A 72089-nucleotide genomic window follows, 5' to 3' on the forward strand; every position below is an offset into this window, starting at 1 on the left:
AAAAGATCAACAATCACAAAGGAGCGAAGAAATTTAGAAAGCTACCACAAACATTGAAGAGAAACAGGCAGCCTTTGAAGGAAATTCAGGAGAATAAGGTGATAATCCAAGGGAAAAGAAACATACAGATAAGAGATGAGGATATGGAAGAAGCAAAAGAGGAGGAACAGCTACAAAAGAGAAGTAGAGGAGGTAGTAAGATGGATCAGGGGATAACTATGCAGGAGGGAGAAAGGGCCATCCCAAATTGGGCCCCCAATCTCCAATGAGAGCTCTGGTGTGAAATTGTCAAGGTGCAGGGAGCCCCTTGACAATTCCCCACTTGAAGGAGATGAATAATCTCCTCTCCCCTGATATGATTTTTTTAAGTGAGACTAAAAACAAGGTGAAGTATATGGAGAAAGCCATGAGGATACTTCACTTTGATAAGTGTTATGTGACTGAAGCAATGAAGAAGGCTGGGGGAATGGCCTTGTTTTGGAAGAAAGAGATTAAGATTAATAGAATATACCAATCTGCTTTTACTATAGAGGCATTAGTAGATGATCTAGAAACCAAGTGTGAGTGGTGGTTTATAGGTATATATGCAAGTTGCGAGGACCAGATTAGGAGGAAACAGTGGAAAGTGATCAAGGAAAGAAAGAGACTGTGGGGAGACAAATGGATAATTTTGGGGGACTTCAATGACAAATGCTGAAATGAGGAGAAATGGGGAGAAAGAAGAAGAGAAGAATGGATTTTCAAATACTTCAATCAGTTTATTGAAGAGAACCAGATGGTGGACATGGGGTATAAAGGAAACCCCTGGACATGGAGGAATAACTGGGAAGTAGGAGAAGTTAAGCAGGGATTAGATAGAGGGTTGAGCAGTACGGAGTGGGCCATGATGTTTCATAATTCTAAATGCAGACATATAGACACTTTTGCATCAGACCATTCCATACTTTTTTTGGACACAGTGCCTATTGAAAGAAAAAGGAAAAAAAGGTTTTGTTTTGATAAAAGATGGATAAAGAAAAAAGGGGTGAAAGAAGTGATCACAAAAGCCTGGGAGGAGGAAAAAGAAGGATCTAGGATGTATAGTCTTTAAAAAGATCACTTGCTGTAGAATAGCCTTGCTCAAATGGAGAAACACAGTTAACTACAATACAAAAATGAAAATCAAGGAGATCAAAGAGCTGATTGAAAGATACAGGAACAGTGAAGATAAGGATATGAGAAAGAAAGTCAGAGACCTGAAATTACAGCTTAAAGAAGCTTACAGTGAAGAGGAACTATTTTGGAGTCAGAAAGCTAGAACAACATGGCTGCAAGAGGAAGATAAAAATACACAGTACTTCCATGCTGTGGTGAAAGAAAGAAGGAAGAGAAATAAAATTCAGCAGTTGCAGAGAGATGATGGATCTTGGACTAAAAATAAAGGGGAAATTGGAAAGGAAGTTGCTAAGCACTATGAAAGATTGTTTACTTCCTCTGGCCATACTAATCATAATGATATCTTAGAGGAAATACCAGTAACAATCACTGAGCAAATGAATGACAATCTAATCAAACCAGTTGAGGAATATGAGATTAAAGAGGCAACCTTCAATATGAATCCTCACAAAGCCCCAGGCCCTGATGGCATGACCCCTCTTTTCTTTCAAAAATTTTGGGATGTTGTGAAACAAGATGTGATCAGTGCTATCAATAGTTTCTTTCATTCAGGTCGCATGCTCAAAGCCATGAACCACACAGTCATATCCTTAATCCCAAAATCAGCAACCCCTTGGACCTTAAGCATTATAGACCCATAAGTCTTTGTAATGTGTTTTATAAGACCATTGCAAAAATTCTGGACAATAGAATTAAAGAAGTGCTGGATGTGTGTATTAGCAAAATCAGTCAACATTTGTTCCTAATAGACAAATTCTAGACAACATCATCATTTCCCATGAGTGTGTCCATTTTCTCAAAAACAAAAGGCAAGGAAAGGAAGGCTTTATGGCAGTAAAACTGGATATGTCTAAGGCCTACGATAGAGTAGAATGGGGCATTCAACAAGCCATGATAGAAAAAATGGGATTCCGTAAAAAATGGGTTGAGCTGATAATGAGCTGCATCAGAACAATGAGATACTCTTTTAATATCAATGGGGAGACAAAGAAGTATATCACCCTAGGCAGAGGGATAAGGCAAGGAGACCCCCTGTCACCTTACCTGTTTCTAGTATGTTCTGAAGGATTCTCAAGTTTGATAAAGAAAACAACAGCAAGGAAGGAAATCTCTGGATTGAAGATTAGTAGACAAGGGCCAGTCATAACTCACTTGCTCTTTGCTGATTATGACACACTAGTGTTTTGTAAAGCTAATGAAAGCAATGCTCAAAAGCTCAAGGAAATTTTGCACCAGTATAAAGAAAGTTCAGGACAATCGATAAACTTGGAGAAGTCATCAGTGATATTCAGCAAAAACATAAAGAATGATCAGAAAAAGAAAATCTGTGACATACTAGGGGATATTCAAGCAGTTTCACAAGGCAAATACCTTGGTCTACCAATGGTGGTCACAAGAACAAAGGACCAGATATTTGGCTTTATCAAAGACAATGTCAAGGAGAAGCTGCACAACTGGAAGAACAAGTTGTTAAGTGTTGCTAGAAAAGAGGTGATGCTGAAGGCAGTGATAATGGCAATGCCCACATATGCAATGTCTTGCTTCAAACCCTCAGCAAGACTTTACAAGGAGATAACTGCGATGATGGCTAGTTATTGATGGGGGAATGCACAAGGAAAAGACAAACTGCACTGGTGCTCTTGGAAAAAAATGACTAAGGAAAAGAATAGGGTGAACTAGGATTCAAGGACCTCCAATGCTTCAACCAAGCTATGCTGGGGAAGCAAATCTGGAGAATTCTTAAGCATCTAAACTTACTTGTCAGCAGAGTACTAAAGGCTAAATACTTCGCAAAAGAATCCATATTAAGTGCAAAGTGCCAAAAAATGCCTCGTGGTTCTGGCAAAGCATAATGACAGTCAGAGAAGGGATGGAAAAAGGAACATGAAAACTGGTGAACAATGGAAAAAACACAGATTTGGGAAGACAGATGGATTCAGAACTCAGAGCAAGGAAGGCCAACAACACCAAAACTAGCAGGATGCAGAATTAACAAGGTGGAGGAGTTGATAAGTAACTTTATGTGGAATAGACCCTTAGTATATTAAACATTCAGCAAGGAGGATCCAAAAAAGATCCTAAGGATGCCTATCAGTGTGTGCGGAAGGGAAGACAATATAGCTTGGATTCATAGCAAAGATGGGCAATACTCAATGAAAACAAGCTACAAGAAAATGATGCAGGAGATAGAGAGAGCATCTGAATAAGGTCAACAAGCTACGGGATCAAGTGTTGATGAGTTCAACAGCAATTTTTGGAAGGCCCTCTGAAATCTTAATATGAAGCACAAACTGAAGATTTTCATATGGAGATGCATAAACAACACACTGCCAACAAAGGAGAACATCTTCAGGAAAATACAGAAAGGAGACCCACAATGCAAGGAGTGTGGAGAAGGAATAGAAACAGTAGAACACATATTCTTCCAATGCAGCAAAGCTCAATTGATATGGAAACTTGCCCCAATCCATTGGGATGGAATGAGACAACAGAATACATGTTTTAAAAGGTGGTGGGCAGAGGTTATACGGGCAAGGAAAAGAAAAGAAGGGATGGACCATCTAGCACTTACAGTTAACATTCTCTGGCAAATTTGGAAAGCAAGAAATAATAGACAGATGGATGAGCTGAAGGTGATCCAAAAGGCCAATCAGGAGTGGGTGGAATTTGAAAATGCAGCAAAAAAAATGAGACTAAGTAGCACAACAGAAACAAACATAGTAGAACCAGGAAGGCAAGAGGAACGAGAAGAACCAGACTGCCTAGTAATGAAAATAGCTACAGCCCAAGAAGCAAATGCTGAACAACTTGGAATTGGAGTGGAAATATCCAGAGCCAATCATGGAAGGTTCGAGTGGGCACTAGTAGACAGGAAGCTGAATTCAGTGATCCAAAATGAAGCACGTGCCATTAAGATAGCACTGAGTAAAGCTTTGGAATACCAGTGGAGCAAAGTTAAGGTGAAAATGAAAAGCAAACAATTGATCAATGAGCTCCAAACAGGCCAAGGCAAAGACATTGCTACGATAGTGCTGGTGGAAGATATTTTGAGTCTAGCTAGCTTGTTTCAATTGTGCTCTTTCTGTTTAGACAATACCAATGATATGGATTTATGCTCAAATCTTAGTAGCTGTGCGCTAAATATTGCTAGGGATGAGAAGAGAATTCATTCATCTCCTTAGTGCAATGTTGCACTACTAATGTATCAGAGGACTTAGTCCAGCTTATATATACTTTTATAAATATGAATAAAAACTCCTATCGTTTCGTCAAAAAAAAAAAAAGAAAGAAAACAACCGGTTTGCCTGCATCAAAACTTACTGTTTGAGCATTGGAAGGTCCTGAAACGATTTCGGCAAAAGTCTCGAACGGACGTACAGTTTGCTCGGTTAGGGGCGGCACCTCCCCTTAAGGAAGGAGGGCTGCCATGGAAGATAGTTGAAACCTAGGTTAAAGGAACGACCAAATCACAGCTGAAAGGATTGGTAGTGCTATCTCAGCCTCTTATTAATGTGATTAACTTGATTAACTTCATTCGTCCTTCCTCTGTTCCCTTCAATTTCCTACAAAATTTCACTCTCATCCATAACATTATACCCTCCAACCGATTCCATGATGCAAGCAGAAAGACAAGTTTGAAAGCAGCAAAAGATGCTACTGCGGTTCCAAACCCTGAAGTTTTGCAAACATAAGATGACCAACAAAGCTGTAATCAACTTGAGACGTATGACTGTTGGCAACAATTGGAACTGAATCCATTTGAATAGACAGCCTTCCTTTACGTGAGAAGGACATCAAGTATGCCAATCCTATTAACATATTTACGTATATCTAAGTATTAGACTTATGATTAACAAAATCTCTAAGAAGTCGTGTAAAGATAAGTACAGAAGTCACTTGAAGAGCTCAAATCATGCTTTCAAACTTATCCAATTTTTTCACCCTTTGCATGGACCTCATAAACAAAGTGAGGAAAACACCTGCACATGGAAGTTAATCTTAATCTCAGTATGATGTCTCAATGCAAAAATTTGACCACAAAATCTGTTCGTAGAAGATATTACCTGCACCAAGAAAAGATCCATTCGCTATAATTTGACTGCCTTGATTAGTAAAGGTGACGCCAAGGTTCAGAAGGGTGCCACCTAAAACAGTATAAATAGTTGCCATCTGCAGTATATTCGCTTTCCTTGCTGCTCTCTCTGACTGAAAGACACAGTTGCAACTTGTTTAGACCAAACGGGGGATCAATATAAGCAGGAGACGTGAAAAAAAAAAAAAAAAAAAAAAAAATTGATATTAGATGATTGATTACTGGCTGATCTTTCCAAATGTAAATTAGATTACGGGATAAATAACTGAAAAGTAATTCAATAAAACTTCATTTAGTTTAGGAACTATTTAACGTTTAATTACCTCCAGGACTCTAACTCGGAGTTTCAAATCTCCTGACTCAAGTTCATTCACAAACTCTTCTATCCGCTGAACTCTATAAGGCATGGACATCGTGTATGTTCTTGCCTGAATATGTCCATGAATTTTGTTAGATGAAAACTAATAGGAAAAATGGGGTAAAGGCTAATAATGAGGAAAAACGAAAACAAGATAGAAGAGGAACGATAATCTTTTCTGCACATTATTACAATACCATGTGCAATTTTGCATCAAGGACATTGAGAAAATGCACATTAGCAACGGAATGAAGCTTTGAAAAGCAAAACTAACAAGAAAGAAACACTTACATCATCAGCTTGTCTTCTTATTTCCTGAACGAGTTGTGTCCCAGTCCTTTGCTTCTGCCTCATATCCAAGAGTTCCTGTAAAACTGAAGAAATAAGGGCCATACTCAAAAGTATAGATTACAAGTATGATGCTCAAATCATTAGTTGTAGCATTTTAATTATAAGGTAGATTTCACGTTAATTAGAATCACCTGTGCATACGGGGCAGCAATCTTAGCAAAAGAAAAATCTGGATCCAGTACGTACCCAATGCCTGATAAAAAGCAGCTTCAGTTCCGATAAGCAAATTGTGATACCAGTTTCAACATTATCCGAAATTGAACAAACCCCCTGAAGAAGCAGTATTTAGGGAGTGCCAATTGTGTCTTTGGCAGGGAGTAGTTTCTTTTTTCCCTTTTTCCTCATTAGCTAAAGAAAGTAGGGGAAGGGCCGCCAAGCTTATATGCCTGTCTTGGCAATTATTAAAGTGGTTCACCCTTGCTTGGACTGTCTGGCTTAAGCCATATATCTAAATATTAAGCCTGCCTGCATCCTAGTCCTACCAAAATGCTAGAGGTACAAGAGCCATCTAAATGGTGCCTGGTTCAGTCACACCTACCTCGAGCAGCGCATCTACTAAGCAATATAAAATTTAATAAAACCTAACCCAGGCTGGTTTGAACTCATAATTCTGCAGACATGGAAGACCAGCCACTTATGACCAGGCTGTAAAGCTGATAGTGGCTGGAAGTGGTTATTTCTCCAGTCTCATTTTCAAAACAGGGTGTCCAGTGGTGGAACCAGCAGTTGTTTATGGGCTGTTAGATCAGACAATCTAACATATGAGACAGAAAAAGACAATTCAGACATCAGTGCTGCTTTTCAATGAAATCCCCTTGGACCATTTTTATTAGTTAGCTGTCAGCTAGACAGCAGAAAAGAAAAGGTACTGAAAAGGAACCATTATCCACCGGAGGGGAGGGGGACAACTTAATATTTATACAACAATTTTTAGGAGAAAGAGAAAGTAATAACATAAATTAAGTGCATAACATAATACAATACTCCTTTTCCACTTTCCCTTCCCAAAAGATGGATCAAAAGAAGAACGCAATAAAGTCATAAATGTGTTTATGTATATGTCAATGAGAATTCTGTTATGTTATGACCTATATTGCAGGAATAGATTAAACAAACTTTGACACATGGAACTCTAGATGTTTTCTCTCACAGAATCCAATACAAGAATTTTCCTACTATTGAGGAGAGATACCATGAGAAATTAACTAATTGTGGTAAAGAGTTATTTGGCAAGGTACATACTTGAACTAATCTAAAAATGCATCCAAAAGTCATCAACTTTAATCACAAAAAAATTGCACCATTTAAGTACCATATTTCCATACAAGTTTTAATGTATTTGTGGCTGAGGACTGCATTTGCAGGTCCAACTGCAAAAAGCAGCCAATAAAATGGCCCTTCAGATAATGAAATAGTCAATTCACAACTGCTCCTAAGAATTAGAATATGCTCACACATGATGGGGGCAATAATTAAAATTTAATGTCATTAAACTTCTTGCTAGAATGGGTTCCTGCTTACTACTGACTTAGATTAACTGTTCCATGTACAGTTCTCAAGCATTAATACATCACTTTTATCATGTCTAGGAGGAAACCGTCAGTCCCAACACTCCATTGATCCTTCCTAACAGACTCCTACCCCCCTAACCGATTGCTAAGTGGTCAAATTTGAAAGTTAGAGCACCTTTATAAGTTCAAACATGCAATTTGTTGAAAAGGTCAAAACATTAAAGTCAAGGAATGCAATGGTGATATTGTACAGATTCACTTGATGGCAATGAGAGAGAGAGAGAGAGAGAGAGAGAGAGAGCACCTTCAAGTGTCGAAAATGCCCTGAGCACAAATGTAAAAGTCGAAGGAAATCGAAATGGCTGATCTGTTGCTATAGCAAATAAATCCTGCAAGGAGATTTGGCACAAGCATTGATCAAGCAATGAGGTAGTCCAGTTTGCAATGTGCAATATAGATAAATTCAGGTGCCTCAGTATGCAAGGGAAGAACTACAACAACAATTAACAAGTAAACATGAGGCTTCAGTGATTTGATCAAATTAACACATGAATTCATATCCTTCCCTTACTTCAGAACCTATGATATGGAAATAAACAAGGAGCTATAAACTTCTCATTTTGTCCTCATTAATATGGATATCTAACTAAGACAATCATTTACAGAATTATTTGTCTCAGCAGTGATTCAAGCCGTTTGGAGATGTTCTGCTGCAGCTTTAAATCCTCATAGATACATAATGTAGGTGAGACAGATGATCTCTATAATTCCAGAATCCCTATATCAACATACTTTGTAGAGTTAAGCACTTTAGGCAAGTTAGAGTACAGTTTCTCAAATAATTATCTATTTTCTGAGAAGCTGTCAATATCCTAAAAATGCAGTCAACATGGATAATGTCTTTTTCATTTTCTGGAGAAGCAACTTTAACTTTTGTCATAGTCCCTTGTGATTGAATAATGACATCTTCTGCCTCAATGTTTTAGTTTATAACATTCTAAACTAATGCAGTTTAAGGATAACTGCTAGCATAATAAATCCTACAGTCTATTGAAACATAGGGGATCAAATATGTAAAAAGCTATTGGATGTGGGATTAAACTGGAAAAGGTATAAAGATAACATATTAAATGCTAAAGCTGAATTTATATGAGACTAAGGTGGGACAAACTACAGATCTCCCTTTCAGGAGTGAAGAATACTAGATCATGAAATTATTTCTCTGTAAATCTTCTTCATTTAATTTTGATGCCAAGGAAATTACCTGGAATTTGTAGTTTTATATATTCACTAAATCTCCACTTTTTCTTCAATTTATTTGTGTGGCATCTGCATTTGAATTATTATTAATTTTTTTGTTTGCTTTCTAACACAGAAAGTTGACTAACAAACCAGAGTTTGACTATGACTCCACTAACAAGAATGCACTCACTTCTGTTGTTAAACACTCCAGTATATAACATTGACACTGAAATTGAACAGTTTCTCATAATTTTATTCTCCATTGATCCCTTTTAAGTGTACTGATAGATCCCTACTAGCTCAGTTGCTAATATTAATAGACCTTTTCCTACAGAAACTGTCCAAGGGTTGTCTAACATAAATTATTACAAGAAAAAGTTTCAGTTGATTAAACCCAAAAGTATAAGAATGAATTTACTCAATTTGCATTTCATGTTTGTTGCTGGACATGCACAAAATTTAATATGGTGGAAGGATATTTTAGCAACACCATGACTCGAAGTAATCAAATAACAGCATCAAGTTACATATAAAGCTTGTGATGAAAATTCAAAGGTCATGGGATTGAAAATTTTTTGATTTTATTTGTTGTTTTGGCTTCACAAGTGGCATGTTTTTTAAGTAGACCTCAGGTTTTTATTTTCTTTCAGTCAGAAGAAATAATAAGCATGTTAGGGGAACATTTTGAGGAATAAACATTTCAAAATTCAAGTGAAATTTTGAAGAAAATTGCAGGAACATTTACTCTTCTTAGGTAATGATATTGTTTCCTTCAACTTAAGATGATCGCTGCAGCTTATCAGGATAACACAGGCAGTTTTCGCCAGTGCCCAAGACTATTAACAGTGCATGTCTCCTCTAAGTGAAGGCTGAAGGGGCGCGAGACTGCAGATGATAATCTAACTTTTGGCATAACTCACCAAATAGTACAACTACAAAATTGAATAAGTACTTGCTAAAAAATCTTCTTTTTTTGAAAAGGTCTACTTTTACGAATGAATAGAAAATCCAAATGTCTGAGCTTGCACTATGTGATGAAATTTGTCCTAACCTCTCCAATTGCAGATAAAGTTTGCTGTTGATCTGGTCTTTGATCCAACAAATTATCCAAGAAAAACTGTACAGACCTCCTCACCTGTGAATGACAAATATTACAGATGGTTAGAAGTAGAGTGGAAACGAATGCATGGTAAAAGTGACCATGCAGTCAGCATTTCCCTCTCAAACTCATTTGTGAGTGTGTATTAAGTTCTGGTTTGATACCATACCGATGACATGTCCCCAGTTGGCTGAAGTGCTCCAAGGTCAATGAGACTCTGCATAACCTGCATAGAAAACCTCTCATTTAAAAGTTGGCAGTCTTAAGCATGACCGATATCAAGAAAATATAACAATAGAAAGCATCCTTATTCTGTCTATGTTGCTTCTTGGTCACTTTCAGAATTCTAAAAGCAAAAGTATGCTAAACAAGCCTTGCTACAATACTTTTCTGAACATTCTAAAAGCAAAATCATGAGTAATCTACCTAGCTATGAGGGTTTGCCTCTTTAAAGTATTGGAAGTGAATATGTTTAATTCCTTCTGTTAAGAGAATATAAGTATTCTTGTAGATAATAAATTAATAAGGGTATTCTTGTAAATAGTTTGTTAGGTTTGTACTCCTATAAATACTAGTTGGTCACTCATAATACAGTGACTAGATGTTTTCCTCCCTAAATACCTGTTAACATGGTATCAGAGCAAAAGTCCTAAGGTTAGAGTTAAACATCTAGCAAAAGTACTGTTCAGCGCACTGTTCATCGCGGCACTGTTCATACCGTACTGTTCACGGCGCAGCACTGTTCAAGCGTTGTGACGCTTTCTTTGGTTTAAAGTGCTATTCGCTATGGTTGAAAGGTTTGTTAATGCGGTTACCACTAACAAAGTTGAATCGAGTTCCCAGAAGACTATTACTATATCCGAGGAAGATTATGTTAAATTCCTACAGTGCCAAGTTACAAATCACGCATCTCTTCCCTTTGCTTCTTTAGCACAAAAAGGTAATGACTCATAGATTATTGATTCCGGGGCTACTGATCATATGTCAGGTACCTCTAAAAACTTTTCTAATTTTCAAGAGTCTACTTCCTTTCCTCATGTTACTTTAGAAGATGGATCTACCACTAAAGTTAAAGGACTAGGCACTGTAGAAATTAATCCATCTCTTCCGCTGTCTTCTGTTCTTTACGTACTCGATTTGCCCTTTAATCTAATGTCTGTTAGTAAGCTCACTAAATTTCTACAGTGTTCAGTTATTTTTTCTCCTAATTCTGTTGTCATTCAGGATTTGAAAACAAAGAGAACGATTGGTGGAGGGCATGAGCATAATGGTCTTTATTTTCTCAACTCTAATAGTCCGATTGCATGTCCTGCTACTGTTTCTCCTCTTGAAATTCACTGTCGTTTGGGTCATCCATCTCTACAAAATTTGAAAAAGTTGGTTCCTATTTGAGTCAGTTGTCTTCGTTAGAATGTGAGTCTTGTCAGTTTGGGAAGCATCATCGTGTTTCTTTTGCTCCTAGAGTCAATAAACGGGTTTCTGAACCCTTTTTGTTAGTTCATTCTGATATTTGGAGTCCTAGTCGAGTCACTTCAAAGTTAGGTTTTAAATATTTTGTAATCTTTGTTGATGATTTTTCAAGAGTTACATGGCTTTATTTAATGAAAGATCGTTCAGAACTATATTCCATTTTTTGTGCATTTGTTACAGAAATAAAGAATCAATTTAGTGTGCCTGTACGTATACTTCGCAGTGATAATGCGAAAGAATATTTTTCCACTCCTTTTAATACCTTTATGACTAAGTCTGGTATTATTCATCAGTCCTCTTGTCCTCACACTCCACAACAGAATGGAGTTGCTGAAAGGAAAATTGGACATTTAATCGAAATTGCTCGAACACTATTGTTGCACATGAATGTGCCCAAACAATTTTGGAGTGATGCAGTTCTAACTGCATGTTATTTAATTAATCGCATGCCATCTAATATTCTTGGAGGTCAATTACCTCACTCCATTCTTTTTCCTCATGAACCTGTGTTTAAATTACCTCATCGTATTTTTGGATGTGTGTGCTTTGTTCATCAGCTTGCTCCCGGGGTGGATAAATTAGATTCTCATGCTATTAAGTGTATTTTCTTAGGATACGCACGAGCGCAAAAAGAGTATAGATGTTACAGTCCAGTTTTAAATCGATTTTATACTTGTGCTGATGTTACTTTCTTTGAATCCACTCCATATTTTATCAAACACAGTATGCCTTGTGAGTTAGACCAGTGTCCCTCTTTTTCCTCTCCTGTTTTACCAGTCCCTTCCTCTTTATTACCTGAGTTATTTAGTCCACCAGATTCCATAGCTCAATTATCTCGTCCTCATCTTCAAGTTTACTCTCGTCGTTCCATGGTTGAAAAAGTTCCTGATATGCCACGCACTTCACCAATTAACTCTCAATCTTCAAATCCAGGTATGACGCCCTCCTCTGAGTTAGATCTTTCTATTGCTTTACGCAAAGGTAAGAGACATTATACTTCCTATCCTATTTCTAATTTTGTTTTTTATTCTCGTCTCTCTATGTCATATTCTTCTTTTGTTGCTTCCCTTGATTCTATCTCCATTCTTAAGTCTATTACCTATGCTCTTAATCATCCTGGTTGGAGATTAGCTATCCAAGAAGAGATGTCTGCTTTGGAACAAAATGGTACTTGGGATCTTGTCCCTCGTCCTTCAGGTAAGCCTGTTGTTGGTTGTAAATGGGTGTACACTATAAAAGTGCAGCCTAATGGTTCTATTGATAGATTGAAGGCTCATTTGGTAGCTAGAGGATTTACTCAGGTGTATGGAGTAGACTACTTAGAAACATTTTCTCCCGTTGCAAAGATTACCTCGGTTCGTCTTCTTATCTCTTTGGCAGCAACTTACAATTGGCCATTGCATCAGTTGGATGTGAAAAATGCATTTCTGCATGGAGATTTGGAAGAAGAGGTATATATGGAACAACCTCCTGGATTTGTTGTTCAGAGGGAGAATTCACGGTTGGTTTGTCGTTTGAAAAAATCCTTATATGGATTGAAACAGTCTCCGAGGGCCTGGTTTGGCCGGTTTAGTGGTGTTGTCATGGAATTCGGTTTGACAAGATGTGGAGTAGATCATTCTGTATTTTATCGACATTCTAATGCTGGTAAAATTTTATTAGTTGTTTATGTGGATGATATTGTGATTACAGGTGATGATGTTGTGGGGATCCAGAAACTTAAATCCAATTTGCAGGCAAACTTTCAGACAAAGGATTTAGGTCATCTACAGTATTTTCTGGGTATTGAGGTAGCTCGGTCTAAATATGGGATTTATTTATGTCAAAGAAAATATGTACTCGATATGCTGAGTGAAATTGGGATTGTTAGGTTGCCGACCTGTGGATACTCCTATGGTATAAATTATCTCACTGTAACGAGACCTGACATTTCGTTTGCAGTGAGTGTTGTGAGTCAATTTCTTGATACCCCTCGTACGAGTCATTGGGATGCTGTTATACGGACTCTCAGGTATCTTAAGAGTGCTCCTGGAAAAGGGTTGCTGTATCAAAATCATGGACACACTGATATTGAAGGATATAGTGATGCAGATTGGGCTGGTTCTGCCTCAGATCGAAGATCGACCACAGGATATTGTGTATTTGTTGGTGGTAATTTAGTGTCGTGGAAGAATAAGAAGCAAACAGTTGTCTCCAGATCAAGTGCAGAATCTGAATACTGCGCTATGGCTCACACTGTGTGTGAGTTGGTTTGGTTGAAGAGCATGTTACTTGAAATTGGGTTTGAGCATAAACAGCCTATGAATTTAGTGTGTGATAATCAGGCAGCTGTTCATATTGCGTCTAATCCAGTGTTTCATGAAAGGACAAAACATATTGAAGTTGATTGTCATTTCATTCGAGAGAAATTGCTTGACGGAGTCATCAAGACATCTCATGTACCGTCTGTAGATCAATTGGCTGATGTGTTTACCAAGAGTTTAGGGGGTTTTAGGGTGAAATACATTTGTAACAAGTTAGGTACTTATGATATATATGCTCCAACTTGAGGGGGAGTGTTAAGAGAATATAAGTATTCTTGTAGATAATAAATTAGCAAGGGTATTTTTGTAAATAGTTTGTTAGGTTTGTACTCCTATAAATACTAGTTGGTCACTCATAATACAGTGACTAGATGTTTTCCTCCCTAAATACCTGTTAACACCTTTAATTTCATTTTTTTTCCTTTATTGGCTCCTTCGTTCTCCCTCCAATATAGGTGGTCAAAATGCATTAAAAATGCGACCATTGTACTATTTCAGCTCCGCAAAGACTCTATACACCAAAAAGGAACCAGGTGACATGATAACAACCAAGCCACTGGTCATTTGGTCCAGTGGTCATCACCCTCTTTGGTGGTGCTGGAGGTCAGGGGTTCAACCCCTGCCTCCCTCAAATTTGCCACAATATGTGGCTGGTCTTAGTTGACCATCTCCCTTTGCCCCTTTTCCCTAGATTAGGCTAGTTTAGGTTATAGGACATCTATCGTTGCAGAAAAAAAAAAAAAAAAAAAAGACATGATAACAACCAAACAAACTTCATAAGTTGTTGAAAGGTTGGTAATCTAGTTTAATGAACTCTCTCACTAAATTTTCTACTCACTGTCAGCTTCAATGACATTAGTTGAGGTATTTAGTTTCCTTTTGTGTCTCTCAACATCCATTCCCAACCATACCTTTTAGTGAAAAAATTGAAGCTGCAATAGTTGTGTACAGGTTATAATTAGTCGATTGCTATCAATAGCAACAAATTGCAAGTAAAGACTGAGCCACAGCTTACATAGAACTAGAAGTTTTTATCCATTCTACATTCACAAAGATTAGAGGCAACAAATCATGTGTGTCTAAGAACAAAATGAAGTTCTCATAACCGCTATAAGGATATGTTTGTAATAGTCTCTTCAGGTAGTATTGAACACAACCAGAAGTCATTGACAACGGTAATAGACTCGAGGAATTTTTTTTTCATTAACTTACATTAAAAGAAGCACTTGAAAACTTTCAGTTATTCATATTTTACATCACTTTGAAGCAAATTCACATCAAACAGAGCTGCATTGAGCATTCATCTAAACTGGCTCAAGGTAAATGTCTCTCTTTATAAATTTTAATTCAACAAAATGATATGGTTGCTTCAGTAATTAAAAGCTATCTACAATGACAAGCTTTTCTCAGGACTTAATGCTGCAGATTAAGACTTTAATATCATGATCTCTATCCAGCTAACAAGAACTTAAAGACGGAAGTTCAATTACAGACATAAAAAAGTTCGAGACTAAGTAAGTCAAAGGAAATTTCAAGCAAATACTGCTGTCTGAAGAATACCATTGTGGTTATCTCACACAATATATAGATACATATAAAATTGTAACTTGATCTATGACGAGGATACAAAACCTAGAGGAGTGGGCAAAGATTAAAAAGATCTATTTCAAAACTTTTCAGAGTCCATGCAGCTGTTTTTGTAAAAACAATTCAAAAAAAAAAAGGATTTGAGCACCTTGCCAGTTCAAAGAATCAACTATGAAGACAATAAGAAGATGTTCACCTTTTTCGCATCCTTCTCATAAACAGCATAGAAAAGCTCCAACAGTCTCTCCATTGTAAAACTCTTAATATCCCCCATCATACCAAAATCATAGTAGATTAGAGCTTCGTCAACATCAATAGCAAGATTTCCAGGATGAGGATCAGCATGAAAGAAACCTGTCTTCAGGATCTAAATTTGTAGCAAGGTTTTTAATCTTTCAGTCAAAGAGAAATGGAGTTTATCCCCACATGATTTTAAAAACTTGGTACTTGACTTCTTCACCTGAATCAAATATGCTTCAATAGCACGTGACGAGATCCGAGATCTGCTAAAACCTCGCGCATCAATCTTGTCCAACTGGTTGATCTTAATCCCTGTTAATGTTGGCCATAATAGACATTATCCTTTATTCGGTTAGATGAGGGTTTTGTACGCAATATGCATATGTAACGTTTAGAATATCCGAACCTGGGACATACTCCAACGTCAACACCTTTGTTGCGGTATAATCCCAATATACCAGCTACAGCACAGAAAAGGAAGCAATTAAGTAGTTGGAAAATATTCCCCCATTCAACCCAAATAAGCATGAAAAACTGCCAGTCCTTGAGGGACTACTTCAGAACTGTTGCAATCAGTAGCCATCCCATGACGCTATAAGTCTCATCTTTCCATGGATATAGAAGAACTTCTATTTTCAAACCAAACCATGAAGTTTGACAAATCATATTTTACTAGTAAGCCCAAATAGGACTAAAAATGAGACTGCAGGAAACTTATGTTTAGCTTGTAGCTTTGTCAAGATTACAATTCGAAACAAAAGTAATACATCAGTAAGACAAGTAATCCATCTGTCTTACATATTGAAATATAAAACAAGCAGCAGAAACACTAATATTTTTCTTTCACTTCATCATAGTCCCTAAAAAGCCTAAAAAAAATACTGACATCTTTTTCCCATTTAAGTTAAATGTTTGTAACAACAAAAGCAGATTAAATATGATATAGGAATGAGTATATGAAAATTCAAAACTCTTCTGACAAGGAGTCACCAATGGTGATCACACTAAAATACTAAAATGCAAATATATCCTCAGTTACTGGGCAGCGATAGGGATGCCAACTAATATGGGGATGAGACATAAATACACAACAAACAGACATTTTAAGGAGAGGAAATCGGAAGGCATCTAGCTGGAAACATACAGGTACTCGGACCCACTTTATATTTCTAAAATCCCGGCGGAACCTATCTGCATTCTTCCCTTCGTTTATGTAATCAATTTCCTCATACAAAATCCTGAAATTTCGAACAGACCAAAAGTTAGCTAAAAAACAGAAAGTTGCACCAAAATGAAACACACTAACAAAGTAGACATCAGATTTCTCATCCAAGTCCCTCCCTTCCTATTTTCCTAACTCAGCAAGCAGCAGATTGCTAACCACTACTTATTGCAGCAGCCACTCAGTTGAGACAATTTTTAATTCACTGGGAGAACATTCAGAGGTAACGAGTGAAAGTAAAATCATGGTGAAGTGGTTTATAACAAATACTAAAGTTATTATCGTAGTTTGATTGAATGGGTCCAAGAAGCAACAAGTACAATGATTAGTTAAAACCAAGAAGATGTCTTTTACCCCAGGTCCATCTAGCAACCATACTGGTAGGATCAAGAGCAAACCATGTAATCTTGTGGGTACCAACCAAGGAAGGGAATTGGTGACAAGTGTTGTTGTGTAAGGGATTATGGGAATACCATATATGGACATTCCTCCTACCACACAAAAAGCTAGTTTACCTTGCTGGGGGCAGATAAGGAATTGGAAAAAACTTATAGTAATTTCATTCTTGTCATCTAAAACTTGGGAGCTGCAAGCTCCCCTAGAGAGTATTTGCAACATAAATATTTCAGACTGAAAACTTCCTTACCAACTAAGCTTGCAAAACGTTTTGGTATATAAAGAAGCAAAATTCATGGCTGGACCAAAGTGCCCTCTTTATCAACCAACAATATCTTGTTGCTATGTAAATGTAGTTCAGTTAAATTCTCTTTTCCTTCAATTTTACCACATCAAACATAATGTTCGAGGTATAGATAAATTACCCCAACAAACAAAGGAAATACTGTGACTTACAGACATGGAGTCAAGAACTGGGAAAAACAAATTAAGAAATCACCAACCCTCATTTAATTTCAGTAGAGAAATTACTTATGGAAAGGTAGAGGAAACCCCGTGAGAGACCTCAAATGTTCTCCCTTTTTAAACTATGGAACAGATTAGAAGAATTATAGTATCTCCTGCAACAAAGTTCTCAAACCATGTCCACAAAGCAAAGCAAATAGATAGCTACTCTAGTGGTCAATAAAGTCATAGCAAGCATCATTAGGAGCTGGTAATCATATCTTAACAGCTTGAACAGCTTGAATGTGTGAAGAACTTAAGAGGATTACTAGGAAACAGAAGCATGCCATAAGTTTTAGCTTCTTCTAGCTTTATCTCATGCAGTTAGTCTTTTAGATCAAGACCCACTCCCCTGAGAAATGAATTAATATCATCAAACCGATTTCACACAACAAAGTTCAACTCCAGAGAAAAACAGCAAGAATAAAGCAAGGTGAAGAATTAGGTATTGGTTCCAACTATTACTTAGCACATTCTTCATAAATTCCTATCCAGTCCCTTGTTGGACCACCAAGTGTTTCACTGTTCTGAAAGTACTCAGCAATTAACTTTAAGTTACCTGCATAGAGGACAGCAAATGCTATCGGTAATTTGATGATTAAAATATAATAATAATAAGAATTCGTACAGGTAGAAGCTCCAGAAACTGTTATAAATGGAACTTACGCAAATCAATGTCAAAAAGCTTTTTTAGACCAGGTCTTTGAACTTTCACCACAACTTTTTCCCCATTATGTAAGATAGCACGATGCACCTATCAACATTGCATTAGAATTAATCGAATGAAGAAGCCACTTGTTAGAAAGAAACAAACCATGTAAAGAGGAAATGCATACTTTTTTATACATGACACCACCTATGCATCTAAAACAATTTTTTTTTTTTTTTGGTGAAACATATCATTCCAAGATGACCTTAATTACATATCTCTCATCTATTTAACCATTTATTCATTCTATGTAGCAAAACCCAGATACAAAAGGATCAAACCAATAAAATAAAAAAAATAAATTGGTTGGATAAAAGGAGCTCAACTCCAATGACTAGCTCCATAATGTTTTGAACTACAGAAAAGAGTTTGACTGCATGAAATGTGATTATATGAATTGATTTAGAGTAAGGTATGAGAAAATGATTCATGTATTGTATGGAAAAATGGAAACAGAAAAATCAGTCATGCATTGTACGGAAAAAAGCAAACAAAAGTCAAGTCTGGACCATTATGTTTGAACTGCTGTATTGAACAGGAAAACAATATATGTTTTTCAATCTATCTTTGTCACCAAGTTAAACACAATTCACAACGCCAGCGATCTTAAAGCGTACCAGACTTCATAAACATTTTAGTATTGCTGGATTGGGAAGAACAAAAATAAACTTGAAGCAAACCTGACCAAGACTAGCAGCAGCAATTGGTCTTTCTTCAAACTCCTTAAATAACATATGGACTGGAGCTCCCAGTTCCTTTTCGATGAATTCTTTTGCCTTTTTTGATGGAAAGGCAGGAACTCTATCCTGCATCATACATCAAAAATTGCAAAAGTAAAAAGAAAGAAAATTTTCAAATTCAGTGCTGTATGGTATTGATAATGAATTGTTTGATATGTGGTTTGATGTCAGAAAGAGATTGTTCATATGACATGTCCAGACCTGCAACTTGGCAAGCTCATCCACAAACTCTCTTGGAAATAGGTCAGACCTTGTTGAGGATAACTGCCCGAGTTTGATAAATGTAGGACCAAGTTGCAGCACACACTCTCGTAGCCATGAAGCAGTTCGGCGTCTTCTGGTTTTCTGATAAATGAGAAGACCTGTAACTAATTAAGAGCACCTAGGGATAGAACTCCAGAATACAGAACCAAGATAACTGACAAGAGACATACTTCACCAGCTAAACATAACATAATCCTAAATATCACCATATCCAGATTAGCAATATTCCGAGCAAATAAAAATAACAGTCATGTAAATAATACCTGCTTGTCTTCCGTGAAGCCTCCCAGATAAGCCCACTTCGCATTGTCCAATAGAACACGCATGCGCAAGGAAATAACAAATGACCAAACATCAATGCTTCTTTGCCAGGAATTGTAATTATCATTTGCCCAACTGAAGCCTTCATCTGAAGGCAAAACCTTCAGATCTTCAATGGGGGGGAGCTCATCAGTTTTAAAATTCTTAATAATGGCTGAAGCAGAGTCTCTCTTCACTAAGCTTGCTCCATTAACTTTATAAGCTCCATTTACAGCCCTCTTTGAGCCATCCAGTGCATTGTTGACCGGTGGTTCTTTTCTTTCTGTAATTGCTCCATTACTAATCCTACTTGAACCATTTACTATCTCTGAATTGTTTACTGATGGAGCTTTTCTTTTCATAACGTCACTTGCAGGTACCATTTTAATTGGCCTACGATTGGTGCCAAATTTGACATGGGGTTCTGTTTGCTGCATGACCACTTGAAACGAATAATTTTGTCTAGCTTTCACCAATCTACATTGACGCGACTCAAACTCCCTAGAACCCCACACCGATATTGTATCTGAAAAGCCAAGGTTTTGATTTGGTTTTCCAATGTTAAAGCTGAATACTTCCTCAATGCGGCAATAGCAGCTGTGAGACGCCAATATTGCCGCCATCTAAGTTGATAAACCTGACAATGAGCCAAGTATTAAAATCATGAGAGAAATACAGGAGTATCATGTTGGGCTCTGCATAGATAACTGAACTCCACTTCATTTTAATTTAACAGAAATAATTTCCCTGAACAACAACAGGAAGAAATAAAAAGGTTAATCAACAGCATCTATGCTTCACAATGAGTAAACAAATCTCAGAGTTGCAAAAACTCAGCCATAATGTACCAGTGTCTAATCTAAGAAGCAAAAATAAAAGTGCAATAAACATTCAGAGGAGAGCATATTAAACCCATTCTAAGGCAAGGACGAGCCACAGGCTTCACTGAAGACTTACAGTAATTTTAACAGATCGCCCACCAGCGAGGGACTGATGACAGCAAGACTTGCACATAGGTCTATTTTAGGCTTTCCAAGCCTAACGAACTAAGCCAACCCTAAAGAAGCTAAAATCAACCCCCAATAATCCCTACACGTTCTCAGATTGGGGGTGTTGGGGGGTGTAGGCAGAGGAAAGGGAGGGTATTCGGTAGTCGTAACAATTTCTAAATCAAATTTAAGTCCATTTTTACAATTCAAAAACTCCAAGACCCCCATAACTGATCCAGAATTTTTCTTTCTTCACGTGTACGCAGAGACCCAACCATCCATATCAATGCAAGAAAATGATGTAATCAACATGAGAATAAAAAACAGAGCATATTGAAATCTTGACGATCACAACCAACAACATAAATTTTATTTGACATGCTAGACATAAATTATACCAAAAGGAGCAAAAAGGGTTCTGATTAACATTTTTAGCTTACAAATGAATCTTTCAAGAAGTTGCAGAAAAAGGGACACCAATTAAAATTGGTATAAAAAATTTTCTGTGGGTTCACTTCTTAAAAAAAAATGCAGTCTAGGCACTTACCGAGGAAGAAAGAAATGCACTCTGCTGAATTATGGTTGTAAGAAGAGTGATGGTGAAGAAGAAGAAGAAAGAGCAGCTGTCAAATGCATCAGAATTAGATTGGAAGAAACAGCAAACTTCTTATACATGTAGCGTGCACTCTTGGTACAAGTAAAGCTCAAGATGCCTAATTCGCTTTCTTTGTGGAGTAGAGGTTTGAGAATGAAAAATGCTGAAAACATGGACATGTGTTTTGCTCCCGCTCAACGACAAAAGCTAAAAATGGATTTCCAACAGCCACCACTACTTGATTGGTTGGAATCCAAAAAATCAAATCAGACATTTTCTTCCCCAGTAAATTTTGGCAATTTAATTCCTTGTCTTTCTTTCTTTGCTTTTGATTTTTCTTTCCGTTTTCGTCAGGTTTTGACTCCATTCATTTTCTAGTCTGGGAGTTCATGTGAGAAAATAAGAGACAAAGCAGACTTTGGGCATAAGGCATCCGCTGAAAGGCCAAAGATTTTTTTTTTTTTTTTTTTTGATAATGGATTGAACATGGTAGGTCCGATAGCTCAAACATATGGGATCCGTTAAAAGACCAAGGATCTTACATTTTCTATAGGGCAATTTTTGGTAAGCAAATATAGATTTTCAATTACCAAAATTGGTACCCGTGTTGGGCCGGTTTCAGGGCGATGATATGGCTAATCGACTTTGGCAGTGAGTGAAGTGGTTGATGTTGCCGCGCGTCTGTTGCTGCGTACTTGCTTAATGAGATTGATTTTGGTTAGAAAGGCTTTCCAATCATGATTTGCTTCTTTGTTTTGGTGGGATTAGGCACGTGATTAGTCTGTGCTGATATTTTGGCAAGATCAGGATATGATAATTTAATTGTCTAAAATTGTATCACACCACCTCATGAGATAGTTTGGGACAATCTGAATTATTGAATTTTTATAGCTCAAATCTACCCAAATGTGAGTCACAACCTGATATCTTTTTCATTCGTAAAATTAGTATGAGACTGTGAATGCATTTAGGTTCAAGTCAAAATTATACATCTAAGATACTAAATTGGATCATTTTAAGATGAGGGACTAAAAAAACACAAAACTTAAGCAAATTATATATGTGCAATATAATTTTGTCCGATATATTCTCGAATATGTTAATAAATAAATGGGCTAAAGATTTCTAGTAAATTAGTTAACAACCTTTCTTTCTCTCACTTACACAAAAAAGATTTAAAAAAAAAAAACCTTTCTTCATCATTAAAAAGCAAGCATTCTATTTTCCGTGATCCCGTTCTAGAAAAATTGAGAGTCAATAAAAGAAGCTATCAGTGAGGATGAAAACCCTTTAATTTGACTGGGATAAATGCAACAGTTCCTAATTTGACTAATTTGTTTCCAAATATTTTCTGTTTATTACGTCTGTGCTGACGGTGGTTTCTAGCTGTGGGGTGTGGCCTGCCATGCCTCTCCAGCTGACTGTGGTTCCTATAATTCCCATGTGTTCAATTTTAAACCAAGAGAATTGCCGAAATATTTTATGCATATTATAAATTTATACTCTCCCGAATATGCGGGCAAATATCTATCTTGGCAACCCTTTCTAGTTGCCAGTTGCAACTTACAAAATCCCAAGAAAGAAAATGGCCGAAGTTTTCTGCTTCGCGCGCGATTGAATTGTAGGATATCTATATATTCGAGTAGGAGATTATTTAAAATAATATTTTAGAAATACTATAGCACTTTTTATAATATGTGAGATAAAAATATGATTAAATAAAATTAAAAATAATTAAAATATATTTATGATATAATCAAATAATTATTACAAATAAAGTCACATCCAAACAATCCCATTACAAATAATTTGTTTCTTTATCCATTTTGCTGCTTGTATTTATTTTAACGAGCCAAATTCTGTCAATTATAGTAGTAGGGGCTGATTTCTTCGGTTAGGAAGAATGTTTCCATATGGTGCAAAGCAAAATGAGTGAGAGAGGTTGTGACAACGCAACATGAGGATAGTCAAATTTAGCGCTAGCAATCAAGTATTCGGATTTACGGGTCGAGTTGAGATCCAGGTATAACAGATAACTTGCAGATCCGAACACAATCCGTCAATCTGAAACGGGTCAGGATACCTGGTTCGAATCCGAAAATTTGGAGTCAACTCAACCCAAATGACCTTAAACATAATTTCAATTTATTAATTTATCACTGTAATTTCTAACAAAATCAATTTCGTATAAAGAAAATTACATAATCAAGTAATAAAAATCTCAATAAAATAATTCTAAACCAGATCTGAAATAAATTAAAAAAATGTAAAAGTATTTTATCCCAAATCAGATTTAAAATAAATTAAAACACTATAAAAATAGAAAATAATGTAATATATCATTTGTCCCAACATAAAAATTTCAATTTCACACAAGTTAAACAAATTCATTTATGATTAAGTAGTCAATGCCTTTGGGGAAAAAAATAACTTAGTTTAGTTAGATAAAATATTTTTATATTTATTAAATTATTTTTAATTCATAAACAATTTATAGGATCAATCTGTGGGTGATCCGAATTCGACTTTTTTTTTTTGGTTCATCTAGTTCGACCCCCGTGAAATCTCAACCCAAACCCATTAATTTCGTGTTAGATTCGCATCGTGTTTTTAGATCATGTCGAAAATTATCACCCCTATAATCAATATGTATCAGGCTGTTGGGGCCCATACACCATGCAGGTCACGCGCTACTAAAGGACTGCTCCTTTTCTTTAAAATTTCGGACGAACAGGGCTCATGTAGCATGAATTTGCAGCATGATAGAATGAACAAAATGAACGTCTGCAAAAACAAATACCTTTAAATATGTACTAATATGAAATGGATATTCATAGAAACAAACACCTTTAAGTATACACTGACACGGAAATGAAATAGGACGAAATGGTTATGACAGACACTTAGGTGAGTTTAATAAAATTGAAATCTGAAAATTGAAGTTTGAAATTTAAAATCTAAAGTTTGAATCCATTAAATTATTGAATTGTTAAGTATTAAATCTAATACATTTGAGTGCATATCACATTTAGTAATAAATAAATAGTTTATCACTTAATTTTGGGAGTAAGTTTTGTCTAGAAAATTCAGTGTTAATTAATTAATTCAGATTTTTAATTTTTTAATATAAAACGGTCTGAATATATTAAGATTTAAATCCATTAAGTTTAAGTACTAAACTGGATTATCAAACAGGGTCTTAGGCTTCCTTTGGATAGAGAGAAAAGGGCAGAAAAGAAAATATTCTGAAAGAAAGTTTTATCATTTCGCTCCTTTGGGAATTATAACAATGATGGAAAAGAAATGAAATGAATGGATAAAAACCTGCTAATAGGTGAAAAAGTTTCCACCCAAAATTGGGAAAAAAAGGAAGGAAACTTAGTGAGTGCCAAAAGATATTTTTAATATGACATTTACATTGTTGAAAAGTTGATACAAAAATTTATTATTCTCAATTAGACATATCAATGGGTAAGGTTTGAATTGAATCCCTTTGATTCAAATCCAGATCCATCAAATTTAGTTAAACCCAAATCCAAACCCAAACTCTTATGGGTCTGAAAAAATAAGTCCAAACCCAAACCCTCTTGAATTTGGGTATCCGTTGCATTTTTGTAAACACACTAAAATAAAAATATATTAAAAATATATAGTTTTCAAAAAAAATATAAACACCATCCAATTTTTATTTTCAAATAATAAAATTAATATTCAAGAAGTTGAATGCAATATTATGAACTCAAAAAATAACTACTATCGACTACTTTTATTTATTTTTAAAACTTCAATTGTATCTACGTCAAATCTTTCATTTATTTACCTTTACTTTTTCTCGTTTTTCTGAAAAATTTGTACTAATTACAATGACAACTAGAATTAGGTTGAGAAAAGAAAATAATCATGAAGTCTGCATTCGATCCAATAACCATAGAATATTAGAATATTTTATAAATTTACTAATACATATATATATATGTGTGTGTGTGTGTGTGGGTGGGTGGGTGTGTGTGTGTAATTTAATTATATATACATGGGTCTGGTATGAGCTTAGATTTAGATTTAGATATGGATTATATAAAATCGAACCCTACCCAGACCCATAATTCTTTCAAAGGGTCTAAGTCTTGGTAGGGTCTGGATTTGAAAAATTAAATCTAAACCCTATCCAAGTACATTAGATCTGGATTGAATTTGGGTAAGACCCGATCTGTGATACCCCGACTTTTAGGATATTACGGTTTCTATATTTTATTTTTTGTTTTAAGACATTGTTTTGTTTTAAAGATTAGAAACCCTACTTGTACTCAAAACCCTAGTTTTACTTGTGACTAACAGGTTTTCTTAAATCTCTCATATTTTAGTCGAAACCCTAATTTTAATCTATGGAATTGTAAAATCCATCATATTTTTCTTAAAATTCCCTTTTATTTGAAATCCATTATCTTATAATAGCTATACTACTCATTTACATCCCCAAGGGTTGGAATAAAGAATAGAATTAAGAGTTTTCCCTTTTCATTCATCGTTAGGGTAAACTAAGGTTTTCAGGTCTTTTCGTAGTGTGGGTAATCGGTACGGAGTGTGTACTAAATTTGGTGATTAAGAGTGAGTTTTAGATGATATTAAGTGTGTGATTAGAAGTGATAATAATAAGTTAGTGAATTATAAGTTAAAACCCTAGTACGTGCGAGTTGAGGAAAAACGGTGCGAACCGACGGGTACCGTTTGTTACCGAGTGAGTACACCACTTGACCACCACTTTATTAACTTAATCTCCTTGTAATTAGTGCATAAAATATCAGCTCTAAATCAGATCAAGCTGGCCGAAATGATTGACTAAAAAAAACAAGGGAAAAGAAAAAAATTTGAGATGTAATCTTGTGATGACACTTGGCAAGCATCCAACCATTTTTGACCAACTCAAGTCTAAGCTTCTTATCCCTTTCTTGGAGCTCAATTTCTGTCTTCTAAGCTTTATTTTGGCCAAGACTTAGAGAGGAAAAAGAAAGAAAGAAACCACTTCATTCAAGCTTGCTTTCTTGCTCAATCTTGTAAACTAACCGATAGATTCACCAAATAATCCATAGAAATTGCTTAGGAGGGTGGATTATCATCTTGGAGTGGAGAATTTTGGTGTTTCAAGCTTCCTAGGGGCTGTTGTGCTTCTCCAATTCTAGGTAAGGATGGTATTAGTTCATGGTTGTGCTACTTATTGGTTTACAAGTGAAAGTTATGGCTTGTTAGGTAGATTTCATGGTTTTAGTAGTGGTTTTGATGATTATGGTGGATTTGTGAGTTAAGGTTTTGAATTGTTTAGCTGTATTTCTTCTTGTTTAGATAGAATACGATATGAATCAGCTTAGATAAGTTGTTGGAATAGTGGTTCTATACATGAATAATAGGTTAGACCTTGAATGCTTTGAATTCCAGCTTTAAATCCTTAAGATGCCCTGTTCTGACCAGTTTCATTCGGCCATGATGGAGGCCGAATTGGGCTTAGTTTAAAATATGAAAGTTGTAGTAAATGATGATTTATAGCTTCCTGTAAAATTTCAGCTCAATCCAAGCACTGTACCATGTGAAATGACAAAAATACCCTTGACTGCCATATGTAGAGTTTTGCGGGCAGTTGACATTTCATCATTCTGGCTTCATTTTTTTCACCTTGATCCATATCAAATTAGCATTTTCCCAAAACACAAAAGTTGTAGTTCTATGTTTCATCTTTCCAACGCATCCAAAAACGCCTCAATCGGACTTTTGTAACCTGAGTTATTGTCATTTGAACCCAGTGCTGTTAACCAGCCTGACAATGAAATTCTGGTTCGGTAATCTGTAAATTCGACCTGGATAAACTGTGAACCGGGCTGAGTTGTCTTCATGAACGTTGTAGCCCTTCGTCTTATCTTCGAAATAGTATAAATTTTACCCCAATCTGATAGGTGTAGTTTCGGTTGTGACCAATACGCTAAAAGACGTCAAACCTGTCATTTTGTTCTTTGTCTTAAACCTTATTTCCGGTCACTTTTCTAGCTTGGTTTTGTAATTGAATGACTTTTAGCCTATTGAACGGCTATTGTAATGAGATTATTTGTGTGTGATTTTGGGGACTGATTGAGGAAAATAATGAAGTCATAAATGGTTGGAAAATAGGTAAATGCAAAGGGCGTGCTGCCCAAATTTGCACTCGAGGGCTAGGTAGATGTACTCGCGACTTGAGTATGGGTTGAGGATGAAACTAACTTGAATCATCTAAGGTATTCAAGTCATCTTTAATAGAGGCTTATAAGTTAGAATCCGGCCAAAACTTGTACCCTTGGAAAAATAAAATTTACGACTAATAGAAATACGTTTTCTTCGTTTCTTCGACTCAAATGGTATTTCCAAGTATAATTGCTACCAAGTTTCACAGTTTGAATAGCGAGCAAGAGTTTTACGAATATTCTCCAAATGAATTTCAATTACTTGATTCTTGTTAAACGAAACGTCTGAGTTTCAAACCTTAGTCGATTTTCAAAACTCTTAAACAATATTTTATCGCAGATTTGGACTCCAAGCCAGGAGTACTACCTGGACGTGATCACTAAAAGCACTACATTTTTGGTGAGTGCTTCCAAATACCTGATTGAACTGGACACTTGTTTCCAATACTTGACCAATGTGATTTAATGATATGTAATTTGTTTGATCGGGCAAGAGTGTATTTTATCGCACTTGCCCTAATATGATACATACTTATTTATTGTTGCAATTGACTTGATATACTTGTACTTGACTTGTAAGTGCTGAGCGGCAGCATGTACCACACTCAATATGAGTGGGAGGTGCCTCTCATTCCCGTCTCCGTACTTTTATTTTGATTCAGTCGATTGGAGATGATATCTCATCGACTTCTTGGGGACCCAAACCCCACTGGCTAGTTAATCGAGTCGGGCCGGCAAGGGTTTGGTCGATTAGATAACGAACCATGGGTATCTAGTGTTGTCGAGTGGAGTGTTATCTCCTCGACTAATCGGTATACTCGAGTATTACCGCCAGTGTTTATCTTGGAGTTCGGGCCCGGTAAGGGGTTTGGATGGTGGACGAAGAGTAGTTTAAATGGTGCTCTACTGGATTGGTTACTTACTTGAAAGTTGACGGAGTGTCAACTATTACTTGATCAAACTCTGGTGATGCAATGGGAATTTGGCTCCTGAGAGCCATCTGTATCCTTATACTTTGGAATGATTAGTACTTATCGTGTTATTGTTTCGTTTTAAAAGAAAATTTTACACTCGCTCATTTTGAGATTTGCTACTTGAAGTGTTATTGCTCACTTTTTATGAACTTTTCATGCTCATTGCTTTGCTACGTGATACTTGCACTTTTAAATAATGGTCAACTTGCTATTTGGAACCTCACTGGGCTTTTAGCTCATTCCACGTTATTTGTTTTCCTTACAGGGGATACGAGCGAGGCGTGAGACGTGTACCGACTAGCATAGTCTAGTTGTTTTGAATTTTAAATTGTACTCACGCTAGTACCCGACTAGGGTTGATTGTACTCAAATTGTAAACACTTTGAAGTATTTTGCTGTGTAGAAGTTTTGTATTTGGATTTGAGCATCAATGTATATATTAAGTTGAAGTGGATGTGTTATTTATTTTATATGGATGCACGTTATTTTTTCTTGAGCTATGAGTGAGTGAGTCCTGGCGAGAGCTGGGCAGGCGACTAGCCGAACCCTGGGGTACGCCCTAGGGGGAGGTGGGACCGTCACACGATCCATTAACATGTCTATTTCCAATGTGTCCTAAATCTAATTTATAAAGGCATCGATGCAGAGTTCTTCTCAATCTTGTGCTTTCAACTAGTAACAAAATATAGAATAGTTCACTTGGCTTTGCTTTTTCACCCACAATTCAATACCAAAAGGTATCTCTTTGGCTCAATCTCTTCCAAAGAAATATAGAAAAAGTATTTCTTTTGTGTAGATTGTTGTTTTTCATATTCTAAATTTTTAGTTTATTTTCTATCATAAAATTCTTATCAATGAACTCTTGATTTTCATGTTATTGATCTGTGATTACATCTTGCATGGTTATGGTACGTATGACAGCCCCACTTTCTCCAAAGGCGAATCAGAGGGGTCAGCAAACTGCCTACCCAACTCTCGCCGGGGCTCACTACAATCCATAATTCAAAAACTGAAAATACTTCAAATATTTTCAATATACATTTAAAGTACTCCAAAACATTAATACTTAAAATTAGCTAACCTTCAAACTGAAATATAACCCAAAAGAATATGTGCTACAGTCATTGCTATAATACAACTTGAAATCTCCAAAAGAAAATAATTTAGTACTATTCGTGAGCACTCTCGGTCTTGAACCCTGTTAAGGAAAACAAAGGAGTGGAATGAGCTAAACAACCCAGTGAAGTTCCAAAACACACAAGCAGTTCTAATAAATCAAGTAAATTAAGCATAACGCACATAGGGTTTAAGGTTTCACATTGGCACATTAAAATGAAACATTTATCATTTTACAGAAATAAACACACATTAAAAGGATACGGTGTTCACGTGGAACCATTGTGGTCAGCTTCACCTTATAATTCCAATAATTCCTCCGGTTTGTCTGGTCATCGCCTTATTCCTCCAGTGGTAATACTCGAGTATACCGAAATGGTGGCTCAGGGTTCCAACCTACCCGACCGAGCCCAGTTCTGGCTCGAGCAAGTTAGCAACCAAGGGTAGGGCTCAATTCAGCTAAGAGCTTACAACATGCGCAAGTAATTAAATATACCGGTAAACAGTAGAAATTCACGGTTAAACGGTAGAAATTTGTTATTTTAGTAGATCGAGTGTGATAAAGTACGCACTCGCCTTAAAACGGTGAAAAATTACATAGGAGCAATTATAGCGAACAATTAACACTTAAACACACAAGAAATATGCAGTAAACATGTAGCAAAACTATTCAAGTCACAAACACATGTAAGGAACACTCACCAAATTAAAAGTAAGTGACTAAATAAATCCTTTAGTGTTCCGCTCTGAGGTTTCCTTTAATATCCTCTTGAGCGCCTGAAGAAATAGTGATCGATTATCACTCACATATACTCATAATCACTTAACATACAAGGAAGGAAATTTATTTGCTTAAACTTAGAACAATGCCTCAAAACAGCTTCAATCTATTGAAATTCAAGATTCAAAAGTGAGGATTTAAAGTCACAAGGGAAAACTCGTATCCTCCATGAAATCGGGTTTAAAACGGATGATCGATATCGAAAGACAATGAAAAATTCTCAAAAACTCATTTCCCAAGAAATCATAAATTTTCAGCATTGCGCGATAAACTTGGCAAAATCAGATCTGGAGTTTAGTACGTCCAAAAATGGAAAAATTTATACTGTTGAAAACTAAATTTAAACTACTAAAAGTTCCCAGAAGACACATTTTCAAGATTCCAACCAGAAGGCATTCATTTTTCAGCTCAAAGTTGCTGATTCAAGAAGGCAAGACAAAACCAGTCTTGGTTTTCGGCAATGTTTGAAAATTCGGCAAAATTCACAGAAAATGAATCAGTCTCTGAAATTTATAACAAAATAAGGGTCCCAATTAAAGTTTCAAACACAACAAGCGGAACTAAATTCGGAGTTTTGAGCAACAAGATATAACAGTTTAAAGTCAGTTGATTTTCACGACCTGAGCAGTGAATTTCCAGATTTGAAGAGCAAGGTTTGAGGCATCATTTGGGTATCAAAATGGTATTGAAATTATCCCAAATTTGGTACAATTAAATCTCCATATATGGACTAACTCTCTATCAAAATTTAGATAAAAATTCGCACGGGAAGGCAGTTAACAAAACGACCAAATTTCGTGAAATCTTTCAAAGTGAATCTGCCATCCTATTCCTTTTTCTTTTCCAAGAGTTTTGTCCAACGAAATCAGCCCCAATTCACTCCATTTTTGAAACCAAGATTCCAGAAACATTTAAGAAACAATTTATGGTTAAATGACACTAAAATTTTCGAAATATAACATCCCAAAACAGATTTGACCATTCGGTCAGCAAGAAAGGGCAAAGTTTCCAGTTTCCAGCTTTGTCGTGTTTTCGAAATCAAGCCATATCTAACTCTATACAACTCCAAATTGATAATGGTTGATGGCGTTGGAAACTAAGTTCAAAACTCTACAATTTATCAGAAAAAATCATTTTGAAAATCTTTTCACAAGTGGGACAAAATCAAGCCACAATATGCAGCTTCCCAGTTTCATTCGAATAGACAGTCAAAACAGAACAGCCGACTTTGCCTATTCGTTACGGATCACTCAAAATGAACTAGTAGGGGATTTGTATACCGTTGGAAAGCTATGAATGTCTAGTTTTGAATGCCACAAACGGCACTCAATTTTGACTTTTTTACAGAGAGTTACGATCAGACAAAGGACCACTGCCCGAGTACCCTGCTAGGCGTTTTCCAGATTGAATCTTTACCAAAACTCAAGTTTTGTGCAACCATTCGACACGATTTTTGAAAGACACTTTCTATACACATAATAAAACATATATACATCAATTTAACAGCCAACCAAGCATCAAAATTTAGAAATGAAAACAGAACAACATGGACAGAATTTCGGCTAGCTTGCCTTTCCCAATTTTTCCAACTTTCTCTGCACTTTCTAACCATAATCAAGCTATAAATCACATAAACAACCACAATCAAACATTAAAGCCTCAATTTAGCTACCTAAAGGCCTCATCAAGACAGCTAGCCTAGGATTTAAAGCGAGAAAAATGGTTCCTCAAGTCCGCTAGCCTATGAGTGCGATTAGGGTTTCAAACCCATGAAGATTAATCGTTAAACTTTGGAGAAATGAAAGGATTAAAGGGATGAAGTTGTTACCCTTGAAACCCTAGATGAATATTAGTTTTTCACCAAAAATTCTCCAAGAAAATCCACAAAATTGCTCCTTGCTTCAAGATAGAGTGGTACTCCAAGTTGTATGCGATTTGGTGGAAGATTTGTGAGTGAAATGAAGCCAAAACAATGGAGTTTCTTCCTTCCTTTTTCTTGTCTTGCTTTGGCCGAAAATGGAGAGAGAGAAATGAGAGTTGTGTGTTGTGGCTTGTCTTGGAAGCTTGGAGGGAAAAGTAGTGGTTAAGTTTGGCAAAAGTCAACTTTGAATAGTTGTCGCGCGAGGTTTTCGTACCACCATTTTCTCTTGGGTTTGATACACTCATGCACTAATCCTCCAAGGTACTTCCTATAACACTGCAATTATTTACACTTACGAGTCTAATATTAATTTCTCAAGTCTCTAATTAGTCGCACGGTGTGACTTTCGAGAAATTTTCGACGCGCACGCGGTAAAAGCTTAATTTGAACTCACTCACCTCTAATCCCTCAATTAACTTTTCTTAGTCTACTATTGATCATTTTTAATTCTTCAAGATTATTGCACTCTCGAATCGAACATTGCCTGAAAAAAAAACGTGTATTCACTATTCCTTACTAAATGCGTCACAGAAAATTAATTTTTACTAACAGGACGTTTTAAAAATATAAGTAAGACATTGTTCTATGAAAATGGTTGAAATAAATTATTCGGAGAAAACGTGTGAATAAATAATTAAATAAACCAGTAAAATAGAATTAAAAGTAAGTAAAATTTGGGTCCTCACAGTACGTGTAAGCTTCAATGGTGATAAATGAATATGAATTTGGATGCATACATTTTTTTTGTTTATTTGCCTATAGTTGTTTTATTGCAAAAGCTAATAGAAGGATTGTAACTTCTCCTATGCTACATACAGATTCCATTTTTATCATTCCTAATAATATTGAATCTACAATGCTAATCACATCTCCTTTACAAACTAACGACCTATGCAAAAGAACAATGTAAATTGTAAAATGATCAATCTAGAGTTCATAAGTAGTATGTTAGCCTCTTTTATTATAACAATGTATCTTTCTTTGAAGTGATTAAAAAGATGGTGATACTAAAAGTGCTGCTTTAAATGTAGGTTGATCATGAAAAACAAGATTGGGCCTAACAAGATAGTGGTCCTATGATAATGGAATAAATCACATTTTGTCACGTTAATTGATATCACTAGATCTCCTAGTTTGTAGCAGTTCTACTTATGTTCATAGAAGTGTCCTAGTTGAGAACAAAATGAACACATTTATATCTAATGCCTAATCAATTTAATTTAAAGATTTGAGTGGACAAAATAATATTTTTATCTTAGTACCTTAGTTTAAAATATCTTTGTTGTATTTAGATGTTGCATTATCCTTATTGTTTATTGCAGATTATGTTAACACTTTACAAACATTGCTATTAGAGAATACTCATCTTTATATTGATGTTTAAAGTTTTAGCATTATATCTGATAATGACTCCATAACTTTTGTAAATAAATAAAATCTATTTTTAATTATCCATTCACTCGTAAAGCTAGCGTCCTAATACAAACTTTTTTAGATAGATAAGGAACAAATGAAGTCAATGAAGAATATGACATTCAACAAAGGGAGCAACAATTGGTTGGTACTAAAATTGTTTGTCATGTAATAAAAATGATAATTGCTCGAAAACTAAGCCATGCAAATTATGTGGATTGACCTGTTGGATATCGGTATGCACAATGTCATTTAGCACGACAGGAATTGTTGATGCAACTTAGTACAAATGGATATATGAGTAAGGTTATGCATATGGAGCCAAAAACTTTTTGGTGCTTATGTGAGTTATTGCGAATACACAATGGTCTACAACATATCAAAGAGCTATGGTGCAAGAGCAAGTTATTAAGTTTCTCCATATATTAATAATTCACTCAAAAAAAATCACAATGTCATACTTTTATTGCTGCTTTGGAGAAACTATTAGTAGTCATTTTCATAGAGTTTTATGAGCAGTTATAGCATTGGAGGATCAGTTTCTGCAACAGCCTACAAGAGAATCCAAAAATACTTAATAGTGAAAGACTTTATCTATAGTTCAAGGTGATATTAATTCTTCAACACCTTATTTTAAAATTTGTAAATTCAGATAGAAATTATGTTTTAACATAGTGTATAACTATTGGAATTGTGGGGGTACAATTGATAGAACCCATGTTCGCGTTAAGGTGCCTAGTGTTGATACAACAAAATGTCATGGTAGAAAAGAGCATCCAACACAAGGTAACTTTAGGTTCTTTGAATATAACTCCTTTAGCTGCTTGTTCTTTGAATATGGAATTCACCTATGTTATACTTGGTTGGGAGAAAATTGCATTGGATTCAAGGATCATAAAAAATGCCACACTAGAGAAGATAAATTAATCATTACTAATGGTAGTACTTAGTTATTCTTGGTGCATTTAATCAATTAGTAACTATTTTAATATTTGTATAGGTAACTATTATCTTGTTGATACTAGATTCATGTTGAGAAAGGGACTTCTTACAATTTATAGAAATGTAAGGTATCACTTGAAGGAATACTCAAGTCAACAACTGCAAAACTGTAGAGAACTATTTAATCTGTGACATTCATCATTGCGTAACGAAATTGAGAGAACATTTGTTGTCTTGAAAAAATATTTCTAATCATTGGAGATACTCAACCAACTTATAATGCTAAAATACAATCACAAATTGTGCTTGCTTGCTATATATTACATAATTTTCTCATGGAATTTGACCCTAACTTGGAGTACAATAATGAAGTGGATGAAGAATTGGCACGTCAATCTCCACCAGAGGAAGAAAGTGGAGATTTAAGTATTGAAAAAGATTCTGCTCAAGAAGAGAGTTTAAGGAATGAAATAGCAATGCAAATATAGAATGATTTTACACTATGACTTGTTGACTTGATGCTATTTCTTTTGTGTAAGTATAAGTTGTGATCCTTATTTTGTAAAGTTGTGCTCTTGTATTGGTACTGTAAATTCATAAATGCAAGTTGCCATATGAATCTTCTTTTGTCTAACTATGATTTTGTATGTCTTTGGACCTATAGAACCATGTATTGATAACATAATCAATATAAAACTTTTATTTTGATATAAATTCTCCTTTTGTTATGTCTTCTTCTACAAACGTAGTTTGTGTAATTGGAAAAGTATGAAGAAAGATCTGAGTATTATGAGGAGAAACATGAAATGGAATCCAACAATGGATGAAGTATTCATTCAAGCCCTTTTGAATCAGCATTATAAAAGATTTCAAGCGAACGAAACTTTCACACCAACTGCATATAACAATATTATCAATGAGTTGAAGGAGAAACTTAGAGTAGAGTTTACCAAATGTCATTTGAAGAATTGACTGAAGACACTCAAGGAACACTTCAAAGAGTCTTATTATTTCTTTAGAAATGGAAAATTAAGTGGTGTTTCTTGGAACTCCATTCACAAAAACATGGTGCACTGAACCGGAAGTTTAGGAGCAACTTCTATAGGTATATGTTAGCTAGATTTTTTCACTATCTTTATTGCTTCTTTTTATTTCTCCATAGAAATGATGTTTGTTTTCATATTCTTAGGAAAAACCTAAAGTTATAAAGTGGAAGACTAAATTTGTCAACCATTACGATAGTTTAGAAGAGTTTTTTGCTAAAGATAGGGCAATGGGACAAGATGTTGAAATAACGAAAGAGAAACGCATGCGTTGGATGAATGAACCAAATGGAGTGCAGTTTGAAAGTATTATTGAGATTGACAACATGCTATCTCAAAATAAGATCAGTCTAGAGAATCAACTAAGGAATTGGATGCACAACGATCAAAGTCTTGTGACAACAAACAATCTCAAGGTACAACAACAACACAAGGTAAGAAAAGAAAAATCACATGTGATGAAGAATTTGAAAGTTTGAAGGGAGCTTCACAATGTTGCTAATGCACTAAGAGAAGGTAATGCTATTCTCGAAAAATCTAGACCATAGGTATATTCAGAGAAAGATATTTATGATGAACTTGTTAATATTGGAGTTGAGGCAAACCTAATTGATGATTGTTATGTGTTTCTTTGTCAAAAAACCGAGAAACCTAGAAGCTCCTTTGGGTGCTTGTTGAAAAGACGTAGGAATATTTTGAACAAACTGATGAATGGATTTTAGCCATTTTCATCAACATGAGCATGTTATCAGATGTTCAAAACACTTTTGAAGGTATAAGTTGATTTTGGAAATTGGAGATGATTTCAATCACCTACTGGACATTTCATGTTTTGAAAATATATAGATCATTGCATATGTATTTGTTTAGAAACTGATAGAATTATTTTGTGTTAGGATCTAAATGCTCATGTAGTACATATTTTATTGTTTGTTTTTTGTTTCAGAAATCTGAATGCTCTTGTTATTATTATTATTATGATTCTTACTCTTTTTGTGAGCATTTGGTTAGTATGATGCATATTTATATCAAGGTTTTAAAACCCAAACCATTCATTGAATAGAAAAAGTTACTGGGTCACGGGTCACTGGTTCAACCATTTCACTGACCGTTTTTGAGCCGTGACGTCATATAATAAATAATAAATAAATTATATGTTGCTAATTTTATTATATCTACAATTTGTACATCCCACTATAAAGGTTTAGACACATGATCATAAGTATAGTCCTTTTGCTAATAAGTTTATAATAAAATAAACTAAAAGAAAATGAAGATACAAAGCAAAATTAAAGTAAAGTAAAGAAAAAAAGAGCTATAATTATACCAATATGACAAGCTGGACACCAAGAAAATAAGAATCTTACTTTAGAAAATTAGTAAATTACAAAATAAAAAAAATTCATAGATTAGGAAATCAAATCTACGCATATAATTTAGGCACAAAATTGAACTTTATTGAGGGAATTTGAGAGATTAATGATGAGATAATAAAGAGAGCGAAGATTAGGAAGAGAAGAAATTGAAGCAAATTAGGTGGAAAATTAGAAATAAAAGAAAGGAAGAAGATTGGAGTCTTGATCTTGATTTGAGCCGAATATAGGTTGCGGCTATCTAATTAGTTTCTAGGATTTTTTTAACTCTTTGTTTTTTTTTTAATTTTGACCAATTGAATGTATCTGACTGGTTTAGAAAACTGTTCCAATTTGACAGTTCACTAGTTGGACCGGCCGGGTCAACTAGCTTTCACTAAATAAAGCAGTTTTTTAGCCGGGTTTGTCGCATGACCCAGCTCGGATAGCCACCCAATCGACAGTTCAATCGGTTCGACCGAGCGATCCGGGTTAGGTATTAAAAACTTGATTTCTACAACTCGTTTTAATTTATGCCTCTTGTGTCTAACTGTTTCTATATGTCTTCGCTAGATTGTTTTTCTATCATGCTTTATCAATCCTTTTGTGTAATCATGTTATGATCCCTCCATCTTATTTAAGTCAAAGTTAGTTCTTTTTGTGTCTGCTATTTTAGATTACTTGAGGTAAGCATTATGTTTGGTTTGCTATGCACCTAAGAAGAGTTATAAGATTATTTGTGGTGTCACTTGGCTACACAAGCAGTATATCATGTTGTTGAAGTTTTATGGAACCTATAAAGAATCTTGGGGGCAATGCCTGAGGTAATGAAAACTTTTGGATAAGAAGCAGAAAGTTGAGTTGACTAACTCTTCACTCAAGGCCTTTGTAGAGATTATTTTTGGTTTGGAAGTAGCGGACCAAGATTAATGTAGATTTACTCACCCAGTAGAATTTCATGTAAGATGTTTATTAGAAAAGATAAAAGTTTATCATGCTTGGTGTATTAGAAATTTGTCTTGCACCATTTGGGAACTCAACTTAATATTATTGACCTTGTGGGAATGTATATGGAACTGTTTCAGAAATTTGTCTTGCCCAAATATTATGTTTATTGGAACAAGAAAGCAAATTTTTTATTTAAAAAATCAAAGGGAAAATGTGTAAAGTTCTCATAAAATCCTTTCTTTCCATATTTGTCCAACCCTCAAATAAATGAAAGATGTTTCTTTTCTTTTCTTTCATTGAACTCCCAAACAAAATATGCATTTTCCCTTCTTTTCCTTTCTTTCCTAGGTTTTCTTTTCTTTTCTTTTCTTTTCTCTTCTTCATAAAGTCCCAAACTAAGCCTTAAACTAGCTATACAATAAAGTATCTTTATTAATACTAGTAATTAATACTACTGTGATGAGAGAAAAATGTGTTGTTATTTTGAGTTCTTAACCATCGGTTGGTGATAAAGTTTAGAAAAATGTGTTGTTATTCATGACGTTCTGTTCCAATGTTATTGACATTATTGAATGTTTATATAGAACTTACCCAACAAAGATAACGGATCCAAAATTTAAAATCCTGTCAAACTAAAAATCAAATTATAAGATAAAATCCTATCAAACTAGAATTCTAATTACAAATCAAATAATTTGATACAACAACTTATTAGATAAAATATTATTAAAATTAAAATTTAAAAACTAATGAATCTTCAATACTCTCCCTCCTATCAAGCTGGAGAATGTACACTTGTAACTCCCAATTTGAATGCCAAAATTTGAAATCAATCACAACCGAATGTCTTGAATCTTTTTGGGTAATCAATTCTTGATATTACTTCAAAATTAGGAGAATGACTGTGTAAAAGTGACACACTATTAGAGGGAGATACCTTGATAGGAATAAAACCCATAGTATAATCCATTAATTGAAATGGCATGTGACCCAAATTAGAAATATTACAAGCAAGAATAAGTATCCTGCAATATAAATTGAAAATGGAAGACCCAACCAAGAGATTAAATGCATACCCGCAAGAGAGACGTGCAAGATTAAACCCATAAAAAGGGTAGGGAACACCGTCAAGAAAAGAAAACAACCACCTATGATACAAATTGTCACCCGTGACATAAATTAAAGGAGAAAAATTGAAAGAATTGAAAAATCCATCAAGGGATAACCATTTTGCTCTAGCATTCTTGCCCCATAATTGTTGAGAAAGATAATTTTGGTGCCATTGTCCTTCCATCAACAAAGTATAGAATGTTTTTTTTTTTGGTTGCAACAACAAGTTTAACAACATTTCTTCGACAAGGAAAAATTCACCCATTAATTCTAAGAAACTAAAAATATACCAAGATAGTCAAACACGTAAAAATAGTAGGTAGAAATATAATCAATAGCATCATACATTGTCCCATTATTGCTAATCATCCTTGATCACTTCATGACATTGTCAGTTAAGTAATGGAAAAATCTTGAGCAAATAGATCTTTGTTCTGATACCACAATGAATTTTAGAAAAGGGTGTTGTTATTCATGATATTCTAATGTCACTGACATTGTTGAGAGTTTATATAAAAGTTGCCCTACAAAGTTAATAGGTCCAAAATATAAAATTCTCAAACTAAAAATCAAATTACAAGATAAAATCTGATCAAACTATAATTCAAATTACAATCAAATAACTTGATACAATAACATATCAAATAAGATGTTGTTAAAATTTAAACCTAAAAACTAATTAATCTTCAGTAGTTGGAAACTCATGGTTTTTAAATTTCTTTTAGGTGACACTCATGGTATTTATGTACCACTCTTCTATATGCTCTGGAAATAGTGGACTCTTGAGTTCTTAAATGAGTAGCCTGATTTGCGAGGCAAAAGTCAATACCATAGTTGAAAAGTATAAAATAACAAAATTTGAAGTAATAAATTACTTCTTTTATGGGTCAAATGTCAACTATTACATTAGTAATATCAGTTTTGGATTGGTTACTTGGACTATTTTTCAATAATTTCATGGCACATAGACTAGCAAGAAATATACTGTGGTTTTAGGTACATGTGATTCAAATTTTTGTATTGAAGGTAACTTTGGTTAACTTTGATCCATCCAAAAGAATTTAGATGTCCCTCTTAGAAAAGCATGTAGCATCTTCCCTCTACTCTGCAATAGCAATTTAACAACTAATTCATTTATGTGACCTGTCATTTGCTTATAAACCAAATTTTGAAACTAATTACCAAGTGAAGAATTATGCATATCTAAATTCATCTATGTGTAACTCTAGCTAAACATAATTTTGCCTTTTGAAATATTTACAATTTGTTTTCCTCTATTTTGGAACAAATAAAAACTTGAGTTTGCATCTCAAAAAGTCTTCAAGCACTCTGTCAAATACTATAGAACTTGATAACTACATCTAGCACTACCTTTGGCTAAATTGAACATTCAAAATTATTCACTTTTTGCATTAATTAATTTGTTGTCAAATATATAATCTCACACTTCTTCTCATTTGGATTGTTAAGCAAGTTAAAATTAGTGTTTTGACATTTGTAATAGTTGAAACAAGAGGTTTGAAGTCTATACGATGAAAAGTATGACCGTAGACAAATCTAAATGAAATGATTGCTAGTAAATTGCTTAGTCAAGGTTAATAAGGGAAACAAAGGTTCTAATAGCTAATAGAATGTTGGAATATTTTTTCAAACCTTCTATAGGATTAATACAGTACCTCTTATATCCTAAGAAAAAAAACTTATACTATTAAAGCTAAAGAATTTTGAATTATGATTAATTTGTAACAAAATTATTACAAAAACAATTGAGAGAAAAACAAACATTTGTACAAGAGTTTGCCTCTTGACTATTCTACATATTCATGTGACTTCTATTAATTTAATTTAGTAATTACTTTGCAATGAAACAAATTTTATTTAATTTCATATGTTAATGCTTACTTTTCAAATAGTTTAGAGCTAGTTTTTGGAGCAACTATTTTATTGCATAAAAATGAAATATTGCTTAATCACATGTACAATTATAGAAAGTATTTGTAATTTATCATCTTTCTGTTGATGATTTGAAATCACTCGTGTTTTGGTCTTACACAATAATTATATATCACAGTAACCAAGAGGGAATGCGCATATGATTAGTATTAGTATAAATATATAGACCCATTCAAGGAAAATTTAGTACTAATCAAAGAGGAAATGCAAATTTGATTTAATATAAGCATTAATGTAGATATATAGATTGGTTCAATAAATATTTAGTACTAAAATTACAAACTATTATAACTATCTAGTATTGACAAGTAAGTAATAACATAAAACAAAAACTATTTTAGTTGTTTCTTTAAATAGTTTTAGGATTCTATAATGCACTAATACTAGGCTACCTTTCTTTACATGTATAATTGAGAAGCTACGGACTCATATTGGTTAAATGAAATTTTGCACTAATTTAATCCCTTTGACTTTTAATTGTAAGACATGCATGGACTAAAATAAAATCATTGTTTTGTGCAATCCCTTATATGAAATGCTTAATTTATGTGCTTAACTTTTTTTTTTTTCAGGAAACGATAAGATATATATTGATCAAATGTAAACTGTACAATTGTTGGGCAAAGGCGCCCCATTGTGGCTTTACAAAAATGCACCTAATATTGAAAATTGTCCCATTCCTTATCTTGCACTATGTTTAATGTATAACTACAAACCATGTTGTTTCTATACCTATTCTCTTGAGATAACAAACAAAATGAGCATTTTAGAAACAAGAGGCTCAAACTGTGAATATCTTCCATTAAAGCAAATAACCTAATGTCCTTTGCTGATTTTAGTCTTAGTAGTTGCAGGATACCCTTGGACGGTACCTCCACTCTAATCCTTCTCCATTGCTTCATGCTAGCTTTGTTTATTGCTAGCTTAACTGCTTCTGCTTGGTCTTGCAAAAATTCTCCCGAACTGCTTTCCTTTAAAGCCCAGCTATGAATAGGCTTGTTATTAAGGTCATAAGCAATTACACCAATTCCAAACATCTGGTTATGTTTCTGACTACTTGCCTCTACACACAGCTTTATAGCGTTCTCTTCAAGACTATTCTTTAGCCCAATTCCATCCATTCTCTTTCAGCTTTCTGCATTATTTTGAAAGGTTGTTTTTCCTCACTTTTGAATATTCTCTCATTTCTAGCCTTCCATAATTGTCACAAAATGTTGACTGTGAGTGCTATATGATCTTCCCCTCCTAGTCTTCTCCTGGCATCTCTCAGTGCTATCCACCATCTCCTAAAGTAACCTCTTTAGTCTGCTATTCCATCCCACTGTAGAGGAGCTAATTTCCAAACCTCTACTATGATCTTGCAAAAGAAAAATGCATGTTCTATTGTTTCAATGTCCTTTCCACAAATATGGTCAACTAGATCTCCTGCTTCGGTTCTAGTGAACATTAGTTCCTTTACTGAAAGTGTGCTATTGATGCACTTCTAAATGAAGAGTTTCAGCTTGTTCTTGATCTCATCCTCCACAATTGCTTCCTCTACTACTCCATTAGTTGCTCTTTTCTTTCTTCTGTGCAATGCTTTATAAGTTGATCTCACTGTGTATTGACTATTTTCATTGAAAATCCAAAACTTGCTGTCCTCTTTTCCTACGACACTTATGAGGATCTTCAGCATGTTTTCTGCATCGTCTCTATTAAAACTTTTGAAGATAGCGGTCTATTCCAACTATAGCTAATAACCAAGTCATCAACTTTTGTCAATTCGCATTCTACTAGTCTAGGTGTTGTTGGCATCCCGTCCTAGTTGTTGTGAATTCACCTATCAGACCAAATCTTTGTACTTTTTTTATTACCAATTTTCCTTTTTGTTCCCATTTTCACTATGTCTCTTGCTCCCATCAGACTTTGCCATACCCAAGACGCTGATCTTGATACTTTACATTGGAAGATGGAGTTTTTGGGGTAATATTTAGCCTTTAGTACTTTGCTAACTAACAAGTTTGGACATGTTAACAATCTTTGCCCAACTAAGCTTTGTTAAAGTCCTGCAGGTCTTAAAATCCCAGTGCACTAATTTTTTTCTCCTAAGTAAACTTATTCCATGAACATCAAAGGGGTTTTTCCCCTTCCATTTTTCTCTTCCACCAAAAGCTGGCTATCATTGAGTTGATATCCTTGCAAAGTTTAACTGTCAACTTATAATAGGGCATGACATATGTAGGCATTGCCATTGAGATAACCTTGATCAACGCTTCCTTCCCTTTTCTACTTAAGAGCTTGTTCTTCTAGCTTCCTATTTTCTTCTAACAGTTATTTTTGATGAATCCAAATATTTTCTCTTTTGTCCTTGTTATGACCATGAGTAGACCCAAGTATTCACCTTGTCACACCTACTGTATATTACCCAGCTTCCTAATCACCTCTTCCTATTTCTAAGTAGATATATTCCTACTAAAACATACTAAAACTTCCTACTGCTTTATAGAATATCAATGAATTATCTACAAAGAAAAGGTGAGAAAAGAAATTGATGGCCCATTTCTGCTGATTTTCATGCCAATAATTAGTTACTCTCTCTCTCTCTCTGCTTTCCTTAGAAGACTAAGCAAAGGAGAAACAGATAAGGTGACAGAGGTTCGCCTTATTTGATGCCCCTAATAGGAGTCGCATAACCTCTATTTTCCCCATTAATGTTGAAGGAGTAGGTCATAGTTGAAATGCAACTCATGATTCACCTAATCCAAGACTCAACAAATCTCATCTTTCTCATAATGGTTTCTAGAAAACTCCACTCCATCCTATCATATGCTTTCGACATATCTAGCTTTAAAGCCATAAAACCATCTAAACCTTGCCTTTTGTTCTTTAAATAGTGCATATATTCATGAGAAATCATTACATTATCAAGAATCTGCCTTCTAGGAACAAAGGCAGCTTGATTCTTGCTAATACATGTATCCAACACCCTTTTCAATCTATTAACAAGGATCTTAGACATGATTTTATATAGCATATTATAGAGGCTAATTGGTCTATAGTGAGTAAGGTTGAAAGGTCTATCAAGTTTGGGAATCAAGGAGATGATAGTATGGTTGAGATACTTCAGCATAAAACCAAAATGAAAAAAGCTTTGGATGGCTTTAACTAAATCATTTTTAATCATGTGCTAGCATTTTTGGAAAAACAAAGGGGGGCATACCGTCCTTGGCAAGAGATTTATTAGAATTCATTGAGAACAAAGCATTCTTAATTTCATCCTCCTAGAGAAGACTAGTTAAATAATTATTCATCTAGTTAGTTATGGATTATGATATACCATCTAGTATCTCATCAAAATGAATCACCCCAAAGCTAGTGAACAGACTTTCTAGTACCCGGCCACCTCCTTTTCTAAATCCTTCTTATTCTCAGTCCAAGATCCATCATTCCTTTAAAGTTTTGCTCCTACTCGTAACACTTGCATGAAAGAACTTGATGTTCTTGTCTCCTTCTCTAAGCCAATTAATCCTAGACTTCCTAGACTTTTGGATCTTGTATATCTCCTCTTCCTTGTGAGCTTCTTTCAATTGTTCCTTTAGTTTTGCCATCTTGTTTTTTCTGTCGAGCTTAGTAGACTACCTTATTACCTTCAGTTGTTCCATGATCTCTTTGATCCTGTTTCTAGAATTCTCCTATAAACTATTCCTTTATTTAAGCAGCTTCACCCTATATTTAATAATCTTCTTTGTAGCTTTATACATTCTAGAGCCCTCAACATCCAACTTCCAAACTTTCTCAACAGTTTGTTGAAACCCTTCCTTTTGAATCCATCTTTTATCGAAGAAAAATCTTATCTTTTTCTTTCCCACTGTTGGCAGTGTATCTTATAACAGCATGCTATGATCAGAGCCATAGTTTTCAATATGTGTACATCTGACTTTATCAAAGGCTTGAAACTAGTTGGAAGTGTACATAGATCTATCTAACCTCTATTTTGTTTCCCTCTCATCTCCCTAGTTATTACACTAGGTCCAAGGATTACCATTATAACCAACATCTATGAGTTCATGTTCTTCAACGAAATCTTTGAACCCTTTGAAAGACCACTCCTCCCTCCTTCTATTACCCCACTGCTCCATATTAGACGTGTTCTGCTATAATCCATCTAGCTCCCCAAATTCTTTTCATTTTTCTGATGACTTTGCACTGATTTTCCTTACTTGATCCTTGCCGCTCGCATATATCCTTATAAACCACCAGTCCACTTGGGTATCAAGATCAACTATATGTTCTTCTAGAGTAAAAAATGACTGTAGTGCCTCTATGACCCTGACATCATTATCCCACATCAAAACCATCCCTCCTGATCTGTTCACTGCCCTAACCACTATGCTCTCCTCAAATTTGAGATTCCTCTTCACACTTTCCATGTACTTAGATTTATTTTTTGTTTCACTCAAAAATATCATACTAGGGGAGAGGAAGTTGTTAGCCTCCTTCAATTGGGGAGTTGTCAAGGGGCTTCCAGTATCTTGACAATTCTACATTAGCATTTCATTGATCCTTTGAAGGCCGAAGAAGACTGGCCTTCTCCCTTATAGCCATCGCTCCTACTTCTTCATTCTGATCCTCCATTTTAATCTTCTTTGTTCCCCTTGTGCAGTCCTCCACATCTATCATTTCTATATCTTTTTTAGTGTTCTTCCTTTATCCATACATTAACTATTTGTAGTTATTATTATCTATTTCTTTGAGAGATTGTCTTGTTTTATTTGGAGTTTTCAACTACCTTTTATTTCTTCTATTCTACTTTAGCATTGCCTCGTGTATCTTTCTATCTCTATGCTCATCAATTAATATTTCTTCTTCTCCTTCAGTCCTAATGCATGTCTCCTCTTCTTTTTGCTAAATTTGGTTGGAATCCCTCAGATTGTCCCCCTCTATCTTTATTTTTTTGCTCACTGTAAGTCCCATCTCCTTATTGATATGTTGCTGCTTAGGTGAATGGTATGATTCTCTCTGCTCTTCATAGTATTACTCTCTCCAATAACTGGCTATTTTATGAACACATTCTATATACTCTTGTTATTTTCCCTTTCTCCTAGTCTTCTTGATTGCTGGCCATGTTGTTATGTGTCCCTTTCTGCTTCTTCTGAGTGTGAAATCAATTCCTTTGTGTTGTTATTCAATAATGTTTTCCTTGGAATCAATTCACCATCTTGAAATCCCCAGTATACTCTATTCTGGAACTATTTACTAGCATCCTGATCCTTTTGGGGAGATCCTTTTCCCCCATTAGCATTCAACTGTGGACCATATTGATTATCCACCTAATCGATATGTGGTCTTTTCAACCATGGACCATCCTGATCCTTTTGTTATAAGAGTCAGAACCCGAAAATTTTCACATTTTCTAGGCATTATTTTATTATTGCCTACATTTTTTACACTTGCCTTTAAAATATTAAAGTTTCTATGCATTTTTATAAGCAAGTACAGTTTTAAATCATTTTCCTAATTTAAGTTAGTGTACGTTAAATTTGAAACGCATTATAGACGTGGGACCCGCTAGTGCGATAAAATTTTGGTGATTAAGTGATTTTTGTGCTAAGTGTTATTATTTTACAAGATGTTAGGAGACAATTAGAAGTTAACTAGATAAATTACCATTGGTAGACAAAAGGATAGGATTGAAACCCTAAAGGACCATTTGTCACAAAACTATTAGAACTTGGACTTTGACCAACCTTTCTTACCTTTCTTAAAATCAATTTTGACCAACATTTCTCTTCATTTTTTGAGCTTGCTTGGCCAAAACTTTGAGGGAGAGAAAGGGAGAGAAACCATCATCATCTACTTCAAATTCTTGTCCAAATCTTAAGTTCCAATCGATTAAATCGCAAACTACTCCATAAAAGTGCTAGTTAGGGTAGTTTTCAAAGTGTTTGTGGAGCTAATTTGGGAAGAAGAACTCTAAGCCACCATCTTTCTTGAGGATCCAAGGTACTTTGCTTGGAAAATTCCTCTTTGTTTCTAATGGTTGCCAATTAGTGGTTTAAAGATGTAGTTTTGGTAGTTTTATGAGCATATTTCATAGTTTGAAGTAGTATTATAGAAATTTCAGTTTTTATGGTGATTTTTCTGCCCTCATGAGATGAGTAATAGTTGGCCATGGAATGATAGCTTTATATTGGGTGAAATGAAGCTTTGGTATGCTAGTTTTGGTTACCTAAAGAAATTTCAGCTTATGTGCACAAATTCCAGTTTAGGGTAAGTAATCTGCCCTGATTTTACACTGCATGTTCGTCCATGAGAGAGACAGAATTAGCCCTTTCTCAAAACATAAAAGTTGTAGGTAATTGAGTTAGCTAGCTACCTGTAAAATTTCAGCTCAATCGGAGTACTGTATCATGTGAAATGACCGAAATACCCTTGACTCCCCATAAGCCCTGCTTCGCGGACAGTTTTCTGTTTTCGTGGAGATTTCAATTTTTGACCATGAAAATGCATGATTTGTGTGAGGACCCGCAAAATTCTCCTTGTTTTATTTTATATTATATTATTTTTCCGCGTGCATTTTCCTTATTTTAATTTTATTATATTAATTTTTCAGAGATTTTTATAAGTGAGTATAGTGTTTAAATCATTTTCCTCGTATAAACTAGTTCATGTCAAGTTTGGAATATATTATGGACGTGGGACCCGCTAGTGCGGTAAGTACAATAAAAGTTTGATGACTAGGTGGAATTTTGTCAAGGACTATTATTTTAAAAGGTGTTAGGAGATAATTAGAGGTTAGTTAGATAAATTAACCATTGGAAGGCAAAGGATTAGAGAAAACTCTAGAAAGGCCAAGTGTCGCAAAACCATTGGATGTTGGACTTGACCAAGTCTTTCCTACCTTTACTAAAACTAAAATTTGACCAAAATTCTCTTGTTTTCTTTACCTTGTTGGCCGGCCATGAAGAGGAGAAAAAGAGAGAAAGATAGCTTCATCTTCCACCTAAATTTCAAGCTTAAATCTTGAGTTCTAGCCAAACCCTTTGAAAAATACTCCATAAAAGTGTATCTTTAAGGAGGTTTAAGAGTTTTTGTGGAGTGATTTGGAATGGTAGAGGTGTTGGTAGCCTCTTTGCATAAGGTTCAAGGTATTTATGGCAATAAACTCTCCTCTACTTCAAATATATGCAAACTAGTAGTTTATGGTTGAGATTTTGGTAGTTTTATGTCATATTCCATGAGTTGTGGTGGTGATATGGAAATTTTCAGTTTTAGTAGTGAATTTTCTGCCCTCATATGATGCTTTATGATTGGCCATGGAATGATAGCCTTGTTATGTGTAAAATTGAAGCTTTTATATATTGGTTTTGGTTGCTTACAAAAATTCCAGCTTGTGTGGTTGATTTCCAGTTTTAGAGAGCAAACTGCCCTGCTTCTGACCTACTTAGTTCGTCCATGTTAGAGGCTGAAACAGGCTTAGGTCAAAAATGAAAGTTGTAGGAAATGGTGTTAACTAGCTGCCTCCAAAAGTTCAGCTCAATCTGAGCACTGTAGCATGTGAAATGACAAAAATACCCTTGACTGCCAAATGTACTGTTTTGCGGACAGTTTTCTGTTTTCTCTGAGATTGCACTTTTTGACCTTGATAATGAATGAAATGGCTATCGATATCTTCATAAGACTTGTAGTTCTCTGTATTAGCTTCGAAACGGTATAAAGTGTACCCCAATCCGATGAACGTAGCTCCAGTGGTGACCAAAATGCTATAAGATGTCAAATCTGCCGTTTAGCCTTTTGTCTTCAAAACTGATTTCCGGTTGTATTATTGGACTTGTGTTGTAATTGGATGATTTTGAGCCTAATGAAAGGCTATTGTGATAACATTATTTGTGTGTGATATTGGGGCTGAATTGAGAAAAATAATGAAGCCATAAATGGCTGAAAAATAGGTAAATACAAAGGGCGTGCTGCCCAAATTTTCACTCGAGGACTAGTTGGATGTACTCGCGACTTGAGCGAAAGGTTTTAGGGTTGTTCATGTCTTTAGGATCAACCGTTACCTTTTTACTCCGAAGCCACATCTTTGCTTTGCATTAATGGTTCATTTGGATAGGCATATGACTCATAACTGAGTCTCACCTGCGAATTCCATTCACTAGGTTTTGGGGTCGAGTCTCAATTGTTTTCCCTTGGTTGTTCTAGGACGTGCCGGTGACCAACGACATCCTTTGGGAGGAAACTTTTGAAGTTCTCCTTGTTTGAACTGGTGAGTGTACCACTCCCTCCTTTGTTGCTTAACTTGGTTTATTTGTACTTGAAATCTGTGACTGGAATGACTATGAACTTTGTTTATTCTGAATGAGACGAGGGTGTACTTTATCACACTCGTTCTCTTGCCTGTGTGACTAATTACTGTGTAAATTTGAATCCGTTATCTACGCCTGATTTGATGTCGTTGGGAGGTTCTCTGGCGAGGTATAGCCGTTGTACTAGCCTGTTGTGTTGTCCAGCACCGCCAGGGATAAAATCATGAACCAAGGTTCTCTGGCGAGGTATAGCCGTTGTGCTCGCCTGTTGTGTTGTCCAGCACCGCCAGGGACAAAATCCTGAACTGAGGCTCCCTGGTGAAGTATAGCCGTTGTGCTAGCTTGTTGTGTTGTCCAGCACTACCAGGGATAAAATCTTTGACTTGGGGCTAACCTATACCCTGAATTTCTGGTATACTCGAGTATTACCACCCACTGTTACTGTTGAGGTGTTCGGGCCCGGCAAGGGGTATGTTTGGTGGACGAAATTTGGTGATAAGTGGTGTTCTACTGAATTGGTTACTTTATTTGAAAGTTGACGGAGTGTCAACTACTATTTGATCAACCTCTGGTAAAGAAAAAAGGAATTTGGCTCTTGAGAGCCACCTGTATCCTTTCTATTTGAAGTGTTTATTCATTTTCCTATCTGATGTGTAAAGTTGCATGATTGAAAGTGAAATGCCATGATTCGTGACTACTTGTACTTTTGGTACCTCATTGAGTTTAAACTCACCCCCTTCCCGTTATCTTTTGTTTCCTTACAGGGACAAACTTTGAAACCATGATTTGGAAGAAAAGGGGTCGGGCTAGAGTAATCGATCTTTTGTTAAGCTCCTAGAAAACCCTACGTGTGTTTTGTATGAATACGGATGTTTTGACTTGTACGTCAAGTAAATTGTTGAAAACACCAATTTATATATGTTGGAAAGAGTATAGTTATGTATATTCATTGAGAAACGCATGTATGTATGGTTGTATGAACTTTAATTGTAACTGTTGGAAAGATTGGACGTGTACGGACTTTGAACGAGAAAAGAAAAAAAATTCTGGCGGGAAACTCTAGTAGAGAATCCGGCCGCATATCCGGCCAGTTCGTGGCCGGATACTTGGCCGGATTGGCAGGGCAAGTTGAAAAAAAATTTGGATTAGCTACTGCCTTGAATCCGGCCGGATTGTGACGTGGACCACTTTTCGTTTCATTTTCGTTTCCGCCTTCCTTTTCATTGAAGTGTTTAATCAATGTCCCATTTCACCATATGGTTTGGTAAGTTATAGTTTGGCCTGGTGGTCTCCGATTGTTTGTTTTCTTTTGGTCATATCGCGTGTTACATAGGGTTTTATGCAATTTGTCTCCGTAGTCCTAGCGAGAGTTGGGCAGGCGTTCCGCCAAACTCTTTGGTTCGCCTTAGGGGAAGGTGGGGCTGTCACAATTTGGCTTTGGAGGTCTTCATAAGGAATGTAGGTATATGTCTTGGCTTCGAAACGCCATAAGATTCGTTTCAATCCGATAAGTGTAGTTTCAGTTGTGGTTGTTATGCCGAAAGGTGTTTTATCGCCTACGATTTGTATATGAAATTGTGGTTGTTTTGGAATGTGATTTGGTGATTGATTGTAGGATGGAAAGTGAGGAAATTAAGGGGAAATGCTGTCGGTTTATTTTCTTGAAGTTTGAACAAGTAAAAGTGAGAGTTGAAATGTGATTTGGGGATACGTTGGACTTACTTTTCTTAGACTTACTTAGGCCCACTTTAGTGGTGTTATTTGAGCTAGATTCCATTTGAACTTGTACATTTTCGCATGGTGAATGTGACAACCGTTTTAAGCATGATACTTAGTTACAAATGTCAAGTTTTGAACTTCAACTATTTACTCATTTTCTTTGTGAAACAAAGAAGAGTTGCATAGGGTTTCTCGGCCGCAAAACCTAATTTTATCAAGCGAGACTTTAGGTGTGAATTTAAGGTTTGTTTATCTTCCTTTTCACATGATTTTACTCGAAACACTTGTTATATGTTATTTCTTTGCATATGAGTTAGTTTCGGACCAAACGAAGAGCTTTACAAAAATTTGAAAACAACTGCCTTTTCATATCCGGCCGTATATCCGGCCAACTTTTGGCCGGATTGCTGGCCGGATTGACAGGGGAAGAAGAAAAAAATTCGATTGCTTACTGCCTTGAATCCGGTCGAGAATCCGGCCGGATATCCGGCCAAGTTCTGGCCGGATTCTGATGTGGTACTGTTCATTCGTTTTCCGATGAAATTTTCTAAAAACCTTTTTGAGTATAACTTTATGTTTGGTTTGGAAAACCCTTAGTTACTCATATCCTTTGATCTAAATGTACTCTTTAAAACTCATATTTATATATTGTACTAGTACGTATTCGGATTTTCTTTGAATTACTTAAATCTTTGATGGTTGAAGAATAATGTGTTCTTTTGGTTTATATTAGGGTTCCTTGGTGATTGAGAGTATCACCCGGAAGAATACTTTGAACGTTCTTTTGTTTAAATAGGTGAGTGTTCTTTGTTTGTTATGTTTCCATTAACTATATGATTTGTTGTGGATATTTGATTAAATGATAAATGTTTGTTAAAAATGAATTTTGCTAGGCGAGTGTGTACTTTATCACACTCGACCTAAATGAAATGTGAAATTTTCAATGTTTAAGTGATTAAATGCTAGTTGTGCATGAATGTATGCCTTTTGGCTGAACTGGGCCCTTGCCCTTCGTTGCCGGTCGACTCGAGTCAGAAGCGGAATTGGTCGGGCAATTTGGTGACCCTTGGTGAAAGTTTGGTATATTCGAGTATTGCCACGTTATCGGGTGGAGTCTGGCCAATGTCCAGAAGGGGAAGAAATGAAATGAATGAACGAAAGGAGATTTTCAATTACAAATGAAATTTTAAATATTGGAGGAATGCGGAAATGAAAGGAGAAGGAAAGAACGAAAGGCTCCACGTGAGCATGTATCCTTTTAATGAATGTGTTATCATTGCTTCATATTGTAAATGTTTCCTGGATTACTTGTTATTACATGATTAATGTCCTTGTTTAAGTTGATTATGTGTCTGGAATCTCACTGAGCTTTTAACTTATTCCGTTAGTTTTGTTTTCCTTAACAGGGGATGCGAGCAAGGACGAGAGATCTATACAGACTAGCCTAGTTTAGTTTTTTTGAATTTTTGTAATGGTTCTCGCCCTAGCGCTTGGCAAGGGTTGGATGTATGAAGAATTGAGAACCTTTGTATATTTGAGTTGTATCCCTTTTGAGATAGAAATGTATATAAGTATATGTTTTAAGTTTGGAATTATTGTTACACTTGTTCTGGTTGTCTTATTTTTATTTTTAGTTGAGGTGTATGAGTGAGTCCCAGCGAGAGTTGGGCAGGTGGTCCGCCGAACCTTTTGGTTTGCCTTAGGGGAAGGTAGGGCTGTCACAGGTGGTATCAGAGCCTGCTTCGCGTGGTCTCTGCGCGGAGTGAGATTGGGCCAAGTGGTGAATAAGTGTGAAGGACTAAGTGCTCTTTTGAGCATAAGTTATGAATCATGAATTGTTATAGGCCTTAAATCGTTATCATGGTATTTGAGGACATTAGATAGGAACGTCAAGTAGGAATCTCGATTGTAGATAATTTACTCTTGGGACTGGCCAACTCGAGATGTGAATTATCTTATTTCGGATTCTTGTACCCGAGTATTTTAGAGTTGAGGGCGATACTAAGTACATGAGAATTTCCTTCCTGGGAACATGAACAGGTTCGTGTTTGGCTAGAGTGAGTACAAGAGATCAATGGGCGCCTAGTTCGGATAGAAAGTGAAGTAAGAGACCGGACGGGGGTGATTTTAATTGAGTGTGGGACGACAAGTCGCGTTTTCTTTCGTTTTGCCCTTGCATTGGTCCTACACGTCTTTTGCCCGTGATATGTTAATACCTACATGTATAGTACTTGCTGCCTTTGACTAGTTGTCTAACTTGAGATATCTCTTTATGTATATGGTGTGTCTCCCTATGTATTTGGTGTGAGATCTCTTGTTGTTTTAGACAATTTATTTCGTTATATACTAAATCACCTTTTGAAAAAAAAAAAGAGAGAGAGAGAGGAAAAAAAGTATGGAAGGGAGACGTAGTCGCGGACGTGGTCGTGACCGTGGGACTAAGCGAGCTCAAGAACCGAGAGAAGAAAGAGAAACAGTGGCCGAGCAAGAACATGGACCGAGGGTTGAGGCCGGAGATCAAATGGCGACGGCGATACAACAAATGACAAATATCCTAGCACAACTGGTAGATCAATAAGGCCAAATGCCAGTGAATCAACCCCAGCATCCTAAGATAGGAGAGCATAGGGCTCTTAAGAGGTTCCAAAAGTTTCTACCTCCGAAATTTCATGGAGGGCCTGATCCGGATATAGCTGAACAGTGGTCGGAGGCAATGATTAACATCTGCGCGGCTTTGAACTACACGGAGCAAAGACAAGTGAACTTTGCTGTATTTCAATTCGAAAGACTGGCCCGAGTATGGTGGAATGTTATTAAGGCAAAATGGGAAAGAGAACAGACTGCATGGACATGGACGAACTTTGTAAGGGAATTTAACGAGAAGTATCTCCCACCTTTAGTCCAAGAAAGGAGAGATGACGAGTTTATTGGGTAACGTCAGGGAACCCAGAGTGTGGCTGAATATGAGACTCAATTTACTAAACTGTCCAATTTTGCTTCTGAATTGGTGGCCACGGAGCGGAGAAGAGAGACGATTCATACAAGGATTGAATCTGGAAATCCAGGAAGCTTTAGCTGCTGTTCAGGTTGATACCTTTACGGAAACCCTTGAGAAAGCCCAAAGGATTGAGGATGCAAAGGTACAGGTAAAAGCCTTCCAAACACGGAAAAAGGGTGCATCTGGTAATGTATTTGAGGAATCTAGCAAAAAGATAGCGCCTTATAAAGTACAAAAAGTGAACCCTTCACCCTGCCCACCATGGACATTAGGAGCACTAGATAAAAGATCTACCAAAGAAAGTCAAATAGTTCATGGGGAAATTTCTCAAGAAAGCCAAAAAGTGGCTTCTCACCTGGCCTACGGATATTGTGCAAAGGCAAATCATACTAAGAATGAGTGTTGGAGGAAAGGGCGAAAATGTTTGATTTGTGGGAATAGCGATCACCAAATTAGTAGTTGTCCGATGAAGCAGCCCAGGGGGAATAGTGCTCAACCACTGGATGGAACCAAACCGAAATAAGTGAATGAAAGAGTGAATCGAACAAAAGTACCGGCAAAGGTTTATGCCTTAGACAACCAACAAGCTCCTGAGTCATTTGAAGGTAAAAATTTCGAGGACGAAATTTCTTAAGGGGGAGAGGGTGTGAGAACCCAAAAATTTTCATATTTTCTAGGCATTATTTTATTTTTGCCTACATTTTTATACTTGCCTTTAAAATATTAAAGTTTCTATGCATTTTTATAAGCAAGTACAGTTTTAAATCATTTTCCTACTTTAAGTTAGTGTACGTTAAATTTGAAACGCATTATAGACGTAGGACCCGCCAGTGCGATAAAATTTTGGAGATTAAGTGATTTTTGTGCTAAGTATTATTATTTTACAAGGTGCTAGGAGATAATTAGAAGTTAGCTAGATAAATTACCATTGGTAGACAAAAGGATAGGATTGAAACCCTAAAGGACCATTTGTCACAAAACTATTGGAACTTGGACTTTGACCAACCTTTCTTACCTTTCTTAAAATCAATTTTGACCAACATTTCTCTTTATTTTTTGAGCTTGCTTGGCCGAAACTTTGAGGGAGAGAAAGGGAGAGAAACCATCATCTTCTACTTCAAATTCTTGTCCAAATCTTAAGTTCCAACCGATTAAATTGTAAACTACTCCATAAAAGTGCTATTTAGGGTAGTTTCCAAGGTGTTTGTGGAGCTAATTTGGGAAGAAGAAATCTAAGCCACCATATTTCTTGAGGATCCAAGGTACATTTCTTGCAAAATCCCTCCTTGTTTTTAATGGTTGCCAATTAGTGGTTTAAAGTTTTAGTTTTGATAGTTTTATGAGCATATTTCATAGTTTGAAGTAGTATTATGGAAATTTCAGTTTTTATGGTGATTTTTCTGCCCTCATGAGATGAGTAATGGTTGGCCATGGAATGATAGCTTTATATTGGGTGAAATGAAGCTTTGGTATGCTAGTTTTGGTTACCTAAAGAAATTTCAGCTTATTTGCACAAATTCCAGCTTAGGGTTAGTAATCTGCCCTGATTTTGCACTGCATGTTCGTCCTTGAGAGAGACTGAATTAGCCCTTTCTCAAAACATAAAAGTTGTAGATAATTGTGTTAAATAGCTACCTGTAAAATTTAAGCTCAATTGAAGTACTGTAGCATATAAAATGACCAAAATACCCTTGACTGCCCATAAGCCCTGTTTCGCGGACAGTTTTCTGTTTTCGTGGAGATTTCGATTTTTGACCATGAAAATGCATGATTTGGCTTTGGAGGTCTTCACAAGGAATGTAGGTATATGTCTTGGCTTCGAAACACCATAAGATTTGTTTCAATCCGATAAGTGTAGTTTCAGTAGTGGTTGTTATGCCGAAAGGTGTTTTATCGCCTATGATTTGTATGTGAAATTGTGGTTGTTTTGGAATGTGATTTGGTGTTTGATTGTAGGATGGAAAGTGAATAAATTAGGGGGAAGTACTGTCCGTTTACTTTCTTGAAGTTTGAACAAGTAAAAGTGAGAGTTGAAATGTGATTTGGGGATGCGTTGGACTTACTTTTCTTAGACTTACTTAGGTCCACTTTAGTGGTGTTATTTGAGCTAGATTCAATTTGAACTTGTACATTTTCACATGGTGAATGTGACAACCATTTTAAGCATGATACTTAGTTACAAATGTCAAGTTTTGAACTTCAAATATTTACTCATTTTCTTTCCGAAACAAAGAAGAGTTGAATAGGGTTTCTCGGCCACAAAACCTAATTTTATCAAGCGAGGCTTTAGGTGTGAATTTAGGGTTTGGTTATCTTCCTTTTCATATGATTTTACTCGAAACACTTGTTATACGTTATTTCTTTGCATATGAGTTAGTTTCGGACCAAACGAAGAGCTTTACAAAAATTTGAAAACAACTGCCTTTACATATCCGGCCGTATATCCGGCCAACTCTTGGCCGGATTGCTGGCCGGATTGACAGGGAAAGAAGAAAAAAATTCGATTGCTTACTGCCTTGAATCCGACCGAGAATCCGGTCGGATATCCGGCCAAGTTCTGGCCGGATTCTGACGTGGCACTGTTCATTCGTTTTCCGATGAAATTTTCTAAAAACCTTTTTGAGTATAGCTTTATGTTTGGTTTGGAAAACCCTTAGTTACTTATATCCTTTGATCTAAATGTACTCTTTAAAACTCATATTTATATATTGTACTAGTACGTATTCGGATTTTCTTTGAATTACTTAAATCTTTGATGGTTGAAGCATAATGTGTTCTTTTGGTTTATATTAGGGTTTCTTGGTGATTGAGGGTATCACCCGGAAGAATACTTTGGACGTTCTTTTGTTTAAATAGGTGAGTGTTGTTTGTTTATTATGTTTCCATTAACTATATGATTTGTTGTGGATATTTGATTAAATGATAAATATTTGTTAAAAATAAATTTTGCTAGGCGAGTGTGTACTTTATCGCACTCGACCTAAATGAAAAGTGAAATTTTCCATGTTTAGGTGATTAAATGTTAGTTGTGCGTGAATGAAAGCCTTTTGGCTGAATTGGGCCCTTACCTTTCCTTGCCGGTCGACTCGAGCCAAAAGCGGACTCGGTCGGGCGATTTGGTGACCTGGGTGAAAGTTTGGTACACTCCAGTATTACCACGTTGTCGGATGGAATTTAGCCATTGTCCAGAAGGGGAAAAAATGAAATGAATGAACGAAAGGAGGTTTTCAATTACAAATGAAATTTTAAATATTGGAGGAACGAGGAAATGAAAGGAGAAGGAAAGAACGAAAGGCTCCACGTGAGCATGTATCCTTTTAATGAATGTGTTATCATTGCTTCATATTGTAAATGTTTCCCGGATTACTTGTTATTACATTATTAATGTCCTTGTTTAAGTTGATTATGTGTTTGGAACCTCACTGAACTTTTAGCTCATTCCGTTAGTTTTGTTTTCCTTAACAGGGGATGCGAGCAAGGGCGAGAGATCTGTACAGACTAGCCTAGTCTAGTTCTTTTGAATTTTTGTAATGGTTCTCGCCCTAGCGCTTGGAAAGGGTTGGATGTATGAAGAATTGAGAACCATTGTATATTTGAGTTGTATCCCTTTTGAGATAGAAATGTGTATAAGTATATGTTTTAAATTTGGAACTATTGTTACACTTGTTCTGGTGGTCTTATTTTCATTTTTACTTGAGGTGTATGAGTGAGTCCAGGCGAGAGTTGGGCAGGCGGTCCGCCGAACCCTTTGGTTTGCCTTAAGGGAAGGTAGGGCTGTCACAGGTGGTATCAGAGCCTGCTTCGCGTGGTCTCTGCGCGGAGTGTGCTTGGGCCAAGTGGTGAATAAATGTGAAGGACTAAGTGCTCTTTTGAGCATAAGTTATGAATCATGAATTGTTATAGGCATTAAATTGTTATCATGGTATTTGAGGACACTAGATAGGGACGTCAGGTAGGAATCTCGATTGTAGATAATTTACTCTTGGGACTGGCCAGCTCGAGATGTGAATTATCTTATTTCGGATTCTTGTACCCGAGTATTTCAGAGTTGAGGGCGATACTAAGTACTTGAGAATTTCCTTCCGGGGAACATGAACAGGTTCGTGTTTGGCTAGAGTGAGTACAAGAGATCAACAGGCGCCTAGTTCGGATAGAAAGTGAAGTAAGAGACCGGACGGGGGTGATTTTAACTGAGTGTGGGACGACAAGTCGCGTTTTCTTTTGTTTTGCCCTTGCATTGGTCCTACACGTCTTTTGCCTGTGGTATGTTAATACCTACATGTATAGTACTTGCTGCCTTTGACTATTTTCTAACTTGAGATGTCTTTTTGTGTTTATGGTGTGTCTCCTTGTGTATTTGGTGTGAGATCTCTTGTTGTTTTAGATAATTTATTTCGTTATATACTAAATCTCCTTTTGAAAAAAAAAAAAAAGAGAGAGAGGAAAAAAAGTATGGAAGGGAGACGTAGTAGCGGACGTGGTCGTGACCGTGGGACTAATCGAGCTCAAGAACCGAGAGAAGAAAGAGAAACAGTGGCCGAGAAAGAACATGGACCGAGGGTTTAGGCCGGAGATCAAATGGCGACTGCGATACAACAAATGACAAATATTCTAGCACGACTGGTAGATCTGTGACGCCCCCACTTCTCCCTAAGGAGAACCAAAGGGTATCCGCGGGACGCCTGTCCAACTCTCGCCAGGACTCACGCAAAACATTCAAGCTTATTACCAATCTAAACGTCACAAGTACAATAACATAAATTCAAATGATGCGGAAGCGTTCAAGTTTAACCATGGTCATCCATTATCCAACCCGTACATCGGGTGTTCAAAATACAACTTAAATCCCAATTATACATCATGCCCAAATACTACATTCCAATTTCAAAAGTACCCAAAACCAAGGGGCATAGTCAAAATATGATAGAAACCCTAAACAAAAGTACATCAGGAGGGTTTCTCCAATACGTCTCCGAATCCAGTCCTGTTAAGGAAAACAAATCTACAGGGTGAGCAAAACGCTCGTGAGGCCAAGAACACACATGCAAGCACATTGCTCAAATAACAATCCCAATTTACAAGTCAAGCAATCATATTTTAATAATTAACAATTTACTGGAAAGATAACCAGAAACAATTCAAGGATACTGGAGCTCTCAGGAGCTATATTCCACTTGCACAATCAATAACCTCCACGAATTGACACTCCGTCAATCGGGTAGGTTTAGTCCGTAGAACTCCACTTAACCTGTCCCCTTTCACCTTACATACCCCTGTATCGGGCCCGCCTGTCATTTGTTTGTGGCGATACTACTCGAGTATGCCAAGCAAGACCTCTCATTAGGTCAAGCTTATATATTTCATGGCTCGCCAAGGTTCCCGACCAAGCCCATGCCGGCTCGAGTCCAAGGTCGGCCAATGAGATCTGGGCGTCCCCATGTGCATTTGTGTGTCGAGGAGATTCACTCCAACGACGTATGCAGCTATAGCATACTATTACATTTCATTCATTCATTCAATACATTTCAATCATTCATTCAATACATTTCAATCATTCATTTCATTCAATGCATTTCAATCCTTAAAGTTTCATTTCTAATGAGAACGAGTGCGGTAAAGTACACACTCGACTCCATTTTCAAAATCTCCAATCATTAATAACAGTTAAGCATGTAACAAGTTTACATACACTTGACACTCACCAAGTATTAAGTGTAAGTAAGGTCAAGGAAAGTTCAAGCGTCCACCGTGGGATCCTCTTGAAGGTCCTCGTGTGCGCCTGAGCAAATAATAGTGAATTATTATTCACACAACCTAATTATCGATAAATAATTCGTGCCCTATTATAATCTAGGGAATTTTGTGAAAAGGAACCTTAATTACTTGTAAATCGAGGTTCGAGTGGCGTTTCATAAAGTACAGGAGCATTTGGGTTTTTTTATCTTGGAAATTGAGGTTAAAACGTTTGCATAATGTCGAAAGAATAAAGAGTTCTTGGAAACTCTATTTCCTTGAAAGTTGAAAATTTTCAGTTTTGATATGGATCTTTGAAAAATCGTATCTCACTCGATACAAGTCTAAAATTGAAAAACTTTATACCGTTGGAAACCTCTTGGAAAGTACTAAAAGTTCTTAGAAGACACTTTTCCACGAATCTAAGTAAAAGGTACTAAAAAATGAGCTTGAAATCACTGTTCCAGAATGTTCAGGATTGAGCTGGGGTTGGTTTTTCGCTAACTTTGGAAATTCGGTAGAATTCACTCGTTGCAAACTAGCCCTTGAAATTTATAAATCAATTAGAGGTGCAAGTAAGGTCTAGGACAGAACAAGCGGATTGAGAATCGGAGTTTCGAGCACCGAGATACGGTAGCTCAAAGTTGGGGAAAATTCAAGACTGTTGAACAATTTCCAGATTTGGTTTTCCGACTTTGGACCTTTAGTTAAGTATCGAACCGGACTTGAATTGGTGCCAAAATTTTCAGTATAGTACTCCTATATGAAGGGTATCTCTCTATCAAATTTCGTGGAAAAATACCTTTGGGAAGGTGGTTAACCAATCAACCAAAGTTTTGAAATTGTTAAGGCAAAACTGCCTTTAGCTCCATTTCTCTCCGTTTCCAAACATTCGGCTAAGGAAAACCTCCAAACATGGTTCATTTGTGCAAGAAAAGTCTAAGGAACATACATGGTACATTTGGTAGGTGTTTAGCACTAAAAAATTCATTTAGTAAGACCACAACAAGTCTCACATCAAATCTGTCCAAATCCAAGAGTTTTCAAGAACCAGGCAGTCACCGTATTTTGATCATGACTCACTCAATTTAACTCGGAATTGAGCATGGTTGATAGTGTTGGAAAATAAATTCATAGGGCTATAATTTCACAGAAGAAATCGTTTTAAGATTCAGCATGCAACTGGCTCGAAATTAAGCCTAAAATTGCAGCATCATCAAATCGTTCCAGCAGAACAGAGAAACAGAACAGCTGAGTTCAAAAGAGTGGTGCGGCTCACACACATGGAACCAGAATATGAATTTTATACCGTTGGAAAGGTGGGAATGTCTAGTTTCAAATGCCACTGACGGCACTTGATTTTGACGTCGGAGCACGGAGTTATGGACGAAATACTAACACTGGTCTGAGCATTACGGGAACAGTTTCCAGATTACTAGCTTTGGGAAATAAATTCATTTGACCAACCAAAACTCAGTATTTTTCAATGAAAATTTTTATACAACTACTACAACATGTAAAAAACACAATCAAGCCATTAAATCCTCAAATTTTTGCATTAAAGTGGCCGAACAAAGCAGGGGCAAAATGGTCAGATTTGGCCTTTGCACCCATCATGAGTTTCCATCAATTTTCCACCAATAATCCACTAGTTTAAGCACTAATCCAACATTATAAACATCATCAAGCATGAAATCAGCCTCCAAGACAAGGGTGGGAGTTCATAGAGCCCACCTTCAAAATTTTCCAACAATACAAGCTACCCATGTGAAGATTCAAGCTCATAAGTGTAATTTAACCTCCATAGGACAAGTTTAGAGTGTTGGATCATTACCTACTTTGGTGGTTGTTCAAGTCAGAATTTTCGGCCCTTTGAAGCCTGAAGATAACCGTGGAAAGCTCCTCTTTTTTGTAGCTAAATGGACTCTCCAAATGTTAAGCTAAGAAGAGTAAAAATTTGAGAGGATTTGGTAATGATTTGGTGCAAGAATTTGGAGTAGAATGTTGAAGAACTTTGGATGGTTTTTGTTCCTCCTTGTAGCCGGCTGCCTTTGTGAGAAAGAGAGGAGTGTTTGGTCTGATTTTTAGCTTGCTAAGGAAGCTTATAGACTAAGAGTTTAGGTGCGAAAAAGTCAAACGCAAATAGTGCGAGTACGCGTGCGTTTTGGGCTCGATTCCTCTTAAGTTTGTTACACTAGTACACTAAACCTTTAATGCACTTATATTCATATAAATTTTATTCACTCCTAGTTATCCCAAATTAAGGGTCTAAAGTCCCTCAATTAATCGCGCGCGTGAAAACGCGTATTTCCAATTTAGGCGCGATAAAATGAAACCTTCAAGAAATTCTTATAACGATCGTACCATTAATTATCACTTGAGTACTTAAACCTAAAATTACCTATTTTAAAACCATTGTACATGTCTCCAATTTTCCGAGCTTATTGTACTCTCAATCGGGTAAAATTTCCAAGCACTATTCACTGTTCTCACTAAACGCGCTCCCGAAAATTAATTTTTGAAACAAGTCACTTTAAAAATATAATGAAGCTATATTTCCACGTAATTAGGTTCAATAGGTCTAGAAAATAATACTCGGAATAAATGAACAAGTAAATAATTAAATAAGCTCAAAATAGGGTTTTAATAGGAGTTTTACGAGTCCTCACATGAGTCGAGTATTAACTCCTCAAATCTCCAATAAATTTGTATCCATGCGTCTTTTGGAAAACTATCCACGCGTGAGTAGTATATGCTCACTTAGAACTTATTCACCTTTAATTCTCGATTAACTTTTCTTAATCTGCTATTGTCCGTTCTTAATTTCCCCAGGATAATCATACTCTCGAATATAATATCACCTTGAAACATTCGTGCTCATTATTTCTCACTTAAACAATCCTCCGAAAATTGAAGTTGTTAACGGGACGTTTTAAAAGCATAATGAAGGCATTATTCCATACGAATGGATTTAAAATGGTCGTAATAAATTATTTGGGGAAAACAGGTGGATAAAAACTTAATTAAACCATTAATATTCGATAAAAATAAGAAATTTTTTCGGGTCCTCACAAGATCAACAAGGCCAAATGCCAGTGAATCAACCCCGGCATCCTGAGATAGGAGAGGATAGGGCTCTTGAGAGGTTCCAAAAGTTTCTACCTCCGAAATTTCATGGAGGGCCTGATCCGGATATTGCTGAACAATGGTTGGAGGCAATGATTAACATCTTCGCGGCTTTGAACTACACGGAGCAAAGACAAGTGAATTTTGATGTATTTCAATTCAAAGGACCGGCCCGAGCATAGTAGAATGTTATTAAGGCAAAATAGGAAAGAGAACAGACTGCATGGACATGGACGAACTTTGTAAGGGAATTTAACGAGAAGTATCTCCCACCTTTAGTCCAAGAAAGGAGAGAGGACGAGTTTATTGGGTTACGTCAGGGAACCCAGAGTGTGGCTGAATATGAGACTCAATTTACTAAACTGTCCAAGCTTCTGAATTGGTGGCCATGGAGCGGAGAAGAGTGAGACGGTTCATACAAGGATTGAATCTGAAAATCCAGGAAGCTGTAGCGGCGGTTCAGTTTAATACCTTTACGGAAGCCCTTGAGAAAGTCCAAAGGATTGAGGATGCAAAAGCACAGGTAAAAGCCTTCCAAACACGGAAAAAGGGTGCATCTGGTAGTGTATCTGAGGAATCTAGCGAAAAGATAGCGCCTTCTAAAGTACAAAAAGTGAACCCTTCACCCCACCCACCATGGACATTAGGAGTACTAGATGAAAGATCTACCAAAGAAAGTCAAATAGGACATGAAGAAATTTCTCAAGAAAGCCAAAAAGTGGCTTCTCACCTGGCCTGCGGATATTGTGGAAAGGCAAATCATACTGAGAATGAGTGTTGGAGGAAAGGGCGAAAATGTTTGATTTGTGGGAATAGCGATCACCAAATTAGTAGTTGCCCGATGAAGCAGCCCAGGGAGAATAGTGCTCAATCATTGTATGGAACCAAACCGAAACAAGTGAATGAAAGAGTGAATCGAACAAAAGTACCGGCAAAGGCATATGGCTTAGACAACCAACAAGCTCCTGAGTCATCTGAAGGTAAAAATTTCGAGGACAAAATTTCTTAAGGGGGAGAGGGTGTGAGAACCCGAAAATTTTCACATATTCTAGGCATTATTTTATTTTTACATACATTTTTATACTTGCCTTTAAAATATTAAAGTTTCTATGCATTTTTATAAGTAAGTACAGTTTTAAATCATTTTCCTAGTTTAAGTTAGTGTACGTTAAATTTGAAACGCATTATAGACGTGGGACCCGCTAGTGCGATAAAATTTTGGTGATTAAGTGATTTTTGTGCTAAGTGTTATTATTTTACAAGGTGCTAGGAGACAATTAGAAGTTAGCTAGATAAATTACCATTGGTAGACAAAAGGATAGGATTAAAACCCTAAAAGACCATTTGTCACAAAACCATTGGAACTTGGACTTTGACCAACCTTTCTTACCTTTCTTAAAATCAATTTTGACCAACATTTCTCTTCATTTTTTGAGCTTGCTTGGCCGAAACTTTGAGGGAGAGAAAGGGAGAGAAACCATCATCTTCTACTTCAAATTCTTGTCCAAATCTTAAGTTCCAACCGATTAAATTGTAAACTACTCCATAAAAGTGCTATTTAGGGTAGTTTCCAAGGTGTTTGTGGAGCTAATTTGGGAAGAAGAAGTCTAAGCCACCATCTTTCTTGAGGATCCAAGGTACTTTGCTTGCAAAATCCCTCCTTGTTTCTAATGGTTGCCAATTAGTGGTTTAAAGTTTTAGTTTTGGTTGTTTTATGAGCATATTTCATAGTTTGAAGTAGTATTATGGAAATTTCAGTTTTTATGGTGATTTTTCTGCCCTCATGAGATGAGTAATGGTTGGCCATGGAATGATAGCTTTATATTGGGTGAAATGAAGCTTTGGTATGCTAGTTGTGGTTACCTAAAGAAATTTCAGCATATGTGCACAAATTCCAGCTTAGGGTTAGTAATCTGCCCTGATTTTGCACTGCATGTTCGTCCTTGAGAGAGACCGAATTAGCCCTTTCTCAAAACATAAAAGTTGTAGGTAATTGCGTTAACTAGCTAGCTGTAAAATTTCAACTCAATCGAAGTACTGTATCATGTGAAATAAGTAAAATACCCTTGACTGCCCATAAGCCCTGCTTCGCGGACAGTTTTCTGTTTTCGTGGAGATTTTGATTTTTGACCATGATAATGTATGATTTGGCTTTGGAGGTCTGCATAAGGAATGTAGGTATATGTCTTGGCTTTGAAACGCCATAAGATTCGTTCCAATCCGATAAGTGTATTTTCAGTTGTGGTTGTTATGCCGAAAGGTGTTTTATCGCCTATGATTTGTATGTGAAATTGTGGTTGTTTTGGAATGTGATTTGGTGTTTGATTGTAGGATGGAAAGTGAAGAAATTAAGGGGAAATGCTGTCAGTTTATTTTTTTGAAGTTTGAACAAGTAAAAGTGACAGTTGAAATGTGATTTGGGGATGCGTTGGACTTACTTTTGTTAGACTTACTTAGATCCACTTTAGTGGTGTTATTTGAGCTAGATTCCATTTGAACTTGTACATTTTCGCATGGTGAATGTGACATCCGTTTTAAGCATGATACTTAGTTACAAATGTCAAGTTTTGAACTTCAAATATTTACTCATTTTCTTTCCGAAACAAAGAAGAGTTGCATAGGGTTTCTCGGCCGCAAAACCTAATTTTATCAAGCGAGGCTTTAGGTGTGGATTTAGGGTTTGTTTATCTTCCGTTTCATATGATTTTACTCAAAACACTTGTTATACGTTATTTCTTTGCATATGAGTTAGTTTCGGACCAAACGAAAAGCTTTACAAAAATTTGAAAACAACTGCCTTTTCATATCCGGCCGTATATCTGGCCAACTCTTGGCCGGATTACTGGCCAGATTGATAGGGGAAGGAGAAAAAAATTCGATTGCTTACTGCCTTCAATCCGGCCAAGTTTTGGCCGGATTCTGACGTGGCACTGTTCATTCGTTTTCCGATGAAATTTTCTAAAAACCTTTTTTGAGTATAGTTTTATGTTTGGTTTGGAAAACCCTTAGTTATTTATATCCTTTGATCTAAATGTACTATTTATAACTCATATTTATATATTGTACTAGTACATATTCGGATTTTCTTTGAATTACTTAAATCTTTGATGGTTGAAGCATAATGTGTTCTTTTGGTTTATATTAGGGTTCCTTGGTGATTGAGGGTATCACCCGGAAGAATACTTTGGACGTTCTTTTGTTTAAATAGGTGAGTGTTGTTTGTTTGTTATGTTTCCATTAACTATATGATTTGTTGTGGATATTTGATTAAATGATAAATGTTTGTTAAAAATGAATTTTGCTAGGCGAGTGTGTACTTTATTGCGCTCGACCTAAATGAAATGTGAAATTTTCAATGTTTAAGTGATTAAATGTTAGTTGTGCATGAATGTAAGCCTTTTGGCTGAATTGGGCCCTTGCCCTTCGTTGCCAGTCGACTCGAGCCATAAGCGAATTCGGTCGGACGATTTGGTGACCCTGGGTGAAAGTTTGGTATACTCGACTATTACCACGTTGTCGGGTGGAGTCTGGCCAATGTCCAGAAGGGGAAGAAATGAAATGAATGAACGAAAGGAGGTTTTCAATTATAAATGAAATTTTAAATATTGAAGGAATGAGGAAATGAAAGGAGAAGGAAAGAACGAAAGGCTTTACGTGAACATGTATCCTTTTAATGAATGTGTTATCATTGCTTCATATTGTAAATGTTTCCTGGATTACTTGTTATTACATGATTAATGTCCTTGTTTAAGTTGATTATGTGTCTGGAACCTCACTGAACTTTTAGCTCATTCCGTTAGTTTTGTTTTCCTTAACAGGGGATGCGAACAAGGACGAGAGATCTGTACAGACTAGCTTAGTCTAGTTCTTTTAAATTTTTGTAATGGTTCTCGCCCTAGCGCTTGGCAAGGGTTGGATGTATGAAGAATTGAGAACCATTGTATATTTGAGTTGTATCCCTTTTGAGATAGAAATGTATATAAGTATATGTTTTAAGTTTGGAATTATTGTTACACTTGTTCTGGTGGTCTTATTTTCATTTTTACTTGAGGTGTATGAGTGAGTCCAGGCGAGAGTTGGGCAGGCGGTCCGCCGAACCTTTTGGTTCGCCTTAGGGGAAGGTAGGGCTGTCACAATATGTGAGGACCCGTGAATTTTTCTTATTTTCTAGACTTCATTTTATTTAATTGCATGCCTTTTCTATATTTTCTTTATTAGGAAAAATTTTCTAAATAATTTTATGAGTAAATAGGGTTTTAAAAGTATTTTTCTAGTATAAGTTAGTTTATGAGGTTTTAAGAGTATATACCAGATGTGGGACCCACTAGTGCGGTAAGTTCGATAAAATTCGGCCAATTGGGTTAAGTTTCGTATACAGGGATTAAATTACTAGGTGCTAAGAGATAATTAGGACTTACCTAAAAGGATTAATGTTAGAGAGACAAGAGGATAAGGTTAAGCTTAAAAGGGGGCTAGGTGTCATTTTTTTATTAGAGTTTGGACTTTGACCATTTTATCACCTTTATTAAATCACCAAAAATTGACCCACAATTCATCTTCTTTACAAGCTCCTTGGCCGAACTCCATATCGAGAGAAAAGAAAGAAAGCTTCAACCTTCAACTTCCATTTCTTGCACAAATCTTGCAATCCAACCATCCAAACTTGAAATTATTCCATAAAACCTTCTAGCTAGGTAGGATTGAGGAAGTTGGTGGAGTTGTTTTGGAAGCAAGAGACCTAAGCTACTACCTTTTGTGAGTTATCAAGGTATGGTGTGTAAATATTCATTGTTTGTTTCCAATAATGGTGAATTCATGACTTGTGATGGCTAAAGAGATGTTTTAGTGGAAGCTTTTATGATGTTTGGTGGAGATTGATGAAATTTTTATTTTATTCATGATTTTTCTGTTTTTATATGTTTATTATTATGTGGCCATGGATGATGGTTGGGAATGGTTTAGAATGAAGCCTTAAGGCGTAAATTGTGGCTATTTGCGGAAAATTTCTGCTTTGAAAGGAAATTTCGGAATTAGGGTTTCAATTAACCCCCATTCTGCCCGGTACTGTTTCCCCTAGTTAGAGGCCGAATTAGCTTAAAGTTAAAATATGAAAGTTGTAGAGAATGATGTTTTATAGTTGCCTACAAACTTTCAGCCCAATTGGAGAAACGTGGCCTGTGAAAAGACTGAAATACCCCTTCTGCCCTGTTTCTGTCCGAAACTGATAATCAGCTTTGGTAATTGGTTAGGTTGACTGGGAATACTATTGCTTTAGTTGTTGATGTCTTCTTAACATTTATAGTCTGGTATCTTAGCGTTCAGATGACTTTGGAATCACTTGAATTGGAGTCGTAGGTGCTGAGATATGAGTGAATGAATCAGGACTGCTGGTTGCATTTCATAGTAAACTTCAAACTGGAAACTCTCGGGTTGTTTTGGTAAATTTGACCTAGATACATTGCAAACTGGACTGAGTGGCCTTCTTCAACATTGTAGCCCTTTCTCTTAGCTTCGAAACAGTATAAATTACTCCTCAATCCGACAAGGATAGCTTCAGTTACGTTAATTCCGCTAAGCAACAGCAAACCTGCCTTTTGTTTCCCAACCCAAAATTCGTTTCCGCATATGTCCTAGTTTGATTTTGCACTTATACGTTCCATAAGATTTTACTCTAGTGATATGTGGATTCGATTTATAACTCGTATTCGCGCCTTATTGTGGCTCTAATTAAAGGTGTTTGATAGCTTGTGATTTGTGGGTGTTGAGGTTTGGTTGGAAAGTAAAGAAAGACAAGGGAAATGCTGCCAAAATTTTCGCGGAGCTTCTGCACAGTCTCGGGAAATTTGCTATATCTTGATGTAGAAATGTCGGAATTGAGTTCTGTTTGTTGCGTTTTAAACTAGATTCATAGGGCTATAAACGATGTAAATTTCAGACCCTGTTTATGTCTGTACCATTTATGGTAATTTTTCAAAGTTGACTGAAATATTGTACCTGTTCTGTCTTTCACTGGATAAAGCAGCAACTTGAGGCTTGAATTTGACTGACTTGCGTTCTGAATCTTGTGAGGGTGTTCTCTGGAAATTTATAGCCCTTTGAATTTATTTTCCAACGGTATAAATTTTATCAATTTTGGACTTACAAAACTTGAGATATGATTTTTCTTATAGGGTTGTGCAAACTGGAAAATCCTATTTTCCTAGTATTGATCTTACTTTCATTAGCTACTTCCAATTTGGATTTGGTCAGTCATTGTAGGTAGGGCTTTGAGGTTGTTCATGCCTTTAAGACTAATTGTTACCTTTTCACTCCGAAGTCACCTCTTCGCTTTGCATTAATGGTTCTTTTGACTAGACATATGGCTCGTAACCGAGTCTCACTTGCGAATTCCATACTAGGTCTTGGAGTCGAGTCTTAAGTGTTTGCCTTGATTGTTCGAGGAGGTGCCGACGATTAAAGCCACACTTGGGAAGGAAACTTTTGAAGTTATCCTTATTTGAACTGGTGAGTGTACCACTCCCTTGCATTGTCGCTATTTGAGTTATCTGTACTTGAAATCTATGACATGAATGACTATGAATCCTGTTTAGTTTGATTGAGACGAGGGTGTACTTTATCACACTCGTTCTCTTGCCTGTGTTGTACAAACTGAAATCTATTACTTGTACTTGTTATGAACTTGAGCCTGTTACCTGCACTTGTTATAATGTCGTTTGGAAGTGTGTCCAACGATCTCCTTGTTAAACCTGAGCTCAATCTCATGGGGAGTTAATTAAATCGAGCCATGCAAGGGCTTGGTCGAGGAAATTGACAATCCGTGGATTGCCTATTTTTATGGAATCTTTGAGTATTGAGACTCTTGATTCCGGTATACTCGAGTATTACCATTCCTGTTTCTATTTGGCGTTCGGGCCCGGTAAAGGGGTATGTTTGGTGAATGGGATTTGGCATTAAAGTGGTGTTCTACTGGACTGGTTTCCTTATTTGGAAGTTGACGGAGGGTCAACGTAGTCGGATCAAGTACTGCAACGGGGATTTGGCTCCTGAGAGCCACATGTATCCTTTCTATCTAAGTTATTTTGCTCATCTCCTTATTTGATACACCTATGTGATTAATTGAGCATGAAGTTCCTTGGTTCTTGATTGTTATTATTTTGGTACCTCATTGAGCTTCTAGCTCACCCCGTTCCGTTATCCTTGTTTTCCTTACAGGAAACCACCTTTTGGAGACTCTGATATTTTGAAACATGAGTTGAGCTAGTTTTAATCTTCTTTTGTGTAGCTCCTCGATGTATGGAAAACCCTAAATGTATCTTAATACAATGTTTTTTTATTGGATCTGTAAACTTACTAATATGTAGATTTTGAAGTGTTTCCTCATGTTTATGTAACATATGTATTCGAGAATGTACCTACTTTCATGGCGAACAAAGTTTCCTTGTACTTGGTTGGATCCTGCATGGCGGCAGCCCTTCCATTTTGTTTTGATTCTTGCAGTTTTATTCCGGTTTTGATGGAGGTATGACTGAGTCCCGGCGAGAGCTGGGCAGGCGGTCCGCCGAACCCTTTGGTTCGCCTTAGGGTGAGGTGGGGCTGTCACACAATAAGTGTGGTCTTTTCCCACTGTCACTATTGCTTTACAATTTCTTTCACTGTGTCCAACAATACCACACTTGTAACAAAAATCAGGGCACTGCTCATAATTGAAGATAATCCAACTTATGCACCCATTCAATTTAACTATTGTTCCCCTTAGTAATGATTGGAAAATGTCAACCTCTGCACATATTTTCATATTTTTGCCCTTTTCCCTCGTATTTGAGGGATTATCACATCCTTAACATCATGGAATACAGCTCCAATTTTAATCCCAGCCTCTCTAGATATCCAATGAATAGGTAGGTTCCATACCTGCACCCATAGAGGAGTTATATTTAAAGTTGTCTCATTCTCTTATATCCCCTCATACCACGCCCTCATCTCCAGTATCTGATTATCTATAATCCAAGGCCGCACCATCCAAAATTCTATCTCTGTCTTCTTTTGAAGGCATATAAAACTGAAAAACATTGGGTCCTAACTTCACTATTCATAACTCCTTGGGATATCGAAACAATATGTTTTACCCCCACATAATTCACAATTTTTTCTCCTACTACTTCTCCAATCAAGCTGGTTTGACATTCTTTAATTCCTTTGTCCACATCCTTATCCTCTAAGTTGAGACCACTTAAGTCTTTGCTTGATAGGGCAAACCTTTGCATTATGTTTGCTATTTCCTCTGCCATTTTACCTTAGGCTAGATACTAGAGGTATGTCACACTCTATAATCAACCAAGATTAGACAACCTAATTAACTAGAAACACCAGGAAAAATTAAAGAAGCTAAGTTCTCAAACAAGACAGAATTATGGCGCAACCGAAAGGAAAAGCTACACTAACCCAAAGGAACTTAAAATAAAGGGAACTGAAACGAACAAATGGAGAATCAAAGAGAAAGGCTAAAGCAATCTAATCAAACAAGGTTTAATAGGTTTTATACTTCCAACTGGTCTGTCGAAGCATCAACGTTAGGTGAAATAGAATCTTGTGAAATCCATTCCATTGAAGAGCCTTTAACTGCCGACCACTTCTATCATTTTATCTTAGATCTTTTGGTATCTACCAGTTTAGGGGATGTTGTTCACTTCTTTCCTCTTCTGGCCAAACTCCTAATCATTCCTAACTAACTGTTTCTTTCAACAAGTTAGAGGGAAAACACTTAGTTTAGAATCTAATTGGTAACTTTGTTTTTATGTAGATCATCTATTGCTGCATTGAATTCTTGGTGGGATCTTAGTTTATGGAATGAAGTAGCTTGGTTTTTTGAAAAAGTTTGAACTCTCATAAAAAGGGAGAGGGCACTCTTACCGCAAGAGAGAAAAGTAAACTCCTATTCACTGTGGTCAGGGTATATGTATTATAGTAAGTACATCAAGGGGATTCATCTTTCATTGGTGGTAGTTGGCAGTCCTTCGTCCTCTTGGCATCATTTGGAGTCTATACGAGAGTTTGTTGAGAGTCAAATTCGTTGGTGTTTGGGGAAGTATGGTTGATTTTTGGTATGATAGATGGCATGCGGATGACCCTCTATGATACGAATTCGATTCTCTAAGGACTGCTCGAAAACAAATTGAATCGATCAGGCAGCAGAAGGATCTATCTTGATCAGGTTATAGACACAAGAACCTCAACCCGTTGTTCACGTGGACAATGAACCTTGGTATAAGAGATGGAACCTAATTTGATTAAGGATCGCTCAAGACGAATTAAGGTTGGGAGGAAGGCGCCACAATCAAATGCGT

General features: G+C 36.2%; 1 protein-coding gene across 1 annotated transcript; it reads right to left on the reverse strand.

Moving 5' to 3' along the window:
* Positions 1–4787: 4787 nt before the first annotated feature.
* LOC113770220 (protein ACTIVITY OF BC1 COMPLEX KINASE 7, chloroplastic) lies at positions 4788–21414 on the reverse strand. Its single transcript, XM_027314625.1, has 18 exons — positions 21081–21414; positions 19508–20181; positions 19182–19325; positions 18921–19046; positions 18198–18285; positions 17997–18090; positions 16554–16647; positions 15816–15870; positions 15630–15721; positions 15366–15536; positions 9979–10035; positions 9762–9845; positions 7773–7857; positions 6089–6150; positions 5898–5972; positions 5572–5676; positions 5220–5361; positions 4788–5135 (listed from the first exon to the last, which is right to left on the reverse strand). Exons 2-18 carry the CDS (start codon positions 20165–20167, stop codon positions 5062–5064), a joined length of 2208 nt encoding a protein of 735 aa, XP_027170426.1. The 5' UTR covers positions 20168–20181; positions 21081–21414; the 3' UTR covers positions 4788–5061.
* Positions 21415–72089: the final 50675 nt, after the last annotated feature.

Source organism: Coffea eugenioides, chromosome 5 (assembly GCF_003713205.1).
Source record: "Coffea eugenioides isolate CCC68of chromosome 5, Ceug_1.0, whole genome shotgun sequence".
NCBI lineage: Eukaryota > Viridiplantae > Streptophyta > Magnoliopsida > Gentianales > Rubiaceae > Coffea > Coffea eugenioides.

What these genes read in the sequence shown, in the direction of transcription:
- LOC113770220 (XM_027314625.1), bottom strand. Translation starts at nt 20,167, where the DNA reads ATGGCGGCAATATTGGCGTCTCACAGCTGCTATTGCCGCATTGAGGAA. An exon ending in ATGAGCTTGCCAAGTTGCAG is followed by an intron (nt 19,047 to 19,181) that starts GTCTGGACATGT and finishes TGTATGATGCAG; the next exon opens with GATAGAGTTCCTGCCTTTCC. An exon ending in ATTTATGAAGAATGTGCTAA is followed by an intron (nt 16,648 to 17,996) that starts GTAATAGTTGGA and finishes TCGAAATTTCAG; the next exon opens with GATTTTGTATGAGGAAATTG.